Genomic DNA, 71177 nt, shown 5'->3' on the forward strand with positions numbered 1-71177 from the left:
CACAGCTCCTCTCGGAGGGCATCATGTCCCTTCACTTCACACAGCTCCTCTTGGAGGGCATCATGTCCCTTCACTTCACACAGCTCCTCTCGGAGGGCATCATGTCCCTTCACTTCACACAGCTCCTCTCGGAGGGCATCATGTCCCTTCACTTCACACAGCTCCTCTCGGAGGGCATCATGTCCCTTCACTTCACACAGCTCCTCTCGGAGGGCATCATCGGACTGTGGCATTGGTTCAGTGTTCTGTCTTAACTGTTCTATTGAAGCACGGCTCTCCTCCTTGGAAATAACTAAACTCTTCCATCAGCGTCTGGACAGTGTCACGTTCTTGTTGTTTGCTCTCCCTGAATTCAGTAATCTCCACTTCAAGTAGTGAGAGTCCTGGATTCGTATCACCCATAATGTTTTTGGTGTGTACACAGCTGCTCCAGGTGATGGAGAGAGGGATGTACTGTGGGCCTCCTGTTTGGAAGCCCAGGTTTTGGGAGTTGCAGGCGTTGTTAGTGGAGACATGTCCGTCTTTAGTTCAGCATCCACTAGAGGTTTTATCATGTTAAACTCTTCTTCAAACAGCTCTAGACTGACCTCAGAGCCTTGGATCATTACTGTTACATTATTACATTCAGTTGAAGTCGGAAGTTTACATACACTTAGGTTGGAGTCATTAAAACTTGTTTTTCAACCACTCCACAACATTTCTTGTTAACAAACCTATAGTTTTGGCAAGTCGGTTAGGACATCTACTTTGTGCATGACACAAGTAATTTTTCCAACAATTGTTTACAGACAGATTATTTCACTCATAATTCACTGTATCACAATTCCAGTGGGTCAGAAGTTTACATACACTAAGTTGACTGTGCCTTTAAACAGCTTGGAAAATTCCAGAAAATGATGTCATGGCTTTAGAAGCTTCTGATAGGCTAATTGACATAATTTGAGTCAATTGGATGTGTACCTGTGGATGTATTTCAAGGCCTACCTTCAAACTCAGTGCCTCTTTGCTTGACATCATGGGAAAATCAAAAGAAATCAGCCAAGACCTCAGTAAGTTGAAGTAGGCAACTGGGAGAAATGTGGGGAATGGACTATCTCTTATATCTTGTGAAACATCTTCAAAACACTTCTGGTAAAATGCCAGATTTAACTTTTAGGCAAAACATTAGGAAACATAGCTGCTTACATTCTTTCTATGATAAACATTAGAAATGTATTGGCCATGCAACGGTTTTGCAAAAAATACTAAAAAATACCCCTGGCTCATTTACTTGTGTGGCTGCCAGCCAAATAGTGTTGTACTTCTATTGTCATCTGATGACAGTGAAGCTATTTTCTGCCGAATGTGTTGCACGAATGTATTTTCTGTGGAGGAAAACTATAGTTGCATGTCCCTGATCACTCTTGAAGCAAAAAAAACCCACTGACTTTCAATATAAAACGCAACCCCTATCAATAGACCGCTGGACTCACCTGCTCCTGCTTTCTCCCGTTGTGCTGTTTACAAACAAACACGTGACTGCCTCAACTGTTCTGGAGAACTACCATTGTCCCCTGTAGTTCAGTTGGTAGAGCATGGCGCTTGCAACGCCAGGGTTGTGGGTTCGTTTCCCACAGGGGGCCAGTATGAAAATGTATGCACTCACTAACTGTAAGTCGCTCTGGATAAGAGCGTCTGCTAAAATGACTAAAATGTAAATAAGCTTCATAATGTGACCGGTGAAAAAAAGAATGCTGTCTGCTTTATCTCCTAATATATTGCACAAGTTGACTGCAGGTATTTACTTAAAGTAGCTACAAATATAAACATTTATTGAAGTTTTTGTATTGAAAAACCATCCCCTGGCTAGTTCCAAATACCCTGGTAAATACAGTATACCGCCTAATACCTTGTGTGCGTTGCTGTGCTAATAATGTTAAGATATACTCTGAATTTGGGATCTATCTTCCCACAACTGTCCCAGAGTCTGTTTTGGGCTATTTCTTTCACGACAACCTGACCAATAGTACTAAAGTGTACGTACTCTATGGGGGATAGTGGATTGACTGGCTCATAGGTGGCTCATCCATAAGGCTAGGGGTTGTGGGTTCGATTCCCACGGGGGGCCAGTATTAAAAAATGTATGGACTCACCAACTAAGTCGCTCTGGATAAGAGCTTCTGCTAAATGACTAAAAATGTAAATGTAGAAAAAAAATTGTAGACCTCCACAAGTCTGGTTCATCCTTGGGAGCAATTTCCAAACGCCTGAATGTACCACGTTCATCTGTACAAACAATAGTACGCAAGTATAAACACCATGGGACCACGCAGCCGTCATACCGCTCAGGAAGGAGACGCGTTCTGTCTCCTAGAGATGAACGTACTTTGGTGCGAAAAGTGCAAATCAATCCAGGAACAACAGCAAAGGACCTTGTGAAGATGCTGGAGGAAACGGGTACAAAAGTATCTATATCCACAGTAAAACGAGTCATATATTGACATAACCTGAAAGGCTGCTCAGCAAGGAAGAAGCCACTGCTCCAAAACCGCAATAAAAAAGCCACACTACGGTTTGCAACTGCACATGGGGACAAAGATCGTACTTTTTGGAGAAATATCCTCTGGTCTGGTGAAACAAAAATAGAACTGTTTGGCCATAATGACCATCGTTATGTTTGGAGGAAAAAGGGGGTACTTGCAATCCGAAGAACACCATCTCAAACATGAAGCACGGGGGTGGCAGCATCATGCTGTGGGGGTGCTTTGCTGCAGGAGGGACTGGTGCACTTCACAAAATAGATGGCATCATGAGGAAGGAAAATTATGTGGATATATTGAAGCAACATCTCAAGACATTAGTCAGGAAGTTAAAGCTTGGTCGCAAATGGGTCTTCCAAATGGACAATGACCCCAAGCATACTTCCAAAGTTGTGGCAAAATGGCTTAAGGATAACAAAGTCACGGTATTGGAGTGGCCATCACAAAGCCCTGACCTCAATCCTATAGACAATTTGTGGGCAGAACTGAAAAAGCGTGTGCGAGCAAGGAGGCCTACAAACCTGACTCAGTTACACCAGCTCTGTCAGGAGGAATGGGCCAAAATTCACCCAACTTATTGTGGGAATCTTGTGGAAGGCTACCCAAAACGTTTGACCCAAGTTAAACAATTTAAAGGCAATGCTACCAAATACTAATTGAGTGTATGTAAACTTCTGACCCACTGGGAATGTGATGAAAGAAATAAAAGCTGAAATCATTTTCTCTACTATTATTCTGACATTTTACATTCTTAAAATAAAGTGGTGATCCTAACTGACCTGAGACAGGGAAATGTTACTAGGATTAAATGTCAGGAATTGTGAAAAACTGAGTTTAAATGTATTTGGCTAAGGTGTATGTAAACTTCCGACTTCAACTGTATATTCATATGACATTTTAGGGTTGTTTCCACATACAATTGTCTCATGGTCTTGTTTCCAGACGTTTTAAGATGTTTGTTTGCCTTGCGCAGGGCTGCATGCGAAGCATTTTGGACGTTCGGTGAAAAAGAGGATATCCACCTTGATGTCTTTTTGTTGCATAAAGTCTCTGCTCTTTTAAAAGCTTTGCTTTATGTTTTCCTCCCTGCTTCACTGGCAATCCTTTTGCATATTGGATTGCAAGGTTGCCGAGCTTGGGGCTTGTGAATATATCCATCTTAGTTGATTACAGCTGGATACAGTAGATGTTACAGCTGGTTTGCACTTGGCTAGCTGTAGCTGTGTCTTTGAATGTAATCAAAGCCTACCTTGTCTTCTGTCTGAATTGTTTTCTCTTGCTTGTGTAAGTTTAGGAAATAGTTTTCCTGTCCTTTTGTCCTTTTTATGATGGTCCTTTTTGTTATTTGTTAGCTAGGTTTTTTTTTTTTTTAGCTAACAGCAGGTAGCCAACAGCTAGAAACTGTCTTAGCAACTCCCTAGCAACGTGTAAACAACTGTTAGCTTGTTAGCTATCCAGTTGCCTTATCAGGATAAAAGTTGTATTTCTGATGTTAGATTCTTAGTCCTTTTACCTTTCACTCACTCGTTTTTCTCAAATGTAGTTTTCCTCTAAAGAATTTGAAATCTGATATATAAATATATATATATATATATATATATATAATACTAGATATTAGGAGCTCATCATTTTACCAGCTGCTCTTTGAACATCTTGGCTGAACATCTTTTACTGTTTTTTTTTTACAGTGAGACACAAACAGTGTACAATACAGTGAGATTCTGATCACACACACACACACACGGTATAGTTATAGAACTTATACTTTCAGGAACTGTCTTGGTTGCATAGAAGCTAGCCTGACAGTATTCTTGCAGAACCTGCTTAGCTGGTGTTTTCAGTTCCTGATAGTCCTGAACCACTGCCGCTCTGCAACAAGTCAGGTGACTATTTGCATTGTCCCCTCCACCCCCTCTTTTAAGCTGCTGCTACTCTCTGTTTATTATCTATGCATAGTCACTTTAATAACTCTACCCACATGTACATATTACCTCAATTACCTCGACTAACCGGTGCCCCCTGTATATAGCCTCCCTACTGTTAATTTATTTTACTGCTGCTCTTTAATTATATTTTATTTTTTACATATCTATTTTTTTACTTAACTTTTTTTCTTCTTCTTAAAACTGCATTGTTGGTTAAGGGCTTGTAAGTAAGCATTTCACTGTAAGGTCTACACCTGTTGTATTCGGCGCCATGTGGCAAATAACATTTGATTTGACTACCTCTATCTTTACACAAAACACTTTAAAAGGAACCCATTCAGCAGCAGGATATTAAGCTGGCAGCACAATCACAGATCACTACATAATAATAAGAGTCCAGCAGGATATTAAGCTGGCAGCACAATCACAGATCAATACATAATAATAATAAGAGTCCAGCAGGATATTAAGCTGGCAGCACAATCACAGATCACTACATAATAATAAGAGTCCAGCAGGATATTAAGCTGGCAGCACAATCACAGATCAATACATAATAATAATAAGAGTCCAGCAGGATATTAAGCTGGCAGCACAATCACAGATCACTACATAATAATAAGAGTCCAGCAGGATATTAAGCTGGCAGCACAATCACAGATCACTACATAATAATAAGAGTCCCCCTGCAAAGACATGCAAAACTATTTGGTTTGTAGAGACCCCACTGAGTATTTCCCACCCCACTTTAGCTGAGACAGGTAGAAAAGTTCTCTCTACAAGCCAATGTACAGTATATCCCATATACTGTGTATTGCATTACACTGAGTGGAGTAAGGATACAGCTGTACTCATGTCTTAAAGTAATGATGGACTGTAATTTCTCTTCGCTTATTTCAGCTGTTTTTGCCATAATATGGACTTGGTCTTTTACCAAATAGGGCCATCTTCTGTATACCTAATAAAATACAGAAAAACCCTTGAATGAGTAGGTGTGTCTAAACTTTTGACTGGTACTGCATATTTGTTTTTTATTAAAAGTGAGTTTCTTTAAATATAACCTACACAATAGCTTTCAACATACCGATATTTGTGTAAACTTTCAAAAGAAATGCTGATAGAAATAATACAATATAAAATTATCCAGTTATTTTTTCAAAGGTGTTTGCAATGCTGTGAAAAACAGTTGTACTAGTGCAAGGGTAGTCTTATTTGGAACAAAGGAAAATTCCGAGATCGTGCTGCCTGATAAGATCCTGCTGCTAGGGGAATCGTAATGTTTTAAAGTATTTTGTGTAGAGGGATTTAGTCACCTGACTTGTTTCGGCGGTTCAGGAAAAGCAGGAACTGAAAACACCGGCTAAGCAGGTTTTGCAAGAATACTGAAAAATGTATTATCTTCCCTATAGGCCGAATGTACCTATAGGCTAACACACACCTGTTTATGTGAATTTTACAATGACTGAATTGTAGGTAGTCATCACTACTTACCCAACTAGTTATATGTTCCTCATTTCCATACAAAGTGATTGTCTTTGTTTGTGCTGCTGGCAGACTACTATGCCGCGTTCATATGCTAGTCGGAACTAGGAAACTCGGAAATTTCCGATTTGCTGATTCGTTGAACGTGTTTAAATACAACCAGTTAGCAAGTCGGAATTATCAGAGTTTCCTAGTTCCGACTAGTATCTGAACGTGGCACTAGTCTTTAAATTAAAACTAGACAATTTCCTCTACGCCAACAACAGGGAGTGAACAGTTTGGAATCGCGAGGTGTGGATTTGTGACTACGCCAATAAATGGCAATATCCATCCGGACCTTCTCAAATAGTACTTAAGTACCCCTGCAACAGGCCATCATTACAAAGCAGATGTAAGGGATTTGCCATCGCCTGCCTTACTTCATCAACTTTTAGTTATTTCTTAAAGAACAGAAAATGGCGACAACGACCTTGATTTTGAGGAGTTTGCTAGTATTCGCAGTGGTTGCAATCTCGCCGGGAAATGGAGCGCGATACGCGGCCAATTGGACAAGTATCGATTCCCGGCCACTACCAGTGTGGTACGACGAGGCGAAGATCGGGATTTTCGTTCACTGGGGGGTATTCTCCGTTCCCGGGTACGGCCAGTTCAGCGAGTGGTTCTGGTATTGGTGGAAAGGCGCACAGAGAGCGGCCGAGGTTGGGTTTATGAAGAAAAACTACCCCCCGGATTTTAAATACGCAGATTTCGCGCACGATTTCAAAGCGCAGTTCTTCGACCCTGATGAGTGGGCTGATATTTTTGAAGCTTCTGGAGCCAAGTAAGTTTCAAACTGTTTATTTGTTAGATAATTGCTTCTAATTCATTAGTTTAGGCTACTCAACACAGAGCACACGAGCGCAATGTATTCACTGGCGATTTTGGCATGTAAATGTTGGTGGCGCAAACTCAAAACCATATATATATATTATTATTATTATTATTCATGCCAGCAAAGCCACAACACTAAACACTACATTAATTGGACTATAACGGTGACAAACGGTGTTAGGGCCAACATAACGCTGTTCCACCAGCGGAGCCTTGTCAGTTCATTCAGCCTCATTTACTGCCTTAAAAACATGGCTGATATGGCTGACTTGCATAAACAAATGTGGTTTCTACTGACAACTGAGATTCACAAACTATGGCATGAGGGGACGACGACGAGCGGATAAGAGGCAATCCGTAATTTTATTAAGACATTAATGGACGAGCGAGGACGGACATAAAGTTAGTCAATATAACTATTTGTTAAGCACTTTTTAAAAGTACGGCGACAGAATTCAGAACATGGGCCGTTCTTACAGTGTTCTCCCGGTACACCAAGTCAGAACCGTAGGATAAATAAAGGGGCATATAAGCAGACAATGAAAGCTCTTACAATATTTGATGATGACTTTCTCTAAAACAGGCTATAGGCTACATGTGCACCATCAAGTCAGAACAGTAGGCTAAATTATGAGGGGAAAAGGGACCAAATTATTAGGGTGAGGCACATGGGCTACTAACAGCTTACTACACATTTTGACATTTTATTTTTTATTTTTTTGTTGTTGTCATTTAGCAGACGCTCTTATCCAGAGCGACTTACAGGAGCAATTAGGGTTAAGTGCCTTGCTCAAGGGCACATCGACAGATGTTTCACCTAGTCGGCTCGGGGATTAGAACCAGCGACCTTTCGGTTACTGGCACAACGCTCTTAACCACCAAGCTACCTGCCGCCACTATACATACAATATGTCACAAAAATGAGTACACCCCTCACATTTTTGTAAATATTTAAGTATATCTTTTCATGTGACAACACTGAAGAAACGACACTTTGCTACAATGTAAAGTAGTGAGTGTACAGCTTGTATAACAGTGTAAATTTGCTGTCCCCTCAAAATAACACAACACACAGCCATTAATGTCTAAACCGCTGGCAACAAAAGTGAGTACACCCCTAAGTGAAAATGTCAGTTACAGTCAAAAGTTTTAGAACACCTACTCATTCAAGGGTTTCTTTATTTTTTTTAAACCATTTTCTACATTGTAGAATACTAGTGAAGACATCAAAACTATGACATAACACATGGAATCATGTAGTAACCAAAAAAGTGTTAAACAAATCAAAATATATTTTATATTTGAGATTATTCAATAAGTGAATGCCCTGAATGACGGGTCTCCACTGCCACCAATTTTTTACATTGTGGCTGTTGTTACTAGTGACAACCATGTTTTACCATAGGAAAATATCATGCACTGAAGCTGTAGGCTATTATTATTATAAATTGTAGTGAAAAGTTTAAATGGGCTTTAGTGATAGCCAGGTATATGTCCACAACAGTTGATCGTCGGGGGGGGGGGGTTGACGTGCGAGTGTGTGTGTGTGTGTGTGTGTGTGTGTGCGCGCATGCACAGTGCCTTCATTTGTGTGTATGTTAATGTCATTGCCAGGTACGTGGTGTTCACAGCCAAGCATCACGAGGGCTTCTGTAACTGGCCGTCTGCAGACTCCTGGAACTGGAACTCAGTGGATACCGGACCACACAGAGACCTGGTGGGAGACCTGGCAGCTGCCATACGCAAGAGGTAGGTAGGTAGATCCTAGAACAGCACGGGGGAGGGGGGGGGGGGGGTGACCTGGCAGCTGCCATACGCAAGAGGTAGGTAGGTAGATCCTAGAACAGCACGGGGAGGGGAGGGGGGGGTGACCTGGCAGCTGCCATACGCAAGAGGTAGGTAGGTAGATCCTAGAACAGCACGGGGGAGGGGAGGGGGGGGTGACCTGGCAGCTGCCATACGCAAGAGGTAGGTAGGTAGATCCTAGAACAGCACAGGGAGGGGAGGGGGGGGTGACCTGGCAGCTGCCATACGCAAGAGGTAGGTAGGTAGATCCTAGAACAGCACAGGGGGGTGACCTGATCCTAGAACAGCAGCTGCCATATGCAAGAGGTAGGTAGGTAGATCCTAGAACAGCACAGGGGGGGTGACCTGATCCTAGAACAGCAGCTGCCATATGCAAGAGGTAGGTAGGTAGATCCTAGAACAGCACAGGGGGGGGTGACCTGATCCTAGAACAGCAGCTGCCATATGCAAGAGGTAGGTAGGTAGATCCTAGAACAGCACAGGGGAGGGGGGGGGGGGTGACCTGATCCTAGAACAGCAGCTGCCATATGCAAGAGGTAGGTAGGTAGATCCTAGAACAGCACAGGGGGGGTGACCTGATCCTAGAACAGCAGCTGCCATATGCAAGAGGTAGGTAGGTAGATCCTAGAACAGCAGCTGCCATTAGCAAGAGGTAGGACACGGGTGAAGTTGCCCCAAACACTGATCTTGGGTCAGTTTATCATTTCCCCCACTAATGGTTAAGGTTAGGATTGGGTGATCCTAGATCTGTACCTTAAGGGAAACTTCACCCCGGCGCCGGTAGGTCAGACAGGAGTGGCAAAACTTATCATTCCAAAGAGGGCCGGTGTGGATGCAGGCTTTTAGAAATATGCATTTCACATTTCCAAGCGGCTCTTTCACCACCAATACATGACTGTGTTCCCCTGGATCAGGAAACTGGTTTGGAAACCAAGGCCTGTGTTCTCTAAGCTTCTCAGACTATCTAGGTTCTAGGATCAGTGTGGACTTAAAGTGGGGGGAGGGGGGAGGGGGGTGACCTGATCCTAGAACAGCACAGGGGGGTGACCTGATCCTAGAACAGCACGGGGGGTGGGGGGGGTGACCTGATCCTAGAACAGCACGGGGGGGGTGACCTGATCCTAGAACAGCACAGGGGGGGTGACCTGATCCTAGAACAGCACAGGGGGGTGACCTGATCCTAGAACAGCACAGGGGAGGGGGGGTGACCTGATCCTAGAACAGCACGGGGGGGTGACCTGATCCTAGAACAGCACGGGGGGGTGACCTGATCCTAGAACAGCACGGGGGGGGGGAGACCTGATCCTAGAACAGCACAGGGGGGAGGGGAGGGGAGACCTGATCCTAGAACAGCACAGGGGGGGTGACCTGATCCTAGAACAGCACGGGGGAGGGGAGGGGAGACCTGATCCTAGAACAGCACAGGGGGGTGACCTGATCCTAGAACAGCACAGGGGGGGTGACCTGATCCTAGAACAGCACGGGGGAGGGGAGACCTGATCCTAGAACAGCACAGGGGGGTGACCTGATCCTAGAACAGCACGGGGGGGAGGGGAGACCTGATCCTAGAACAGTACGGGGTGACCTGATCCTAGAACAGCACAGGGGGGTGACCTGATCCTAGAACAGCACGGGGGGAGGGGAGACCTGATCCTAGAACAGCACGGGGGGGTGACCTGATCCTAGAACAGCACAGGGGTGACCTGATCCTAGAACAGCACAGGGGGGGTGACCTGATCCTAGAACAGCACGGGGGGGGAGGGGAGACCTGATCCTAGAACAGCACGGGGGGGAGGGGAGGGGAGGGGGGAGAGACCTGATCCTAGAACAGCACAGGGGAGGGGAGGGGGGAGACCTGATCCTAGAACAGCACGAGGGGGGGGAGACCTGATCCTAGAACAGCACAGGGGAGGGGGGGGTGACCTGATCCTAGAACAGCACAGGGGGGGGAGACCTGATCCTAGAACAGCACAGGGGGAGGGGAGACCTGATCCTAGAACAGCACAGGGGGGTGACCTGATCCTAGAACAGCACAGGGGGGGTGACCTGATCCTAGAACAGCACGGGGGGGGTGACCTGATCCTAGAACAGCACGGGGGGGGAGACCTGATCCTAGTACAGCACAGGGGAGGGGGGAGGGGAGACCTGATCCTAGAACAGCACAGGGGAGGGGGGAGGGGAGACCTGATCCTAGAACAGCACAGGGGAGGGGGGAGGGGAGACCTGATCCTAGAACAGCACAGGTGGGGGGGGTGACCTGATCCTAGAACAGCACAGGGGAGGGGGGAGGGGAGACCTGATCCTAGAACAGCACAGGGGAGGGGGGAGGGGAGACCTGATCCTAGAACAGCACAGGTGGGGGGGAGACCTGATCCTAGAACAGCACGGGGGGGTGACCTGATCCTAGAACAGCACAGGGGGGTGACCTGATCCTAGAACAGCACGGGGAGGGGAGACCTGATCCTAGAACAGCACAGGGGAGGGGGGGGAGACCTGATCCTAGAACAGCACGGGGGGGTGACCTGATCCTAGAACAGCACAGGGAGGGGGGGAGGGGAGACCTGATCCTAGAACAGCACAGGGGGGACCTGATCCTAGAACAGCACAGGGGGGGTGACCTGATCCTAGAACAGCACAGGGAGGGGGGGGAGACCTGATCCTAGAACAGCACGGGGGGGGTGACCTGATCCTAGAACAGCACAGGGGAGGGGGGAGGGGAGACCTGATCCTAGAACAGCACAGGGGAGGGGAGGGGAGGGGAGGGGGGAGAGACCTGATCCTAGAACAGCACAGGGGAGGGGAGGGGGGGGAGACCTGATCCTAGAACAGCACGGGGGGGGTGACCTGATCCTAGAACAGCACAGGGGAGGGAGGGGAGGGGGGAGACCTGATCCTAGAACAGCACAGAGGGGAGGGAGGGGAGGGGGGGTGACCTGATCCTAGAACAGCACAGGGGGGAGGGGGGGTGACCTGATCCTAGAACAGCACAGGGGGGAGGGGGGGGTGACCTGATCCTAGAACAGCACAGGGGAGGGGGGGGTGACCTGATCCTAGAACAGCACAGGGGGGGGTGACCTGATCCTAGAACAGCACAGGGGAGGGGGAGGGGGGGGTGACCTGATCCTAGAACAGCACAGGGAGGGGGGGAGGGGGGGAGGGGGTGACCTGATCCTAGAACAGCACTCCTACTCTGAGACGCTTTGTGAATACGGGCCCTGATTGGTGGATTGAATCTCAGGTCATAACAGTTCACATAACATTTTACATAAGTCACAGGAGGTTGGTGTCACCTTAACTGGGGAGGATGGGCTCGTTGTAATGGCTGGAGTGGAATGGTATCAAATACACCTTAACTGGGGAGGATGGGCTCGTTGTAATGGCTGGAGTGGAATGGTATCAAATACACCTTAACTGGGGAGGATGGGCTCGTTGTAATGGCTGGAGTGGAATGGTATCAAATACATCAAACGCATGGTTTCCATATGTTTGATTCCATTCGCAGCCTCCACTGACATACATATATTCTGTTTCAACAGGAAGGGACTGCACTTTGGCCTGTACCACTCCCTGTATGAGTGGTTCCATCCACTGTACCTGAAGGACAAAGCTTCCGGGTTCAAGACCCAGGAGTTTGTCTTCCGGAAGGCTCTTCCTGAGCTGGTTAACCTGGTGATGACCTATAAGCCGGAGCTGATCTGGTCCGATGGGGATTGGGAAGCTCCGGACACCTACTGGAACTCAACAGAATTCTTGGCCTGGCTCTACAACGACAGTCCTATCAAGGTGAGAGAGAGTGTCCCAAATGATACCCTATTCCCCTTCTGTAGTGCACTACTTTAGACCAGGACCAATAAGGATATGACAAATGATTGACATTAACTTTTACCAGTTGTCAAGGTATCATGTCATGTGACAAGTGTCACCTGAACTAATTGTGCGTATTGTTATTGTGGGGGTGGAGTTTGTCATATATACAGGGGTTAAAGTTCTCCGTCACTGCGACGGATTTCCTGCCTATATATATATATATATATATATATATATATATATATATATATATATATATATATATATATATATATATATATATATATATATATATATATATATATACACACAGTATCAGTCTCACAAGATGCACCTGGTCACATTTTAGATCAGGTGACTCATGTCACAACTAGATACGAAAGAACTCTCACCTTTTTTGGTTCTTGTTTTTTCTTTTTGTCTGAACCGGTTAAGACAAAGGTTGTCTTGTAAATATAAACTAGACTACAGCTCCTTGTTAACCCAGAGGTTGTCTTGTAAATATAAACTAGACTACAGCTCCTTGTTAACCCAGAACAACACTGACCATTGTTTTCATTCTAATTCCCCAGGACTTTGTGGTGGTCAATGACAGATGGGGGAATGGTTGTTACTGCAAACATGGTGGCTACTATAACTGTGAAGACAGGTATACATTGAACCTCCGCTCATAGCCCCCAGGCACTTCTATTACATGTTGGTCATTTAGCAGATGTTGTTATCCAGAGCCCCTTGGTATTACAGTCGGTCCATTCATACTAAGGCAGATAAGACAATCACCCTGGTGTACAGTACCAGTCCAAAGTTTGGACACACCTACTCATTCAAGGATTTTTTTCGGGACTGTGACTTTGTGGCAGTGGCGACTCGTAATTCAGGGCAGAGCCTGTTTAGCACAAAAAAATAATTATATTTCACTCACTACCACTGGTCAAATGTTTTAGAACAAGGGCTTTTCTTTATTTTTACTATTTTCTACATTGTAGAATAATAGTGAAGACAAACTATGAAATAACACATATGGAATCATGTAGTAACCAAAAAAGTGTTAAACAAATCAAAATATATTTTATATTTGAGATTCTTCAAATAGCCACCCCTTGCCTTGGCAGCTTTGCACATTCTTGGCATTCTCTCAACCAGCTTCACCTGGAATGCTTTTCCAACAGTCTTGAAGGAGTTCCCACATATGCTGAGCACTTGTTGTCTGCTTTTCCTTCACTCTGCGGTCCGACTCATCCCAAACCAATTGGGTTGAGGTCGGGGGATTGTGGAGGCCAGGTCATCTCATGCAGCACTCCATCACTCTCCTTCTTGGTAAAATAGCCCTTACACAGCCTGGAGGTGTGTTGGGTCATTGTCCTATTGAAAAACAAATGATAGTCTCACTAAGCCCAAACCAGATGGGATGGCGTATCGCTGCAGAATGCTGTGGTAGCCATGCTGGTTAAGTGTGCCTTGAATTCTAAATCAATCACAGAGAGTGTCACCAGCAAAGCAGCTCCACACCATAACACCTCCTCCTCCATGCTTTACGGTGGGAACTACACATGCGGAGATCATCCATTCACCCACACCGCGTCTCACAAAGACACGGCGGTTGGAACCAAAAATCTCCAATTTGGACTCCAGACCAAAGGACACATTTCCACCGGTCTAATGTCCATTGCTCGTGTTTCTTTGCCCAAGCAAGCCTCTTCTTATTGGTGTAGTGGTTTCTTTGCAGCAATTCGACCATGAAGGCCTGATTCACGCAGTCTCCTCTGAACAGTTGATGTTGAGATGTGTCTGTGACTTGAACTCTGTGAAGCATTTATTTGGGCTGCAATTTCTGAGGCTGGTAACTCTAATGAACTTATCCTCTGCAGCAGAGGTAACTCTGGGTCTTCCTTTCCTGTGGCGGTCCTCATGAGAGCCAGTTTCATCATAGCGCTTGATGGTTTTTGCGACTGCACTTGAAGAAACGTTCAAAGTTCTTGAGATTTTCCAGATTGACTGACCTTCATGTCTTAAAGTAATGATGGACTGTTGTTTCTCTTTACTTATTTGAGCTGTTCTTGCAATAATATGGACTTGGTCTTTTACCAAATAGGACTATCTTCTGTATACCCCCACTACCTTGTCACATCACAACTGATTGGCTCAAACGCATTAAGGAAAGAAATTCCACAAATTAGGGGTGGTATAATTAATTGAAATGCATTCCAGGTGACTACCTCATGAAGCTAGTTGAGAGCATGCCAAGAGTGTGCAAAGCTGTCAAGGCAAAGGGTGGTTACTTTGAAGAATCTCAAATCTCAAATATATTTTGATTTGTTTAACACTTTATTAATTTTTTGTTACTACATGCTTGGTACTGTATATACTGTACAGTGTGGCTATAGCTCCACCTAGTCCTCTGATTGGGTGGAGTTTGGTTTATGTTGAATTTACCTAGACTTATGTAGGATCTACATACATTTGGTAGGATATCAGACTTGCAGCCATGTTTCCTGTTTAGCGCCATACCTGAAACAGTGGGACGTTTTCTCTTTCAGGTTCACTCCAGGCTCTCTGCCCGGCCACAAGTGGGAGAAATGCCAGTCCATCGACAACCGCTCCTGGGGTTACCGTAGAAACATGAAGATCATCGAGCTGATGGACCTGCCCACCATCATAGAGGTCAGGGGTCACAGGAAGTGAAGTCATACTGTGGGACGAACACAGCTGGGGCGATGCCGCGTTCAAAACAACTGGGAACTCTGAAAAATACGAGGTCAAATCATGACGTCAGTGATCTTCAGGCCGGAGCTCTAGAAAGAGGCCCTAGTTGGAAATCCGAGTTGGATGAACGTTCAAACGATTTTTCCCCAGTTGGAGCTCGTTGTATTGAACGCACTGAGGTCTGGAAGTCTGAGATTTCCGAGTTCCCAGCTGTTTTGAAGGACATGGTGTGTGTGTGGTTAGCTACTGCTTGTGTAAACTGAGTTGGTACTAGTTTCAGACTCAGTGTACACATCCAATAACTTGCAGGTGCTGGGTAAAATAAACTCTTGAAATAAAGATAGATACCCCCATTCATCAGTGTGCAGGTATCCATCTTCATTTCATAAAGAGTTTTCACTAACGTGATGAATGTGGCTGTGTTTTTATTTCATAAACAGAGTTTTCACTAACTTGGTAAAATCTGTTTGACAGCTCTCCCCTGTATCATGTCTTGGTAGTGTGTGTGTGGTGGGGGGGGGGTAGCTACTGCCTGTTTCAGTAAGCATCACAGTGCTTTTGTTTCATCAGGACATGGTGTATGGTCCCCTGTATCTTGTTTCATCAGGACATGGTGTATGTGGTATCTTGTTTCATCAGGACATGGTGTATGGTCCCCTGTATCTTGTTTCATCAGGACATGGTGTATGGTCCCCTGTATCTTGTTTCATCAGGACATGGTGTATGTGGTATCTTGTTTCATCAGGACATGGTGTATGGTCCCCTGTATCTTGTTTCATCAGGACATGGTGTATGGTCCCCTGTATCTTGTTTCATCAGGACATGGTGTATGTGGTATCTTGTTTCATCAGGACATGGTGTATGGTCCCCTGTATCTTGTTTCATCAGGACATGGTGTATGTGGTATCTTGTTTCATCAGGACATGGTGTATGGTCCCCTGTATCTTGTTTCATCAGGACATGGTGTATGTGGTATCTTGTTTCATCAGGACATGGTGTATGGTCCCCTTCTTGTTTCATCAGGACATGGTGTATGGGTATCTTGTTTCATCAGGACATGGTGGGTCCCTGTCATCAGGACATGGTGTATGGTCCCCTGTATCTTGTTTCATCAGGACATGGTGTGCCCCTGTATTTTCATCAGGACATGGTGTATGGTCCCCTGTATCTTGTTTCATCAGGACATGGTGTATGTGGTATCTTGTTTCATCAGGACATGGTGTATGTGGTGGCCCTGGGGGGTAACTACCTGCTGAACATCGGCCCCATGGAGGACGGCATGATCTCCCCTCTCTTTGAGGAGAGGCTGAGGGGCATGGGGGCCTGGCTGGGGGTCAACGGAGAGGCCATCTACTCCTCCAAACCCTGGAGGATCCAGGGGGAGAACGCCACCGTACCTGTCTGGTAGGAGGCAATACAATAATACAATACAATACAGTCTGGTAGGAGACGATACAATAGTCTTTATTGATACAGAGACTGATAGGGGTGATGGGACCAGACTGGTAGGGATGAGGGGGTGATGGGACCAGACTGGTAGGGGTGAGGGGTGATGGGACCAGACTGGTAGGGATGAGGGGGTGATGGGACCAGACTGGTAGGGATGAGGGGGTGATGGGACCAGACTGGTAGGGATGAGGGGGTGATGGGACCAGACTGGTAGGGGGTGATGGGTGATGGGACCAGACTGGTAGGGGTGATGGGTGATGGGACCAGACTGGTAGGGATGAGGGGTGATGGGACCAGACTGGTAGGGGTGAGGGGGTGATGGGACCAGACTGGTAGGGATGAGGGGGTGATGGGACCAGACTGGTAGTGATGAGGGGGTGATGGGACCAGACTGGTAGTGATGAGGGGTGATGGGACCAGACTGGTAGGGATGAGGGGTGATGGGACCAGACTGGTAGGGATGAGGGGTTTATGGGACCAGACTGGTAGGGGTGAGGGGTGATGGGACCAGACTGGTAGGGGTGATGGGACCAGACTGGTAGTGATGAGGGGTTTATGGGACCAGACTGGTAGGGGTGATGGGACCAGACTGGTAGTGATGAGGGGTTTATGGGACCAGACTGGTAGTGATGAGGGGGTGATGGGACCAGACTGGTAGTGATGAGGGGTGATGGGACCAGACTGGTAGGGGTGAGGGGTGATGGGACCAGACTGGTAGTGATGAGGGGTTTATGGGACCAGACTGGTAGGGGTGAGGGGGTGATGGGACCAGACTGGTAGGGATGAGGGGGTGATGGGACCAGACTGGTAGGGATGAGGGGGTGATGGGACCAGACTGGTAGGGATGAGGGGTGATGGGACCAGACTGGTAGGGGTGAGGGGTGATGGGACCAGACTGGTAGGGATGAGGGGGTGATGGGACCAGACTGGTAGGGATGAGGGGTGATGGGACCAGACTGGTAGGGATGAGGGGGTGATGGGACCAGACTGGTAGGGATGAGGGGTGATGGGACCAGACTGGTAGGGGTGAGGGGGTGATGGGACCAGACTGAATGGCAGTAATGTCCTGAGGCATGATAGCGTTTCAGATGATCATAATCTTTGTCTGTCTGGTGAGAAGGCTGTAGAAATAGTTAACCTAAAGCAGCCTATATTGGGATTATGGATGGAAAATGACCTGGGAATTATTACATTGATTTCTAAACTGAAATGTGGAATCATTTATCAAACGTGGACAGGAATTACTACAGACGGGGCTTTTACTGCCATCTAGTGGACAGGCATTACTACAGACGGGGCTTTACTGCCATCTAGTGGACAGGCATTACTACAGACGGGGCTTTTACTGCCATCTAGTGGACAGGCATTACTACAGACGGGGCTTTTACTGCCATCTAGTGAAACTCTCATCCTAAGTCTTAAACAAGTCATGACTGTGTGTGTGTGTATATGTGTATATATATATAATCTCTATATATATCCTTCCATAGGTACACCTCTAAGAACAACACAGTCTATGCCATACTGCTGGCATGGCCTTCCAAACTGCTGTTCAGCCTCGCAGCACCCAAAACCTCTGAGGCCACTAATGTAAGTATAGCAGACGTAATACTATGGTTCTTAGCAGTGTGTGTCTGTGTCTGTTAATTCTTATTGAAGATATCATGTGGATTCTGTCCAATAAGGTACACAGTTGTCACGGACAGCACCTTTTTATTTTTTATTTTATGCTAACTGAATATTACCGTCTCTCTTCTCAGGTCGCTATACTGGACAACCCGTCCGTATCTCTGAAGTGGGTATCGACGACACCAACCGGACTGGTGGTAGTCATGCCTGACAACATGCCAGTTTCCCCGGGCCGAGGCTGGGTCCTGAAACTAGAGGGAGTAGAGTGAGGAGGCAGTTTCCCCGGGCCGAGGCTGGGTCCTGAAACTAGAGGGAGTAGCGTGAGGAGGCAGTGAACGTAAAACTGTTTTGTTATTATACGTCAAGCGATTATGACTGTAAATGTTTAGTTTTAATATCAGCGGTTGAAATGTAATTTTTTAGGACATTGATACTAGTTGACGTGTGAGGCAGCTGAAGCCTAGCTGCCTGAATGTGCAATAGATATCGAGACACTGCAGAGCCGCTATCAACAATGGCCTCTTTATAAAGTGAGGGAAAATTGTGTTGTCTGAAGAGATGGCGTGAGAGGAGATGCGGTGTACAATTCAAGGCTATCTTGGTTCGTGCAGGTGACTGTGACCACCTCCTCCTCAGACCAATTTGGCTCTGGGAACCGAAAGGAGCATCTCAGTTTCAAGGTCCCAGCTTTGAGAGAGAAGCCTCGTGAGGTATCAGTCAGTCACATGCAGGAACCAACGTTAATAATGAATAATGTAAATCATGCTTATATGACTTCAGGTAGCACTATATAAGGACTGAAAGGGAACGCCCTAGAGAAAATATGGTAGACTGTATGTGTCAAAGTGATTGATGGGCTATTTATGTGTCCTGTGTTTGTCCTTTTAAGGACATCATGTCCGGATGTTCTCATGCTATCCAGTGAGTCCTTATGTAACTTGATAGTGCAGCTGTTCCTTTGAAGTAAAGCACCTGTTTTTTAAATAAAAAGTAATGTCCTGGTGATTTGAGGTGTTGTGTAGTGACCTTGTTGAACTGTTCAATGTGTTTGTGTAGTGAACTTATGGAGTTGCTGTGTAGTGAGCTTGTTGCCCCTTGTAGAATGAAAAGGTAATTTCCGGGGGGAAGGTCTGCCTGAGTATAAGGAAGTGTTAGACCTGTGAACACTACGAGCGACAAGATTTACCTAACTCTGGACATGACAAGATACAGTTGAAGTCGGAAGTTTACATACACTTAGGTTGAAGTCATTAAAACTCGTTTTTTCAACCACTCCACACATTTCTTGTTAACAAACTATAGTTTTGGCAAGTCAGTTAGGACATCTACTTTGTGCATGACACAAGTAATTTTTCTAACAATTGTTTACAGACAGATAATTTCACTTATAATTCACTATCACAATTCCAGTGGGTCAGAAGTTTACATACACTAAGTTGACTGTGCCTTTAAACAGCTTGGAAAATTCCAGAAAAATATGTCATAGGCTAATTGACATCATTTGAGTCAATTGGAGGTGTACCTGTGGATTTATTTCAAGGCCTACCTTCAAACTCAGTGCCTCTTTGCTTGACATCATGGGAAAATCAAAAGAAATCAGCCAAGACCTCAGAAAAATAATTGTAGACCTCCACAAGTCTGGTTCATCCTTGGGAGCAATTTCCAAATGCCTGAAGGTACCACGTTCATCTGTACAAACAATAGTACGCAAGTATAAACATCATGGGACCATGCAGCCGTCATACCGCTCAGGAAGGAGACGCGTTCTGTCTCCTAGAGATGAACGTACTTTGGTGCGAAAAGTGCAAATCAATCCCAGAACAACAGCAAAGGACCTTGTGAAGATGCTGGAGGAAACAGGTACAAAAGTATCTATATCCACAGTAAAACGAGTCCTATATCGACATAGCTTAAAGGCCGCTCAGCAAGGAAGAAGCCACTGCTCCAAAACCGCCATAAAAAAGCCAGACTACGGTTTGCAACTGCACATGGGGACAAAGATCGTACTTTTTGGAGAAATGTTCTCTGGTCTGATGAAACAAAAATAGAACTGTTTGGACATAATGACCATCGTTATGTTTGGAGGAAAAAGGGGGCCGCTTGCAAGCCGAAGAACACCATCCCAACCGTGAAGCGCGGGGGTGGCAGCATCATGCTGTGGTTGATGGCAGTTGGTAACCAAATCAAAGATTTCAGTCTGCTTAAGGTAAGGACACAAACATTTTGTAATTTGGATGAACGATCTCTTTTTAAAATAGGGCTGGAATAAAATCCTGCTTGCTTTCCAGAATGGTTGGCCACCCCTGAGCTATGTGTCCTAAGTGATGGGTGTTTGAGAAATTCATTTTTTAAAATAAAAATAACATTTTAAATCAACAAACCTTCAAGAAAAATCTAATAAATATCAATATTCATGTGGTTTACGCCTACTAGTTGAAGATCCTTGCCTTCATCTTACTGTACATAGACAAGATATGATGCCTTTATGAGTTGAGTCCCTTTACCATCTCTGCCTAGCATGTGCACAATACTAAAATGTCTAATTATATTTGATTCCTGGAGCATTTTAATATCCAATGCTTATTTTTATGAATTATTCAAAACTGTCCACGAATGGCTGCAAAAATCCATAGCCTCACATCATTCGTTTTCAAAGACACAAGTAGGCATATCAGATTTCAAATATGTTTTTACACTGGCAAAATTGGGAACTGGAATAAAATAAGTTGTTCCACTGATGAGATTAAAAGTAAATAGATCAAATCTCAGAATGACAACATTACATAAATCTGTCCCTACACCATACCAAATTATTTTTTAAAGATTGTTTTATTTTCTAGAATCAAACGTACACTTTTGGGTTCACAATCTGACAAAATTATTTTCATAGTTACAACATATTGTAAATCTGCCTGATGCCTTTTCGTTGTCTGAGCCTAAATGCCAATCACCAAAACAACGGGACTAATGCAAGTGTGGATTAAATTGACTGACTTTAGTACATGCTGTCAAAGGTCTGCATTCTGCAACAGATTCATGGATGGGAGTATCAGCAACCTCATTTTGTTGACAACATTGTACATGAAACTGCGCCACCGTGCAGCTCTTTTTCCAGTTGTAGAGCTCAGCAGAGAATGCTCTCTCTCTCCATTCAGTTCCGCTCTACTCTTTAGGGGCGTTTCTTTAAAACACGCATCCAATCCCCTTGATCCCTCACATAAATAGACCAATAATATGCTTCAATGTGCCGCGGTTCACAGTGCTGTGACAAGACAGGACAATATTTGAGGTTCTGCCCTTGATGTTAAATTGCAGGCGCAGATGCTCGGATTTGAAAACGACTTGAAGCACAGTTGAAAAGTTAACGCGTTGAAAAATAAAAGTAGTATTTTTCAATGCGTGAGATATGAGGTGAGAGTTGGCAGCTCTTGGGCAGGGGAAAAAGTGCTGTTTTATAGCTCATCTCATCATGCTTTGGTTCACATTTTGCCACGAGGCTGAGAGAAGTTTTAACCTACTTTCCTGCAATTCTACACATTTCGCTATCATATGCTGCTGGCTAGCTGGAGTTGGCCTCTGTGCGCGATCGGTAATCCAGATCCGACTACAGGGAACTTCATTATGGCCAAAAAGCGCAGACCGTATTCATTCTAAACAATTTTTTTCGCACAGCTCTACCCGGAATAGTTTTGAACACTAAAGTCATGTGACCACAGTCATGTGATAGTTTAGACCAGTATGATCTACATTTATGGCACATAACGAAACAGTAAAACATTTGTTTCCCATAATGGTTACAGTAGATTATGCCTATATACCGATATAAAACGTTGCGGTTTAGTTTGATTCTAGATATCACCGCTTGTAGACGCACCAGAAAGACGTCGCCGTCCTGATTCGCACGGAATAAACTCATAGAACTACTACTTCCGAATGATTATTCTATTAACATTGCAACCTTCACATTGATAAAACCTCCATTTTTTTAACAATAATGTTTGCTCAGGCAAGGTGGGTATTTCGCCTGCTCGCCGCTTTGCTGATAGCGATACCAGCAAGCGGGACGCGATACCAAGCGAACTGGGAGAGTTTGGACGCAAGACCGCTTGCTAAATGGTACGACGAAGCCAAGTTCGGGATTTTCGTCCACTGGGGTGTGTTCTCAGTTCCCGGGTTCCAGAGCGAGTGGTTCTGGTGGCATTGGCAAGGCCAAAACCCACCGGACCCGAAGTGTGTTCTGTACATGCAGGAGAACTACCCGCCCGGGTTCAGTTATCCAGACTTCGCTCCCCGGTTCCATGCCCGGTTCTTTGACGCAGATGACTGGGCTGACATATTCGAGGCTTCCGGTGCAAAGTAAGTCTTATTCAGTTTGTATACCTGTATAGTTCTGTTTATGTTTTTCTGCACACAGGCTACACAGTCTGTAGTGATTTAAAAGCTGTAGTGGGGTATTGAACCAGCAACACTGTCATGGGGAAAGTGCACTACCGCTGTGCCAGAAAGGTCTGGCAGAGGTTGCAGTACAGGTATATAGCCGACAATTTAAAGGTTACAGGTCTTTTCCCAGTTTCTACCGGTCCCCTGTATCTCCAGGTATGTGGTCTTAACGGTCCCCTGTATCTCCAGGTATGTGGTCTCTACCGGTCCCCTGTATCTCCAGGTATGTGGTCTATACCGGTCCCCTGTATCTCTACCGGTCCCCTGTATCTCCAGGTCTGGTCCCCTGTATCTCCAGGTATGTGGTCTCTAACGGTCCCCTGTATCTACAGGTATGTGGTCTCTACCGGTCCCCTGTATCTCCAGGTATGTGGTCTATACCGGTCCCCTGTATCTCTACCGGTCCCCTGTATCTCCAGGTCTGGTCCCCTGTATCTCCAGGTATGTGGTCTCTACCGGTCCCCTGTATCTCCAGGTATGTGGTCTCTACCGGTCCCCTGTATCTCCAGGTATGTGGTCTCTACCGGTCCCCTGTATCTCCAGGTATGTGGTCTCTACCGGTCCCCTGTATCTCCAGGTATGTGGTCTCTACCGGTCCCCTGTATCTCCAGGTATGTGGTCTCTACCGGTCCCCTGTATCTCCAGGTATGTGGTCTCTACCGGTCCCCTGTATCTCCAGGTATGTGGTCTCTACCGGTCCCCTGTATCTCCAGGTATGTGGTCTCTACCGGTCCCCTGTATCTCCAGGTATGTGGTCTCTAACGGTCCCCTGTATCTCCAGGTATGTGGTCTCTACCGGTCCCCTGTATCTCCAGGTATGTGGTTCCCCTGTATCTCCAGGTATGTGGTCTCTAACGGTCCCCTGTATCTCCAGGTATGTGGTCTCTACCGGTCCCCTGTATCTCCAGGTATGTGGTCTCTACCGGTCCCCTGTATCTCCAGGTATGTGGTCTCTACCGGTCCCCTGTATCTCCAGGTATGTGGTCTCTACCGGTCCCCTGTATCTCCAGGTATGTGGTCTCTACCGGTCCCCTGTATCTCCAGGTATGTGGTCTCTACCGGTCCCCTGTATCTCCAGGTATGTGGTCTCTACCGGTCCCCTGTATCTCCAGGTATGTGGTCTCTACGGTCCCCTGTATCTCCAGGTATGTGGTCTCTACCGGTCCCCTGTATCTCCAGGTATGTGGTCTCTACGGTCCCCTGTATCTCCAGGTATGTGGTCTCTAACGGTCCCCTGTATCTCCAGGTATGTGGTCTCTAACGGTCCCCTGTATCTCCAGGTATGTGGTCTCTAACGGTCCCCTGTATCTCCAGGTATGTGGTCTCTAACGGTCCCCTGTATCTCCAGGTATGTGGTCTCTAGGTCCCCTGTATCTCCAGGTATGTGGTCTCTACCGGTCCCCTGTATCTCCAGGTATGTGGTCTCTAACGGTCCCCTGTATCTCCAGGTATGTGGTCTCTAACGGTCCCCTGTATCTCCAGGTATGTGGTCTCTACCGGTCCCCTGTATCTCCAGGTATGTGGTCTCTACGGTCCCCTGTATCTCCAGGTATGTGGTCTCTACGGTCCCCTGTATCTCCAGGTATGTGGTCTCTACCGGTCCCCTGTATCTCCAGGTATGTGGTCTCTACCGGTCCCCTGTATCTCCAGGTATGTGGTCTCTACCGGTCCCCTGTATCTCCAGGTATGTGGTCTCTACCGGTCCCCTGTATCTCCAGGTATGTGGTCTCTACCGGTCCCCTGTATCTCCAGGTATGTGGTCTCTACCGGTCCCCTGTATCTCCAGGTATGTGGTCTCTAACGGTCCCCTGTATCTCCAGGTATGTGGTCTCTAACGGTCCCCTGTATCTCCAGGTATGTGGTCTCTAACGGTCCCCTGTATCTCCAGGTATGTGGTCTCTAACGGTCCCCTTTATCTCCAGGTATGTGGTCTCTAACGGTCCCCTGTATCTCCAGGTATGTGGTCTCTACCAGTCCCCTGTATCTCCAGGTATGTGGTCTCTACCGGTCCCCTGATCTCCAGGTATGTGGTCTCTACGGTCCCCTGTATCTCCAGGTATTTGGTCTCTACGGTCCCCTGTATCTCCAGGTATTTGGTCTCTACAGGTCCCCTGTATCTCCAGGTATGTGGTCTCTACGGTCCCCTGTATCTCCAGGTATGTGGTCTCTACCGGTCCCCTGTATCTCCAGTTATGTGGTCTTAACGGTCCCCTGTATCTCCAGGTATGTGGTCTCTACCGGTCCCCTGTATCTCCAGGTATGTGGTCTCTAACGGTCCCCTGTATCTCCAGGTATGTGGTCTCTACCCGGTCCCCTGTATCTCCAGGTATGTGGTCTCTACCGGTCCCCTGTATCTCCAGGTATGTGGTCTCTAACGATCCCCTGTATCTCCAGGTATGTGGTCTCTAACGGTCCCCTGTATCTCCAGGTATGTGGTCTCTAACGGTCCCCTGTATCTCCAGGTATGTGGTCTCTACCGGTCCCCTGTATCTCCAGGTATGTGGTCTCTACGGTCCCCTGTATCTCCAGGTATGTGGTCTCTACCGGTCCCCTGTATCTCCAGGTATGTGGTCTCTACCCGGTCCCCCTGTATCTCAGGTATGGTCCCCTGTATCTCCAGGTATGTGGTCTCTACCGGTCCCCTGTATCTCCAGGTTGTGGTCTCTAACGGTCCCCTGTATCTCCAGGTATGTGGTCTCTAACGGTCCCATGTATCTCCAGGTATGTGGTCTCTAACGGTCCCCTGTATCTCCAGGTATGTGGTCTCTAACGGTCCCCTGTATCTCCAGGTATGTGGTCTCTAACGGTCCCCTTTATCTCCAGGTATGTGGTCTCTACTCGGTCCCCTGTATCTCCAGGTATGTGGTCTCTACCAGTCCCCTGTATCTCCAGGTATGTGGTCTCTACCGGTCCCCTGTATCTCCAGGTATGTGGTCTCTACCGGTCCCCTGTATCTCCAGGTATTTGGTCTCTACCGGTCCCCTGTATCTCCAGGTATTTGGTCTCTACCGGTCCCCTGTATCTCCAGGTATGTGGTCTCTACCGGTCCCCTGTATCTCCAGGTATGTGGTCTCTACCGGTCCCCTGTATCTCCAGTTATGTCGTCTTAACGGTCCCCTGTATCTCCAGGTATGTGGTCTCTACCGGTCCCCTGTATCTCCAGGTATGTGGTCTCTAACGGTCCCCTGTATCTCCAGGTATGTGGTCTCTACCGGTCCCCTGTATCTCCAGGTATGTGGTCTCTAACGGTCCCCTGTATCTCCAGGTATGTGGTCTCTAACGGTCCCCTGTATCTCCAGGTATGTGGTCTCTAACGGTCCCCTGTATCTCCAGGTATGTGGTCTCTACCGGTCCCCTGTATCTCCAGGTATGTGGTCTCTACCGGTCCCTGTATCTCCAGGTATGTGGTCTCTACCGGTCCCCTGTATCTCCAGGTATGTGGTCTCTACCGGTCCCCTGTATCTCCAGGTATGTGGTCTCTACCGGTCCCCTGTATCTCCAGGTATGTGGTCTCTACCGGTCCCCTGTATCTCAGGTATGGTCCCTGTATCTCCAGGTATGTGGTCTCTAGCGGTCCCCTGTATCTCCAGGTATGTGGTCTCTAACGGTCCCCTGTATCTCCCAGGTATGTGGTCTCTAACGGTCCCATGTATCTCCAGGTATGTGGTCTCTAACGGTCCCCTGTATCTCCAGGTATGTGGTCTCTAACGGTCCCCTGTATCTCCAGGTATGTGGTCTCTAACGGTCCCCTTTATCTCCAGGTATGTGGTCTCTAACGGTCCCCTGATCTCCAGGTATGTGGTCTCTACCAGTCCCCTGTATCTCCAGGTATGTGGTCTCTACCGGTCCCCTGTATCTCCAGGTATGTGGTCTCTACCGGTCCCCTGTATCTCCAGGTATTTGGTCTCTACCGGTCCCCTGTATCTCCAGGTATTTGGTCTCTACCGGTCCCCTGTATCTCCAGGTATGTGGTCTCTACCGGTCCCCTGTATCTCCAGGTATGTGGTCTCTACCGGTCCCCTGTATCTCCAGTTATGTGGTCTTAACGGTCCCCTGTATCTCCAGGTATGTGGTCTCTACCGGTCCCCTGTATCTCCAGGTATGTGGTCTCTAACGGTCCCCTGTATCTCCAGGTATGTGGTCCTACCGGTCCCCTGTATCTCCAGGTATGTGGTCTCTAACGGTCCCCTGTATCTCCAGGTATGTGGTCTCAACGGTCCCCTGTATCTCCAGGTATGTTGTCTCTACCGGTCCCCTGTATCTCCAGGTATGTGGTCTCTACCGGTCCCTGTATCTCCAGGTATGGTCCCCTGTATCTCCAGGTATGTGGTCTCTACCGGTCCCTGTATCTCCAGGTATGTGGTCTCTACCGGTCCCCTGTATCTCCAGGTATGGTCCCCTGTATCTCCAGGTATGTGGTCTCTACCGGTCCCCTGTATCTCCAGGTATGTGGTCTCTAACGGTCCCCTGTATTTCCAGGTATGTGGTCTCTAACGGTCCCATGTATCTCCAGGTATGTGGTCTCTAACGGTCCCCTGTATCTCCAGGTATGTGGTCTCTAACGGTCCCCTGTATCTCCAGGTATGTGGTCTCTAACGGTCCCCTTTATCTCCAGGTATGTGGTCTCTAACGGTCCCCTGTATCTCCAGGTATGGTCCCCCTGTATCTCCAGGTATGTGGTCTCTACCGGTCCCCTGTATCTCCAGGTATGTGGTCTCTACCAGTCCCCTGTATCTCCAGGTATGGTCCCCTGTATCTCCAGGTATGTGGTCTCTACCGGTCCCCTGTATCTCCAGGTATGTGGTCTCTAACGGTCCCCTGTATCTCCAGGTATGGTCCCCTGTATCTCCAGGTATGTGGTCTCTACCGGTCCCCTGTATCTCCAGGTATGTGGTCTCTAACGGTCCCCTGTATCTCCAGGTATGTGGTCTCTAACGGTCCCCTGTATCTCCAGGTATGTGGTCCTACCGGTCCCCTGTATCTCCATGTATGGTCCCCTGTATCTCCAGGTATGTGGTCTCTACCGGTCCCCTGTATCTCCAGGTATGTGGTCTCTAACGGTCCCCTGTATCTCCAGGTATGTGGTCTCTAACGGTCCCCTGTATCTCCAGGTATGTGGTCTCTAACGGTCCCCTGTATCTCCAGGTATGGTCCCCTGTATCTCCAGGTATGTGGACTCTACCGGTCCCCTGTATCTCCAGGTATGTGGTCTCTAACGGTCCCCTGTATCTCCAGGTATGTGGTCTCTAACGGTCCCCTGTATCTCCAGGTATGTGGTCTCTACCGGTCCCCTGTATCTCCAGGTATGTGGTCCTACCGGTCCCCTGTATCTCCAGGTATGTGGTCTCTACCGGTCCCCTGTATCTCCAGGTATGTGGTCTCTACCGGTCCCCTGTATCTCCAGGTATGTGGTCTCTACCGGTCCCCTGTATCTCCAGGTATGTGGTCTCTACCGGTCCCCTGTATCTCCAGGTATGTGGTCTCTACCGGTCCCCTGTATCTCCAGGTATGTGGTCTCTACCGGTCCCCTGTATCTCCAGGTATGTGGTCTCTACCGGTCCCCTGTATCTCCAGGTATGGTCCCCTGTATCTCCAGGTATGTGGTCTCTACCGGTCCCCTGTATCTCCAGGTATGTGGTCTCTAACGGTCCCCTGTATCTCCAGGTATGTGGTCTCTAACGGTCCCATGTATCTCCAGGTATGTGGTCTCTAACGGTCCCCTGTATCTCCAGGTATGTGGTCTCTAACGGTCCCCTGTATCTCCAGGTATGTGGTCTCTAACGGTCCCCTTTATCTCCAGGTATGTGGTCTCTAACGGTCCCCTGTATCTCCAGGTATGTGGTCTCTACCAGTCCCCTGTATCTCCAGGTATGTGGTCTCTACCGGTCCCCTGTATCTCCAGGTATGTGGTCTCTACCGGTCCCCTGTATCTCCAGGTATTTGGTCTCTACCGGTCCCCTGTATCTCCAGGTATTTGGTCTCTACCGGTCCCCTGTATCTCCAGGTATGTGGTCTCTACCGGTCCCCTGTATCTTCAGGTATGTGGTCTCTACCGGTCCCCTGTATCTCCAGTTATGTGGTCTTAACGGTCCCCTGTATCTCCAGGTATGTGGTCTCTACCGGTCCCCTGTATCTCCAGGTATGTGGTCTCTAACGGTCCCCTGTATCTCCAGGTATGTGGTCCTACCGGTCCCCTGTATCTCCAGGTATGTGGTCTCTAACGGTCCCCTGTATCTCCAGGTATGTGGTCTCTAACGGTCCCCTGTATCTCCAGGTATGTTGTCTCTACCGGTCCCCTGTATCTCCAGGTATGTGGTCTCTACCGGTCCCCTGTATCTCCAGGTATGGTCCCCTGTATCTCCAGGTATGTGGTCTCTAACGGTCCCCTGTATCTCCAGGTATGTGGTCTCTACCGGTCCCCTGTATCTCCAGGTACAGTGGGGAAAAAAAGTATTTAGTCAGCCACCAATTGTGCAAGTTCTCCCACTTAAAAAGATAGAGAGGCCTGTCATTTTCATCATAGGTACACGTCAACTATGACAGACAAAATGAGGAAAAAAATCCAGAAAATCACATTGTAGGATTTTTTTATGAATTTATTTGCAAATTATGGTGGAAAATAAGTATTTGGTCAATAACAAAAGTTTCTCAATACTTTGTTATATACCCTTTGTTGGCAATGACACAGGTCAAACGTTTTCTGTAAGTCTTCACAAGGTTTTCACACACTGTTGCTGGTATTTTGGCCCATTCCTCCATGCAGATCTCCTCTAGAGCAGTGATGTTTTGGGGCTGTCGCTGGGCAACACAGACTTTCAACTCCCTCCAAAGATTTTCTATGGGGTTGAGATCAGGAGACTGGCTAAGCCACTCCAGGACCCTGAAATGCTTCTTCACGAAGCCACTCCTTCATTGCCCGGGCGGTGTGTTTGGGATCATTGTCATGCTGAAAGACCCAGCCACGTTTCATCTTCAATGCCCTTGCTGATGGAAGGAGGTTTTCACTCAAAATCTCACGATACATGGCCCCATTCATTCATTCCTTTACACGGATCAGTCGTCCTGGTCCCTTTGCAGAAAAAACAGCCCCAAAGCATGATGTTTCCCACCCCCATACTTCACAGTAGGTATGGTGTTCTTTGGATGCAACTCAGCATTCTTTGTCCTCCAAACACGACTGAGTTGAGTTTTTACCAAAAAGTTCTATTTTGGTTTCATCTGACCATATGACATTCTCCCAATCCTCTTCTGGATCATCCAAATGCACTCTAGCAAACTTCAGACAGCCCTGGACATGTACTGGCTTAAGCAGGCGGACACGTCTTGCACTGCAGGATTTGAGTCCCTGGCGCGTAGTGTGTTACTGATGGTAGGCTTTGTTACTTTGGTCCCAGCTCTCTGCAGGTCATTCACTAGGTCCCCCCGTGTGGTTCTGGGATTATTGCTCACCGTTCTTGTGATCATTTTGACCCTACGGGGTGAGATCTTGCGTGGAGCCCCAGATCGAGGGAGATTATCAGTGGTCTTGTATGTCTTCCATTTCCTAATAATTGCTCCCACAGTTGATTTCTTCAAACCAAGCTGCTTACCTATTGCGAGATTCAGTCTTCCCAGCCTGGTGCAGGTCTACAATTTTGTTTCTGGTGTCCTTTGTCAGCTCTTTGGTCTTGGCCATAGTGGAGTTTGGAGTGTGACTGTTTGAGGTTGTGGACAGGTGTCTTTTATACTGATAACAAGTTCAAACAGATGCCACAATACAGGTAACGAGTGGAGGACAGAGGAGCCTCTTAAAGAAGAAGTTACAAGTCTGTGAGAGCCAGAAATCTTGCTTGTTTGTAGGTGACCAAATACTTATTTTCCCCTATAATTTGCAAATAAATTCATAAAAAATCCTACAATGTGATTTTCTGAAATTTTTTTTCTCAATTTGTCTTTCATAGTTGACGTGTACCTATGATGAAAATTACAGGCCTCTCTCATCTTTTTAAGAGGGAGAACTTGCACAAATAGTGGCTGACTAAATACTTTTTTTCCCCACTGTATGTGGTCTCTAACGGTCCCCTGTATCTCCAGGTATGGTCCCCTGTATCTCCAGGTATGTGGTCTCTAACGGTCCCCTGTATCTCCAGGTATGTGGTCTCTAACGGTCCCCTGTATCTCCAGGTATGTGGTCTCTAACGGTCCCCTGTATCTCCAGGTATGGTCCCCTGTATCTCCAGGTATGTGGTCCTTAACGGTCCCCTGTATCTCCAGGTATGTGGTCTCTACCGGTCCCCTGTATCTCCAGGTATGTGGTCTCTACCGGTCCCCTGTATCTCCAGGTATGTGGTCTCTAACGGTCCCCTGTATCTCCAGGTATGTGGTCTCTAACGGTCCCCTGTATCTCCAGGTATGTGGTCTCTACCGGTCCCCTGTATCTCCAGGTATGTGGTCTCTACCGGTCCCCTGTATCTCCAGGTATGTGGTCTCTACCGGTCCCCTGTATCTCCAGGTATGTGGTCTCTACCGGTCCCCTGTATCTCCAGGTATGTGGTCTCTACCGGTCCCCTGTATCTCCAGGTATGTGGTCTCTACCGGTCCCCTGTATCTCCAGGTATGTGGTCTCTAACGGTCCCCTGTATCTCCAGGTATGTGGTCTCTACACGGTCCCCTGTATCTCCAGGTATGTGGTCTCTAACGGTCCCCTGTATCTCCAGGTATGTGATCTCTACCGGTCCCCTGTATCTCCAGGTATGTGGTCTCTACCGGTCCCCTGTATCTCCAGGTATGTGGTCTCTAACGGTCCCCTGTATCTCCAGGTATGTGGTCTCTAACGGTCCCCTGTATCTCCAGGTATGTGGTCTCTACCGGTCCCCTGTATCTCCAGGTATGTGGTCTCTAACGGTCCCCTGTATCTCCAGGTATGTGGTCCTACCGGTCCCCTGTATCTCCAGGTATGTGGTCTCTAACGGTCCCCTGTATCTCCAGGTATGTGGTCCTACCGGTCCCCTGTATCTCCAGGTATGTGGTCTCTAACGGTCCCCTGTATCTCCAGGTATGTGGTCTCTACCGGTCCCCTGTATCATCAGGTATGTGGTGTCTAACGGTCCCCTGTATCTCCAGGTATGTGGTCTCTACCGGTCCCCTGTATCTCCAGGTATGTGGTCTCTACCAGTCCCCTGTATCTCCAGGTATGTGGTCTCTACCGGTCCCCTGTATCTCCAGGTATGTGGTCTCTACCAGTCCCCTGTATCTCCAGGTATGTGGTCTCTACCGGTCCCCTGTATCTCCAGGTATGTGGTCTCTAACGGTCCCCTGTATCTCCAGGTATGTGGTCTCTAACGGTCCCCTGTATCTCCAGGTATGTGGTCTCTAACGGTCCCCTGTATCTCCAGGTATGTGGTCTCTACCGGTCCCCTGTATCTCCAGGTATGTGGTCTCTACCGGTCCCCTGTATCTCCAGGTATGTGGTCTCTACCGGTCCCCTGTATCTCCAGGTATGGTCCCCTGTATCTCCAGGTATGTGGTCTCTAACGGTCCCCTGTATCTCCAGGTATGTGGTCTCTACCGGTCCCCTGTATCTCCAGGTATGTGGTCTCTACCGGTCCCCTGTATCTCCAGGTATGTGGTCTCTACCGGTCCCCTGTATCTCCAGGTATGTGGTCTCTACCGGTCCCCTGTATCTCCAGGTATGTGGTCTCTACCGGTCCCCTGTATCTCCAGGTATGTGGTCTCTACCGGTCCCCTGTATCTCCAGGTATGTGGTCTCTACCGGTCCCTGTATCTCCAGGTATGTGGTCTCTACCGGTCCCCTGTATCTCCAGGTATGTGGTCTCTACCGGTCCCCTGTATCTCCAGGTATGTGGTCTCTACCGGTCCCCTGTATCTCCAGGTATGTGGTCTCTAACGGTCCCCTGTATCTCCAGGTATGTGGTCTCTAACGGTCCCCTGTATCTCCAGGTATGTGGTCTCTACCGGTCCCCCTGTATCTCCAGGTATGTGGTCTCTAACGGTCCCCTGTATCTCCAGGTATGTGGTCTCTACCGGTCCCCTGTATCTCCAGGTATGTGGTCTCTACCGGTCCCCTGTATCTCCAGGTATGTGGTCTCTAACGGTCCCCTGTATCTCCAGGTATGTGGTCTCTACCGGTCCCCTGTATCTCCAGGTATGTGGTCTCTACCGGTCCCCTGTATCTCCAGGTATGTGGTCTCTACCGGTCCCCTGTATCTCCAGGTATGTGGTCTCTAACGGTCCCCTGTATCTCCAGGTATGTGGTCTCTAACGGTCCCCTGTATCTCCAGGTATGTGGTCTCTACCGGTCCCCTGTATCTCCAGGTATGTGGTCTCTACCGGTCCCCTGTATCTCCAGGTATGTGGTCTCTACCGGTCCCCTGTATCTCCAGGTATGTGGTCTCTACCGGTCCCCTGTATCTCCAGGTATGTGGTCTCTACCGGTCCCCTGTATCTCCAGGTATGTGGTCTCTACCGGTCCCCTGTATCTCCAGGTATGTGGTCTCTACCGGTCCCCTGTATCTCCAGGTATGTGGTCTCTACCGGTCCCCTGTATCTCCAGGTATGTGGTCTCTAACGGTCCCCTGTATCTCCAGGTATGTGGTCTCTAACGGTCCCCTGTATCTCCAGGTATGTGGTCTCTACCGGTCCCCTGTATCTCCAGGTATGTGGTCTCTACCGGTCCCCTGTATCTCCAGGTGTGGTCTCTACCGGTCCCCTGTATCTCCAGGTATGTGGTCTCTACCGGTCCCCTGTATCTCCAGGTATGTGGTCTCTACCGGTCCCCTGTATCTCCAGGTATGTGGTCTCTACCGGTCCCCTGTATCTCCAGGTATGTGGTCTCTAACGGTCCCCTGTATCTCCAGGTATGTGGTCTCTACCGGTCCCCTGTATCTCCAGGTATGTGGTCTCTACCGGTCCCCTGTATCTCCAGGTATGTGGTCTCTACCGGTCCCCTGTATCTCCAGGTATGTGGTCTCTACCGGTCCCCTGTATCTCCAGGTATGTGGTCTCTACCGGTCCCCTGTATCTCCAGGTATGTGGTCTCTACCGGTCCCCTGTATCTCCAGGTATGTGGTCTCTAACGGTCCCCTGTATCTCCAGGTATGTGGTCTCTAACGGTCCCCTGTATCTCCAGGTATGGTCCCCTGTATCTCCAGGTATGTGGTCTCTAACGGTCCCCTGTATCTCCAGGTATGTGGTCTCTACCGGTCCCCTGTATCTCCAGGTATGTGGTCTCTACCGGTCCCCTGTATCTCCAGGTATGTGGTCTCTACCGGTCCCCTGTATCTCCAGGTATGTGGTCTCTACCGGTCCCCTGTATCTCCAGGTATGTGGTCTCTAACGGTCCCCTGTATCTCCAGGTATGTGGTCTCTAACGGTCCCCTGTATCTCCAGGTATGTGGTCTCTACCGGTCCCCTGTATCTCCAGGTATGTGGTCTCTACCGGTCCCCTGTATCTCCAGGTATGTGGTCTCTAACGGTCCCCTGTATCTCCAGGTATGTGGTCTCTAACGGTCCCCTGTATCTCCAGGTATGTGGTCTCTAACGGTCCCCTGTATCTCCAGGTATGTGGTCTCTAACGGTCCCCTGTATCTCCAGGTATGTGGTCTCTAACGGTCCCCTGTATCTCCAGGTATGTGGTCTTAACAGCGAAGCACCATGAAGGATTCACCACCTGGCCGTCTCCTCACTCCTGGAACTGGAACTCAGTGGACACTGGACCACACAGAGACCTGGTGGGAGACCTGGCAAAGGCTGTACGCAACAGGTAGGCTAAACAAGGCAGCTGTCTGACAACAGAGAGAGAAGGGTTGAAGTTATCAATAGATGCTGATCTGAGGACAGTTTTGCATGTTCTCTCCTAATTGGTTATCGCAATGGGTATTGGGTAGAGTAGGCCTAAGCTTAGGTGTAAGGCACCCAACTACACAACAGAGAATGAAGGGTTATCCAAAGACGCTGATCTGAAGACAGATTTGTATTTTCTCACCAAATTTGTATTGGTTAATGTATTGGGCCATGTTCCCCCTGCTCAGACTTTGCATTGCATCAACCAATAGTTGCATGCGAAGTCCTTGACTGTGCCGCCAGGCACCAGACTGCTATAACATAATGATGTGGTTAGCGAATACGTAAAATACCTATCCAGGCGTTGTAAGATCTGACTTGGGTAAGGCACCTAGAGACGGGTTGAAACTGTCCATAGACACTGATCTGTGTTCAGTTTTGCATAGTACTGTCCTCTAATTGTTATCGGGGTGATGTATATGGGGAGAGTAAGCTGTAATATGCTTAAATGCATTCTACTGGAGCAGGGGTCGAATGGGAAGACCTCTATATTTGTCATAGATATATTTATATAGGTGTTTGTAATAAGTCCAGGCTTTTAGCTGACAGCAGAGGTAGTTCTGTATTCAATCACATGTATTTGATAAAGCCCTTTTTACATCAGCAGTTGTCATAAAGTGCTTTACAGATACCCAGCCTGAAACCCCAACGAGCAAGCAATGCAGTAGTACAGTGACCAGGAACAACTCATAACAATGCCTTTAGGCTCAATGTTGACTTTCAACAGTTCCTTATCCCTCCCAGTATCACCTGCTGTCTTTTGACAGTTCCTTATCCCTCCCAGTATCACCTGCTGTCTTTTGACAGTTCCTTATCCCTCCCAGTATCACCTGCTGTCTTTCGACAGTTCCCTATCCCTCCCAGTATCACCTGCTGTCTTTTAACAGTTCCTTATCCCTCCCAGTATCACCTGCTGTCTTTCAACAGTTCCTTATCCCCCCCAGTATCACCTGCTGTCTTTTGACAGTTCCCTATCCCTCCCAGTATCAGATGCTGTCTTTTGACAGTTCCCTCCCAGTATCAGATGCTGTCTTTTGACAGTTCCCTATCCCTCCCAGTATCACCTGCTGTCTTTTGACAGTTTCCTATCTCTCCCAGTATCAGATGCTGTCTTTTGACAGTTCCCTATCCCTCCCAGTATCACCTGCTGTCTTTTGACAGTTCCCTATCCCTCCCAGTATCAGATGCTGTCTTTTGACAGTTCCCTATCCCTCCCAGTATCAGATGCTGTCTTTTGACAGTTCCCTATCCCTCCCAGTATCAGATGCTGTCTTTTGACAGTTCCCTATCCCTCCCAGTATCAGATGCTGTCTTTTGACAGTTCCCTATCCCTCCCAGTATCAGATGCTGTCTTTTGACAGTTCCCTATCCCTCCCAGTATCACCTGCTGTCTTTTGACAGTTCCCTATCCCTCCCAGTATCAGATGCTGTCTTTCGACAGTTCCTATCCCTCCCAGTATCACCTGCTGTCTTTTGACAGTTCCCTATCCCTCCCAGTATCAGATGCTGTCTTTTGACAGTTCCCTATCCCTCCCAGTATCACCTGCTGTCTTTCGACAGTTCCTTATCCCTCCCAGTATCAGATGCTGTCTTGTGACAGTTCCCTATCCCTCCCAGTATCAGATGCTGTCTTTTGACAGTTCCCTATCCCTCCCAGTATCAGATGCTGTCTTTTGACAGTTCCCTATCCCTCCCAGTATCAGATGCTGTCTTTTGACAGTTCCCTATCCCTCCCAGTATCAGATGCTGTCTTTTGACAGTTCCCTATCCCTCCCAGTATCAGATGCTGTATTTTGACAGTTCCCTATCCCTCCCAGTATCACCTGCTGTCTTTTGACAGTTCCCTATCCCTCCCAGTATCAGATGCTGTCTTTTGACAGTTCCCTATCCCTCCCAGTATCACCTGCTGTCTTTTGACAGTTCCCTATCCCCTCCCAGTATCAGATGCTGTCTTTTGACAGTTCCTTATCCCTCCCAGTATCACCTGCTGTCTTTTGACAGTTCCCTATCCCTCCCAGTATCAGATGCTGTCTTTTGACAGTTCCTTATCCCCTCCCAGTATCAGATGCTGTCTTTTGACAGTTCCCTATCCCTCCCAGTATCAGATGCTGTCTTTTGACAGTTCCCTATCCCTCCCAGTATCAGATGCTGTCTTTTGACAGTTCCCTATCCCTCCCAGTATCAGATGCTGTCTTTTGACAGTTCCCTATCCCTCCCAGTATCAGATGCTGTCTTTTGACAGTTCCCTATCCCTCCCAGTATCAGATGCTGTCTTTTGACAGTTCCCTATCCCTCCCAGTATCACCTGCTGTCTTTTGACAGTTCCCTATCCCTCCCAGTATCAGATGCTGTCTTTTGACAGTTCCCTATCCCTCCCAGTATCACCTGCTGTCTTTTGACAGTTCCCTATCCCTCCCAGTATCAGATGCTGTCTTTTGACAGTTCCATATCCCTCCCAGTATCAGATGCTGTCTTTTGACAGTTCCCTATCCCTCCCAGTATCAGATGCTGTCTTTTGACAGTTCCCTATCCCTCCCAGTATCAGATGCTGTCTTTTGACAGTTCCCTATCCCTCCCAGTATCAGATGCTGTCGTTTGACAGTTCCCTATCCCTCCCAGTATCAGATGCTGTCTTTTGACAGTTCCCTATCCCTCCCAGTATCAGATGCTGTCTTTTGACAGTTCCCTATCCCTCCCAGTATCACCTGCTGTCTCTTGACAGTTCCCTATCCCTCCCAGTATCAGATGCTGTCTTTTGACAGTTCCCTATCCCTCCCAGTATCACCTGCTGTCTCTTGACAGTTCCCTATCCCTCCCAGTATCAGATGCTGTCTTTTGACAGTTCCCTATCCCTCCCAGTATCACCTGCTGTCTTTTGACAGTTCCCTATCCCTCCCAGTATCAGATGCTGTCTTTTGACAGTTCCCTATCCCTCCCAGTATCAGATGCTGTCTCTTGACAGTTCCCTATCCCTCCCAGTATCAGATGCTGTCTTTTGACAGTTCCCTATCCCTCCCAGTATCACCTGCTGTCCTGTTGTTGTCTGTTCACAGGTCGCTGCACTATGGACTCTATAACTCCCTGTATGAATGGTTCAACCCCCTCTACCTGGCGGACAAAAAGAACAACTTCACAACACAGGACTTTGTCTTGAATAAACTGCTGCCTGAGCTTTATGACATGGTCCTAAGGTAATTTAGGCCAGACCAGGTCTACCGTGAATACTAAAAACATGTTTTTTTAATTATTTTTTTTTATAATGGCTGAGATAGAGGCACAGTGTAATATATTGTACGTCTATCTCCACATGTATCTGTGGAGAACAGGGCTAAAAGGTCTTACAGCAGTGCTTAGACTATCACATACCACACAAACATACACCACTGTTCAAAAGTTTGGGGTCACTTAGAAATGTCCTTGTTTTTGAAGGAAAAGCAAACATTTTTGTCCATTTAAAAATTGGAAATACAGTGTAGACATTGTTAATGTTGTAAATGGCTATTGTAGCTGGAAACGGCTGATCTTTAACGGAATATCTACATAGGCGTACGGAGGCCCATTATCAGCAACCATCAGTCCTGTGTTCCAATGGCACGTTGTGTTTGCTAATCCAAGTTGATCACTTTAAAAGGCTAATTGATCATTAGAAAACCCTTTTGTAATTATGTTAGCACAGCTGAAAACTGTTGTGCTGATTTTAAAGAAGCAATAAAAATGGCCTTCTTGAGACTAGTTTGGCCTTGAGACCTTCTAGGCAGAGTTGCAAAGAAAAAGCCATATCTCAGACTGGCCAATAAAAAGAAAAGATTAAGATGTCTACACTGAATTTCTGATCAATTTGATGTTATTTCAATGGACAAAAAAAATTTGCGCACACACCCCTATACCCATTTTCCCCTCACTGGTCTCTCCTGTGGTCCAGGTACAAACCAGAGCTGATCTGGTCCGATGGGGATTGGGAAGCTCCCGACACCTACTGGAACTCAACAGAATTCCTGGCCTGGCTTTACAACGACAGTCCCGTTAAAGTGAGGACTTCCTACCCATCATAATAATAATAATAATATAATAATAATATGCCATTTAGCAGACGCTTTTATCCAAAGCGACTTACAGTCATGTGTGCATAAATTTTTACGTATGGGTGGTCCCGGGGATCGAACCCACTACCCTGGCGTTACAAGCGCCATGCTCTACCAATTGAGCTACAGAGGACCACTAGGGTGCGTCCCAAATGCCACACTATTCCCTACATAGTACACTACTATAGGGGCTCTGGTCAAAAGTAGTGCACTGTAAAGGGAACAGGGCGCCATTTGGAACCCTTTTTAGGGCAGTGTTTACCAAGTCTGGTCCTGGAGAGCTACAGTAGTGGTTGCAGGTTTTCATTCCAACCCAGCACACTTCATTCAGCTAATCAAGGCCTTGATGATTAGTTGAATCAGGTGTTTTAGTGCTAGGCTGCAACAAACACCTCCACACCCTGTAATTTGCATGGGGTACTGATATCCAGAACCAGGGTTGGGGACTGAGGACAACAGATTTTCAGTGTCCAGTCTATGGATGACTTTGAATGAATAACTGCCATGAAATATGTGTGTGTTATAGTGACTGAATCTGCCTCCTCTGAAAAAGATACAAGTAAACATGCACGTGATCATTTCCTGTCCACTCATTTGTCTCTGATTGGCTGTCATTTTTATCCCCCTCCCTCCAGGACGTGATTGTGACCAATGACAGGTGGGGGGCGGGGTGTTACTGTAAACACGGCGGCTACTATAACTGTGCAGACAAGTACACCCCTGGGGAGCTGCCCAAACACAAGTGGGAGAAGTGTCAGTCGATAGACACACAGTCCTGGGGTTACCGGAGGACCATGAGACTCTCTGAGCTGATGGACCTGCCCAGTATCGTACAGGTGAGGGGGAACTGATGGGCCTGCCCAGTATCGTACAGGTGAGGGGGAAATCACACACTGCACTGATCCACCCCCGGACACACTCTAGTCACTATGATTGGCCTGCCCAGTGAGGAAAGGACACACGTCTATACTGATCTAAACAGGGTAGTCATCTATACTGATCTAAATGGGGTAGTTGTCTCTACTGATCTAAATAGGGTAGTCGTCTATACTGATCTAAACAGGGTAGTCATCTATACTGATCTAAATGGGACACTCATCTCTACTGATCTAAATAGGGTAGTCGTCTCTACTGATCTAAACAGGGTAGTCGTCTATACTGATCTAAATAGGGTAGTCGTCTCTACTGATCTAAACAGGGTAGTCGTCTATACTGATCTAAATAGGGTAGTCATCTCTACTGATCTAAATAGGGTAGTCGTCTCTACTGATCTAAACAGGGTAGTCATCTATACTGATCTAAATAGGGTAGTCATCTATACTGATCTAAATAGGGTAGTCATCTATACTGATCTAAATAGGGTAGTCATCTATACTGATCTAAATAGGGTAGTCATCTATACTGATCTAAACAGGGTAGTCATCTATACTGATTTAAATAGGGTAGTCATCTATACTGATCTAAATAGGGTAGTCATCTCTACTGATCTAAACAGGGTAGTCATCTCTACTGATCTAAACAGGGTAGTCATCTCTACTGATCTAAATAGGGTAGTCATCTCTACTGATCTAAATAGGGTAGTCATCTATACTGATCTAAATAGGGTAGTCATCTCTACTGATCTAAATAGGGTAGTCATCTCTACTGATCTAAATAGGGTAGTCATCTCTACTGATCTAAATAGGGTAGTCATCTCTACTGATCTAAATAGGGTAGTCATCTATACTGATCTAAATAGGGTAGTCATCTCTACTGATCTAAATAGGGTAGTCATCTCTACTGATCTAAACAGGGTAGTCATCTCTACTGATCTAAATAGGGTAGTCATCTCTACTGATCTAAATAGGGTAGTCATCTCTACTGATCTAAATAGGGTAGTCATCTCTACTGATCTAAACAGGGTAGTCGTCTCTACTGATCTAAACAGGGTAGTCGTCTCTACTGATCTAAATAGGGTAGTCGTCTCTACTGATCTAAATAGGGTAGTCGTCTCTACTGATCTAAATAGGGTAGTCGTCTATACTGATCTAAACAGGGTAGTCATCTCTACTGATTTAAATAGGGTAGTCATCTATACTGATCTAAACAGGGTAGTCATCTCTACTGATCTAAATAGGGTAGTCATCTCTACTGATCTAAACAGGGTAGTCATCTATCAAATCAAATCAAATCAAATTTTATTGGTCACATGCGCCGAATACAACAGGTGCAGACATTACAGTGAAATGCTTACTTACAGCCCCTAACCAACAGTGCATTTATTTTAAACAAAAAAAAGTAATAATAAAACAACAACAAAAAAAGTGTTGAGAAAAAAAGAGCAGAAGTAAAATAAAGTGACAGTAGGGAGGCTATATATACAGGGGGGTACCATTGCAGAGTCAATGTGCGGGGGCACGGCTAGTTGAGGTAGTTGTGGTAATATGTACATGTGGGTAGAGTTAAAGTGACTATGCATAAATACTTAACAGAGTAGCAGCAGCGTAAAAAGGATGGGGTGGGGGCCTATAGTGATCAAATAGTCCGGGTAGCCATGATTAGCTGTTCTAAGGAGTCTTATGGCTTGGGGGTAGAAGCTGTTGAGAAGTCTTTTGGACCTAGACTTGGCACTCCGGTACCGCTTGCCATGCGGTAGCAGAGAGAACAGTCTATGACTAGGGTGGCTGGAGTCTTTGACAATTTTGAGGGCCTTCCTCTGACACCGCCTGGTATAGAGGTCCTGGATGGCAGGGAGCTTTGCCCCAGTGATGTACTGGGCCGTACGCACTACCCTCTGTAGTGCCTTGCGGTCAGAGGCCAAGCAGTTGCCATACCAGGCGGTGATGCAACCAGTCAGGATGCTCTCGATGGTGCAGCTGTAGAATTTTTTATACTGATCTGATACTGATCTAAATAGGGTAGTCATCTCTACTGATCTAAATAGGGTAGTCATCTCTACTGATCTAAATAGGGTAGTCCTCTCTACTGATCTAAACAGGGTAGTCATCTCTACTGATCTAAACAGGGTAGTCATCTCTACTGATCTAAATAGGGTAGTCATCTATACTGATCTAAACAGGGTAGTCATCTCTACTGATCTAAACAGGGTAGTCATCTCTACTGATCTAAACAGGGTAGTCATCTCTACTGATCTAAATAGGGTAGTCATCTCTACTGATCTAAATAGGGTAGTCATCTCTACTGATCTAAACAGGGTAGTCGTCTCTACTGATCTAAACAGGGTAGTCGTCTCTACTGATCTAAACAGGGTAGTCATCTATACTGATCTAAATAGGGTAGTCATCTATACTGATCTAAACAGGGTAGTCATCTCTACTGATTTAAATAGGGTAGTCATCTATACTGATCTAAACAGGGTAGTCATCTCTACTGATCTAAATAGGGTAGTCATCTATACTGATTTAAATAGGGTAGTCATCTCTACTGATCTAAACAGGGTAGTCATCTATACTGATCTAAATAGGGTAGTCATCTCTACTGATCTAAATAGGGTAGTCATCTCTACTGATCTAAATAGGGTAGTCCTCTCTACTGATCTAAACAGGGTAGTCATCTCTACTGATCTAAATAGGGTAGTCATCTCTACTGATCTAAACAGGGTAGTCATCTCTACTGATCTAAATAGGGTAGTCATCTCTACTGATCTAAATAGGGTAGTCATCTCTACTGATCTAAACAGGGTAGTCGTCTCTACTGATCTAAATAGGGTAGTCGTCTCTACTGATCTAAATAGGGTAGTCGTCTCTACTGATCTAAACAGGGTAGTCGTCTCTACTGATCTAAATAGGGTAGTCGTCTCTACTGATCTAAATAGGGTAGTCATCTATACTGATCTAAACAGGGTAGTCATCAACAGTATTGTGATCACTACATCTGATGGCTTTAAAGCTGATTTCTGCAGCATTAGTAAAAGATGTGAACAATACATGTTTTATGATTTCATTCCTGTGCTGTTTGTAACTACCCTGGTAGGTTGGCTAATAACCTGAACCAGTTTGCATGCATTAGTTACAGTGGCTTGCGAAAGTATTCACCCCCCCTTGGCATCAATTTTGTTGCCTTACAACCTGGAATTAAAATGGATTTTTTGGGGGGTTTGTATCATTTGATTTACACAACATGCCTACCACTTTGAAGATGCAAAATATTTGTTTCTTGTGATACAAGCTTTGCAGCTCCTTCAGGGTTATCTTTGGTGTCTTTGTTGCCTCTCTGATTAATGCCCTCCTTGCCTGGTCCGTGAGTTTTGGTGGGCGGCCCTCTCTTGGCAGGTTTGTTATGGTGCCATATTCTTTAAAAATATTTTATAATGGATGTAATGGTGCTCCGTGGGATGTTCAAAGTTTAGGATATTTTTTTATAACCCAACCCTGATCTGTACTTCTCCACAACTTTGTCCCTGACCTGTTTGGAGAGCTCCTTGGTCTTCATGGTGCCGCTTGCTTGGTGGTGCCCCTTGCTTAGTGGTGTTGCAGACTCTGGGGCCTTTCAGAACAGGTGTATATATACTGAGATCATGTGACAGATCATGTGACACTTAGCTTGCACACAGGTGGACTTTATTTAACTAATTATGTGACTTCGGAAGGTAATTGGTTGCACCAGATCTTATTTAGGGGCTTCATAGCAAAGGGGATGAATACATATGCACGCACCACTTTTCCATTATACATTTATTTTGGAAATTTTTGAAACAAGTTATTTTTTTAAATTTCACTTCACCAATTTGGACTATTTTGTGTATGTCCATTACATGAAATCCAAATAGAAATCCATTTGAATTACAGGTTGTAATGCAACAAAATAGGAAAAACGCCAAGGGGGATGAATACTTTTGCAAGGCACTTTTTCTTTAGTGATATACACATACATTATCAAGCATTTCACACGTGTTATCCAGATACTGACTGTTAGCACTTGGTGGTCTATAGCAGCTTCCCACCAGAATGGGCTTTAGGTGAGGCAGGTGAACCTGTAGCCATATTACTTCAACAGCATTTAACATGAGATCCTCTCTAAGCTTTACAGGAATGTGGTTCTGAATTTAAACGGCAACACCTCTACCTTTTGGCATTTCTGTATTTTCCGTAGATGTTATAACCATGTATTTCTACCACTGTATCATCAAAGGTATTATCTAAGTGAGTTTCAGAGATAGTCAGAATATGAATGTCATCTGTTACTAGCAAATTTTTTATTTCATGAAACTTGTTTCTTAAGCTACATATGTTAACGTGGGTTATTTTAGCACTTTTCTGGGATGCTTGATTGTTTTCATTGCTTTACTGGGAAGCTTAGCAGAGGTAGACATGCTCATGTTATTTATGTTAGTGCAGGGTGAGCTGCACACAGTGGAATTCCTACTAGGGCACACCGCCTCAGTGCTAACAGTATAACTCTGGTTCATAGGCACATGATTACTGTATACAATAGCTGTGGGATCAGCAGAGGCATTCAGGGGAGTAAGAGGGACATAAATTAGGGTATTTAGACTGTCTTCCAACGCCCCTGGGATAATGTACATTTGTGGAAGCATTATGACAACTCAGCGACACCATGGTAGGGATTAGCTGAGCTGGGCTTGGGTCATTGATAAGTCATTGTCTCAACGCAGCCTTATAATGCTGTGAAAGGATCCAGGAACCCAAATGATTTGGGTGGATCCCATCCTCCTTATAAAACAAGCTTTGTTTCCAGAAGGTATCAAAATGGTCAATACATTTTACACCCACAGAGCTCCGATAGTCTCATAGATAGTTAGGGAGGGCACAAAGCCAGATATTATGCAGCGTTTGTTGGTGTCAAGCAGAGACCCAATCAAGCAGAGACCCAATCAAGCAGAGACTCAATCAGTTCAAGTGGTAGAAACTAGAATAGACAAACTTGGCTGTTTTAGAGTAAATGAGAATGTAAAATGTTACAAAACATGAACACCTTCCTAATATTTGCCCTCAGAACTGCCTTAATTCGTTGGGGCGTGGACTCTACAAGGTGTCGAAAGCGTTCCACAGGGATGCTGGCCCATGTTGACTCCAATGCTTCCAACAGTTGTGTCAAATTGGCTGGATGTCCTTTGGGTGGTGGACCATTCTTGATACACACGGGAAACTGTTGAGCATGAAAAACCCAGCAGTGTTGCAGTTCTTGACACATGCTTTGTACACTCTGTGTATGGTTGCATTGATTAGATATTTAGAAATGCTAGGTTTATGTTAGTGGGACATACATCTTACTACATATGCAGTCTGTCTGGTCCGACGTCATGTTCTCCTCTCCAGGACCTGGTCCAAACAGTGGCCATGGGGGGTAACTACCTGCTGAATGTGGGTCCTACCCCTGATGGTATGATCCCCCCAGTGTTTGAGGAGAGGCTGAGGGGCATGGGGGCCTGGCTGGAGGTCAACGGAGAGGCCATCTACTCCTCCAAACCCTGGAGGCTCCAGACCGAGAACGCCACCGTACCTGTCTGGTAGGAGAGGGAGCGGGAGGGAGGTGATGGGGCTTCTAGTGGGGTTTGTCAAGGGATGATGGGGGAAATATTGGATGGAGAGGGATGCAGTGGATGGAGAGGGATGCAGTGGATGGAGAGGGATGCAGTGGATGGAGAGGGATGCAGTGGGATGCAGTGGATGGAGAGGGATGCAGAGGGATGGAGAGGGATGGAGTGGATGGAGAGGGATGGAGAGGGATGCAGTGGATGGAGAGGGATGGAGTGGATGGAGAGGGATGGAGAGGGATGCAGTGGATGGAGTGGGATGCAGTGGATGGAGTGGGATGCAGTGGATGGAGAGGGATGCAGTGGATGGAGAGGGATGCAGTGGATGGAGAGGGATGGAGGGGGATGGAGGGGGATGGAGAGGGATGGAGAGGGATGCAGTGGATGGAGTGGATGGAGAGGGATGCAGTGGGATGGAGAGGGATGGGGAGGGATGCATTGGATGGAGAGGGATGGAGTGGGATGGAGTGGATGGAGGGGGATGGAGAAGGATGCAGTGGATGGAGAGGGATGGAGGGGATGGAGAGGGATGGAGAGGGATGCAGTGGATGGAGAGGGATGCAGTGGATGGAGAGGGATGGAGAGGGATGCAGTGGATGGAGAGGGATGGAGGGGGATGGAGAGGGATGGAGAGGGATGCAGTGGATGGAGAGGGATGCAGTGGATGGAGAGGGATGGAGTGGATGGAGAGGGATGGAGAGGGATGCAGTGGATGGAGAGGGATGCAGTGGATGGAGAGGGATGCAGTGGATGGAGAGGGATGGAGTGGATGGAGAGGGATGGAGTGGATGGAGAGGGATGGAGAGGGGTGGAGTGGATGGAGGGTTTTGTTCCAGCCTGTATCACATCTGATTCTGAGTCCTCAGGGATCATAAAGTCCTGCTCAGGAAATGAAAACAAAGTAATGTGCTGCTCTCTCGTTCTCCCCCCCTTCTCTCTCTCGTTCTCCCTCTCTCTCTCTCTCGCCCCCCTCTCTCTCTCTCTCTCGTTCTTCCCTCTCTCTCTCTCTCGTTCTCCTCTCTCTCTCTCCCCTCTCGCTCTGTAGGTACACCTCTAATTCCAAATGCTCCAGTGTGTATGCTGTCTTCACGACGAAACCCACTGTGTACACATTCCACCTGTCTGAACCAATTACAGCAGAGAGCACCACGGTGAGTGGAGTTGAAACTATTGCAGCAGAGAGCACCACGGTGAGTGGAGTTGAACCTATTGCAGCAGAGAGCACCACGGTGAGTGGAGTTGAACCTATTGCAGCAGAGAGCACCACAGTGAGTGGAGTGATGCAGTATTATTTTGATCCACATGGTGTATGTGATGTCAGTTATTATTATTCCTATAATATATGTAGTGTAGATCTGATCTAGGATCAGGGCCCGTATCCACAACGCATCTCAGCGTATAAACAGCGTAGAAGTGTACATATAATCTTATACGTTATAATCTAAAAGGCAAGACTGATCCTCGATGAGCGCTACCATTCTGAGACCTTTCATACATATGGCCCCAGACTTTATGATGAATAGTTAAAGTGAAGTATTGGCCTAGCCACTGACTTGTGGATCTCTCTCTCTGCTCTCTTCTCTCTCTACTTTCTTCTCTCTCTGCTCTCTGCTCTTCTCTCCCCTGCTCTCTCCCTCTCACCGCTCTCCCAGGTGACATTATTGGGGAGCCTAGAGCCTTTGAGATGGGCTCCTCTCCACCCCCGGGGTCTGATCATCCTCCTCCCTGAGTTACCCCCCACCCCGGCCCAGGCCTGGATCCTCAAACTGGATGGGGTCAAGTGATCTGGGGTGACAACCATCCTCCTGAATAGGCCTTTAGCTACTGGTGAGCAGTAAAGGGACTCCACAAGATTTGTTTGAATGAAATTAATAAATTAGGATTTTAAAATGTTGAAAGATTTTTTAGAATGACCCAAAATGAGTGTGATGTGATATTAGTAAGTAACTTTTCTTAGGATTTAGAAGTGTAATTGCCGCCATTTTGGCACCAGGATTCAATGATAGAATATAATTCAATGATCAATTCTGTGGGTAATGAATTTAAAACCTATGGGAGAATCTTTATGGAACAAACAAGTTGAATCAACGTTGTTTCCATGTAATCAGAGAACATTTAACATATTGTACTTAGCTTGCCTTTTTATTGTCATTTTTATTGTCTCAGGGAAAATCTGCCTCTTTTTCCAGTGATTAGTGTTTTTTTCCCTACGGTTCTGTGTTTGACTCTGCTGTTTGTTATTCATCTCCAGGTGATGGGATTTTAATGTTTTATGCCTCAATGATTGTTTATTGTTGTCTGTTTTAAATCTGTGGAGGATTCTTTTGGACTTACTCATGGAGATGTATGTTCCTCCCCTGAGGGGTGAAGTTTTATTTGTCAAGCTTCTTATTAAAGATTTACATTTACATCATTTAGCAAGCTTCTTATTAAAGATCTCCTATGATAAAAGAGGGATGAGCTGGGAAGAGAAGGATAAAAGAGGGATGAGGCGGGAAGAGAAGGATAAGAGGGGTGAGGCGGGAAGAGAAGGATGAGAGGGGTGAGGCGGGAAGAGAAGGATGAGAGGGGTGAGGTGGGAAGAGAAGGATAAGAGGGGTGAGGGGGGGAAGAGAAGGATGTGAGGGGGAAGAGAAGGATAAGAGGGGTGAGGGGGGAAGAGAAGGATGAGAGGGGGTGAGGGGGAAGAGAAGGATGAGAGGGGTGAGGCGGGAAGAGAAGGATAAGAGGGGTGAGGGGGGAAGAGAAGGATGTGAGGGGGGAAGAGAAGGATAAGAGGGGTGAGGGGGAAGAGAAGGATGAGAGGGGTGAGGGGGGAAGAGAAGGATAAGAGGGGGTGAGGGGGAAGAGAAGGATGTGAGGTGGGAAGAGAAGGATAAGAGGGGTGAGGGGGGAAGAGAAGGATGTGAGGGGGAAGAGAAGGATAAGAGGGGTGAGGGGGAAGAGAAGGATGAGAGGGGGTGAGGGGGGAAGAGAAGGATGTGAGGGGGGAAGAGAAGGATAAGAGGGGTGAGGGGGAAGAGAAGGATGTGAGGGGGGAAGAGAAGGATAAGAGGGGGTGAGGGGGGAAGAGAAGGATGTGAGGGGGGAAGAGAAGGATGAGAGGGGTGAGGCGGGAAGAGAAGGATGTGAGGGGGGAAGAGAAGGATAAGAGGGGTGAGGGGGGAAGAGAAGGATGAGAGGGGTGAGGGGGGAAGAGAAGGATAAGAGGGGTGAGGGGGGAAGAGAAGGATGTGAGGGGGGAAGAGAAGGATAAGAGGGGTGAGGGGGGAAGAGAAGGATGTGAGGGGGGAAGAGAAGGATAAGAGGGGTGAGGGGGGAAGAGAAGGATGAGAGGGGTGAGGGGGAAGAGAAGGATGTAGGGGGGAAGAGAAGGATAAGAGGGGTGAGGGGGGAAGAGAAGGATAAGAGGGGTGAGGGGGGAAGAGAAGAACAGCTGGAGGATCTTTAATTTGCTGTATTAAGGAATTATGATTGACAGATAATGCCTGAAGCCATTTTTGTATGTTTTTTGAAGGACTGAATAAAGAAATAGTTACATTTACATTTTACATTTACGTCATTTAGCAGACGCTCTTATCCAGAGCGACTTACAGGAGCATTTAGGGTTAAGTGCCTTGCTTAAGGGCACATCGACAGATTTTTCACCTAGTCGGCCCAGGGATTAGAACCAGCGACCTTTCGGTTACTGGCACAACGCTCTTACCCACTAAGCTACCTGCCACCCTTAGTTGATTTAACTGAAGTGCTTTCTTAACAGGAGCCAAAAAGAGAGGCACATCTGAAGATGATTAATCTAGCTGTAATGATGATAAGAATGTTTATCCCTGTCTAAATAATACACATCTTAATTCAGTCCAGGCCTGGTTTAAACAATCAAAACTCACAAGAAAAGCTTGCATCCATTTTTATAATCTGAGTCAGCATAATTTGACGTCAACCCAACAGAGTGATTATAAACTCCCCAGGGGATAGCTTGTTCTGATGGGGACGCCTGCTAGATACTGTATGTGTTCCTATCTTTCCTGCTAGCCGTGTGTTTCTCTGTCTCTCACCTGCCAGCTGTGTGTTCCTATCTTTCCTGCTAGCCACGCTCCCCTCTCTCTCTTGCTCTCTCTCACCTGCTCGCCGTGAGGTCCTCTCTCTCTCACCCTCACCTGCCAGCTGTGTGTTCCTATCTTTCCTGCTAGCCACGTTCCCATCGCTCTCTTTTAGCTGTGTTCCTTCCACTCTCATTCTAGCTATTCTGTTCCTCTCTCTCTCCTGCTAGCTGTTCCTCTCTCTCTCCTGCTAGCTGTGTTCCCTCTCTCCTGCTAGCCATGTTCCCATCGCTCTCTTTTAGCTGTGTTCCTTCCTCTATCATTCTAGCTATTCTTCCCATCTCTCTCCTTCTAGCTGTTCCTCTCTCTCTCTCCTGCTAGCTGATCCTCTCTCTCTCTCCTGCTAGCTGATCCTCTCTCTCTCCTGCTAACTGTGTCCCTTCCTCTCTCCTAATAGTTGTGTTCCTCCTTCTCTCTCTCCTGCTAGCTGTTCCTCTCTCTCTCCTGCTAGCTGTTCCCCTCGCTGTCCTGCTAGCTGTTCCACTCTCTCTCCTGCTAGCTGTTCCACTCTCTCCTGCTAGCTGTGTTCCTTTCCCTCTCTCCTGCTAGCTGTTCCCCTCTCAGCTGTTCCCCTCTCTCTCCTGCTAGCTGTTCCCCTCTCTCTCCTGCTAGCTGTTCCCCTCTCTCTCCTGCTAGCTGTTCCCTTTCAGCTGTTCCCCTCTCTCTCCTGCTAGCGGTTCCACTATCTCTCTCTCTCCTGCTAGCTGTTCCACTATCTCTCTCTCTCCTGCTAGCTGTTCCTCTCTCTCTCCTGCTAGCTGTTCTGTCGTAGAAAATATATTATGTTATAGCTTGGTCTGGCTAAAATCTTGTGCATGACCCATCTTGTGTTGGGCCTTCGGATTTAATACAATGGACAAAGACTTCTATCTTGTCGGCCTTATCAGCAGGTGGCTATGGACAACACCCACGCCATAGGTCTCTCAGTCCTCCCAACTCACGAGTTATTGCTCTGAGGACATACACACACACACACACACACATTATTACTGATAACACACGCACACACAAAATCCCCTCTTTCGGCTGAACATTTTCCTATGACACACACAAACACAAAACACACACACACACACACACACATTATTACACGCACACACATTATTACTGATAACACACGCACACACAAAATCCCTTCTCTAGGCTGAACATCTGAAGACGGAGAACCCGACTCAGAGCCAATGCAACAGTGATGCTAACCTGGAGGGGACCTCGCCCAACTCATCAGGACCAATCAGAAGATCAGAACTCCTAGAATCAACCTACTTTATTTTATTGTATAAAATGTCAGCACACAATGTTTAGGGGCGCGCTCTCAGATATCTCCCTACGAGGTTGACGAACGGGTCCGTGCACGCTATTTACAGATATCTTTACCTCTGAATAAACTGCCTCATATTATACAATTATCCACCTCGTCCAAAAGTCTCTACTTGGTCTCCGTTCTCCAGTAAACTTGTGATCATCAACAGTTCCCCTCTCAGCTGTTCCCCTCTCTCTCCTGCTAGCGGTTCCACTATCTCTCTCTCTCCTGCTAGCTGTTCCTCTCTCTCTCCTGCTAGCTGTTCCCCTCTCAGCTGTTCCCCTCTCTCTCCTGCTAGCTGTTCCCCTCTCTCTCCTGCTAGCTGTTCCACTATCTCTCTCTCTCTCTCCTGCTAGCTGTGTTCCTTCCCCTCTCTCTCCTGCTAGCTGTTCCTCGCTCTCTCTCCTGCTAGCTGTTCCTCTCGCTCTCCTGCTAGCTGTGTTCTTTCCTCTCTCTCTCTCCTGCTAGCTGTGTTCCTTCCCCTCTCTCCTGCTAGCTGTTCCTCTCTCTCTCTCCTGCTAGCTGTGCCTTCCCCTCTCTCTCCTACTAGCTGTTCTTTCCCCTCTCTCTCCTACTAGCTGTTCTTTCCCCTCTCTCTCCTACTAGCTGTTCCTTCCCCTCTCTCTCCTGCTGGCGGTACCTTCCCCTCTCTCCTGCTAGCTGTTTCTTCCCCCCTCTCTCCTGCTAGCTGTGTTCCTTCCTCTCTCTCTCTCTCTCCTGCTAGCTGTGTTCCTTCCTCTCTCTCTTGCTAGCGGTTCCCCTCTCTCCTGCTAGCTGTTCTTCTCTCGCTCTCTCTCCTGCTAGTTGTTTCTCTCCTGCTAGCTGTTCCTCTCTCTCTCCTGCTAGCTGTTCCCCTCTCAGCTGTTCCCCTCTCAGCTGTTCCCCTCTCTCTCCTGCTAGCTGTTCCACTATCTCTCTCTCTCTCTCTCCTGCTAGCTGTGTTCCTTCCCCTCTCTCTCCTGCTAGCTGTTCCCCTCTCAGCTGTTCCCTCTCTCTCCTGCTAGCTGTTCCACTATCTCTCTCTCTCTCTCCTGCTAGCTGTTCCTCTCTCTCTCTCTCCTGCTAGCTGTGCCTTCCCCTCTCTCTCCTACTAGCTGTTCCTTCCCCTCTCTCTCCTGCTGGCGGTACCTTCCCCTCTCTCCTGCTGGCGGTACCTTCCCCTCTCTCCTGCTAGCTGTTCCTTCCCCTCTCTCTCTTGCTAGCTGTTTCTTCCCCCCTCTCTCCTGCTAGCTGTGTTCCTTCCTCTCTCTCTCTCTCCTGCTAGCTGTGTTCCTTCCTCTCTCTCTTGCTAGCGGTTCCCCTCTCTCCTGCTAGCTGTTCTTCTCTCGCTCTCTCTCCTGCTAGCTGTTCTATCTCTCCTGCTAGCTGTTCTCTCTCTCCTGCTAGCTGTTATCTCTCTCCTGCTAGCTGTGTTCTTTCCTTCCCCCCTCTCTCCTGCTAGCTGTTACCCTCTCTCTCTCTTTCTAGCTTTTTTCCTTCCTCTCTCATTCTAGCTGTTATTCCCTCTCTCCTGCTAGCTGTGTTCCTTCCTTTCTCTCTCTCCTGCTAGCTGTTCATTTCTCTCTCTCCTGCTAGCTGTTCCTCTATGTCTCTCCTGCTAGCTGTTCCCCTGTCTCTCCTGCTAGCTGTTCCCCCCTCTCTCTCCTGCTAGCTGTTCCCCTCTCTCTCTCCTGCTAGCTGTTCCTCTCTGTCTCTCCTGCTAGCTGTTCCTCTCTGTCTCTCCTGCTAGCTGTTCCCCTCTCTCCTGCTAGCTGTTCCTTCCTGTCTCTCCTGCTAACCGTTCCCCTCTCTCTCTCCTGCTAGCTGTTCCCCTCTCTCTCCTGCTAGCTGTTCCTCTCCGTCTCTCCTGCTAGCTGTTCCTCTCTGTCTCTCCTGCTAGCTGTTCCCCTCTCTCTCCTGCTAGCTGTTCCTTCCTCTGTCTCTCCTGCTAACCGTTCCCCTCTCTCTCTCCTGCTAGCTGTTCCCCTCTCTCTCTCCTGCTAGCTGTTCCTCTCTGTCTCTCCTGCTAGCTGTTCTTCCCCTCTCTCCTGCTAGCTGTGTTCCTTCCTTTCTCTCTCTCCTGCTAGCTGTTCATTTCTCTCTCTCCTGCTAGCTGTTCCTCTATGTCTCTCCTGCTAGCTGTTCCCCTGTCTCTCCTGCTAGCTGTTCCCCCTCTCTCTCCTGCTAGCTGTTCCCCTCTCTCTCTCCTGCTAGCTGTTCCTCTCTCTCTCTCCTGCTAGCTGTTCCTCTCTGTCTCTCCTGCTAGCTGTTCCCCTCTCTCTCCTGCTAGCTGTTCCTTCCTCTGTCTCTCCTGCTAACCGTTCCCCTCTCTCTCTCCTGCTAGCTGTTCCCCTCTCTCTCTCCTGCTAGCTGTTCCTCTCTGTCTCTCCTGCTAGCTGTTCCTTCCTCTCTCTCCTGCTAGCTGTTCCTTCCTCTCTCTCCTGCTAGCTGTTCCTTCCTCTCTCTCCTGCTAGCCATGTTCCTTCCTCTCTCCTCTATTGGAAGCTGTCAGTTCTAGTTCCTGATGACCTTTGTGTGTGTGTGTGAGAGAGAGAGATTGACACACAGGGAATGATTCAATCCGTATCGCAGAAGCTCAGGGCTATAGCACAATTGAAAATGTATTTTCCATTGAGCCAACATCGTTTACTGTGAATGCAGTCTCAGCAAACCCGGGAACATTGCCTTTAAATTTAAATTGTGTTATAGCGCTGAACTTCCGCGACACGGATTGAATCGAGCCCAAGGTCCTGTCTACCATTCCCTCTCATAGTGAGAGAAGTCATGAAGGAGTCAAACAAGACCTGGTTCTTAACAGTTCATCTGGTCAGTAGGCTGTTCCTTTTCAAATCCACACAAAGAAAGACACAGAGATGCGTTGTTTTTCATTTCACTCGCTAAAAATAGCTTTATAATAATTATAGTAATATTAATCATAGTAATTAGCCATTAGAAAATGTTTACAAGGTGGACATGTTACATTCTGTGTTGGGTAAACCATTTCACAGTGTGCCCTCTCTCAGGGATCAGCGCTACGATAGCTAAATGTGTAGCTCTACACATCTATCTTGTAATATACAGTGTATTTTATATATATATATATATTAATATTAATTAAAAAACACAACACAATAAAACAAAAACATGATTTTATAGTTACTCTCACTGTGCAACACCCTTGCCCCATTGGTTGGTTGGCACATATTTGGCTCCACCCCCATCTTGTTGTCATGAATCTGTGTACCCATTGGTGGGATGAACGAATGGGCACGTTCTTTCTTTATGGGGACGTCACTATTGCTATTTGCTCCAGTCAGTCAATACACAGATCAAAACCACGATCATGATCATTCATTTTAAATGAAAACGAGATTTCAGCGCATCAGTGTGTAATATTGTACACTGTATAAAACAATCGTATGTATAAAAACAACAAAATGAACAATTAAACGAGTCAAGGAAAGATACTTTCTGTAGCAACCTGTCCATTGAGGAGCCCTGGCGTCGGTCTGTCTGTGAGAGAAAGAAGTCAGAAAGAAACGGGGAATGAGGAGAGGAGAAGGAAGGGACTTTTCCTGCTCCATTACAGAGTAGAGTATAATACGTATGAAATGTCTGCGTTAAGATTGTCTTTTTAATTTGTTAGGGTCCCATCGGAGAGAGGCGCCATAAAGAAAAGAGCAACCCAAGAGTTCTGAGTGGAATATAATAATATATTGTAGAGAATTCGGGGGGTAACCCCAACCGGGTCCAGCGACTGTCAAGCCAACACCGTAATTATTACGCCAAGAGTTCCCTTCTCCGTTTTCCCATTGATGAGGTTGTTAGGTGTTTGGTTAAGGTCGCTACAATATCCGTGGACGAGCTCTGTTGGCCTTCAACAAGAGCCCTCCGTCTGTATCCGTTAGTTTTTTTGTTGTCACTTATCCATCCTTCCGTTTGTTCATCGTTCTATCCGTTTGTCCTTCCGTCCATTTAGTAATTTCTCAAGCAACTACGAGATGGAGAATGAGAGAAACACTCTGACTTTTGTTCCAAACATCTGTCCTCTCGTCTTTGTTCAAATCTGCTGCTTGGCTACAGTAGCAGCAATATGATAATCTTTTATTTTTACATTTTTTACATTTTAGTCATTTTTAGCAGATGCTCTTATCCAGAGCGACTTACAGTTACGCCCTTGAATACTGAATAGCGTTACCCCCCCCCCTACACACACAGCAATAATCGAAATAACAAACGCTATTGATAATAATGAGTGATAGTAATAATCATAGTAATTTTGTAATACTAATCATAATAATAATAATAAGTCATTGTAATAACAATACATGTAAGATTAATTAGAGTAATTAGAGCGATATTTACATGTAGTAAACGTTGTACGGGTAGGAAGGGTATTTGTAATTACACAGTAATTGCTCAGTAATCTCTGACCCATGTCATGATGGTTCCGAGGGAGTTTGTCATAGAGCCTGCTAGAGGTGGACGTCACAGTGTGGTTACACACACACACACGTACGCACACACACATACACACCACACGCGCGCACGCGCATATACATACACACCGCGCGCGCGCACATGCATACACGCCACACGCGCGCGCACACACATACGCGCCGCGCGCGCATGCATACACGCCACACGCGCGCGCACACACGCACACACACACACACACGCACACACACACACACACACACACACACACACACACACACACACACACACACACACACACACACACACACACAGCTACAAGCTCTTCAGTATTACTAGGACAGAATAACCTCCTTCCATGGCTGCTGTCCCATCTGTATGTCTGGGACTGTAGTGTTCGTACCTGTCCTCTGAGACCAGTTGACCAGGTCGACCCGGTAGAGGGTTCAACAGGTAGGAACAGAACCGTTAGGTCACTGTAACCTCCCTTCTTATTGTGGAGAGTGGAAAACGTTCTTGACACTCCTGGTTGAAAACATTCTTGTTTTCGATTTTCCAGGGTGGATTCACCATTGTATTTTCCAGGGTGGATTCACCATTGTATTTTCCAGGGTGGATTCACCATTGTATTTTCCAGGGTGGATTCACCATTGTATTTTCCAGGGTGGATTCACCATTGTATTTTCCAGGGTGGATTCACCATTGTATTTTCCAGGGTGGATTCACCATTGTATTTTCCAGGAACCCCTAATGACGTGTGGCCAGGGTCAGGGTTCAAGATACTGCTAGAAATTGAGGTACTGGTAGTTTGATCATCCATCTGAATGACGTTTGCACATTTGTGGGGGGGGGGGTGAAACTGGCCACCTGTTTGTCCTGGTGCTGTGTCCAGAGTTGGCTATTGACCCAGTGTGATCCTGGAGGCAAGATCCAGGCCCGTTGTTAAAGAGTGAGTCTCAGTCTGGTTGAACCCAGTCCCATTGTTAAAGTGAGTCTGTCTGGTTGAACAAAGGAAGGTCCAGCAAATCAAATGTACAGTAGAGGAGTTGACAGTATCACACAGAGTAGATGAGTTGACAGTCACTAAGAGGAGTTGACAGTCACTCAGAGTAGAGGAGTTAACAGTCTATGGCAGTTGCACCCATCAGCAGAAAAGGTGTTTAAACAGACCTGTTAAAAGGCAAGAAGGCCAGGTTACACTTTGATTCATTTGGATTTTGTTACTTCCATTGAAATAATAACCAGAAGGTTGAAAGTGAGGTGCTAAGATATGATGGCGCTGTACCGAGGCTGAATGAAACGTCCCTCCTTGTGTAGTGCTCATGCATAAAGTAGACAATCCTTAGGAAAAATGTCTTCAGGTTTGGCGAATCGTTCACAGTGGAAAGAGGAGCAGTGATGTCAGTCTTTGTGCTCGTTTTGTCTTGAGCGGTTTCAAACACCCGTAACACAATATCTTAGGATGCAGGGGACGTTTGGAACTCGGGCGGAATTCAATCCGCGATTGGGGTTACAGGCATTGCAGCTTTTAAAGGACATTTCCTATCGAGCCAACATATCCCATTCGCAGGAAATGCTGTATCTCTGCGAACGCGGGAACATTGCCGATAATTACATTTACATTTTTGTCATTTAGCAGACGCTCTTATCCAGAGCGACTTACAGTTAGTGAGTGAATACATTAATATAATCCGTGATCGGATTGAATCCAGCCATAAACCATCTGTGGTAGGCTATTCAGTGGATAAATAAAAGTATTCAATTTAATTTCATCTGAAATGTCTCCAAAATTGGGAAAAGGCCCCGAGTTGATATATATGGGTCTGGTTTGTGGTTAAACTGAGGGACACAGATCCTTTCTGGGCGTCTCAAAATGCATGCAAGGACTACAGCGATATCCAAAGGAAAGATAGGCCTCTAACTCAACTCAACCACATACTGTTTTATGATATTTCTCTACAGAATATTTACATATTTGTGTATAAACCTTTAGTATGTTACAAGAAAACCCCCACATCTAGCTGGTTAGTCACATAGAGAGAGAGAGAACTGTAGATATAAAGAGCATACTTGTCAAATGGCAGATGCCACTTATACCCTGTGAATTGGACCATACTACTTCCACATGTTAATTCATCACATTTGAAAAACTACATCTCGATATGCCACATAGCGGTAATATTATACAATGCTGTAGTTTATAATACTGTATTCCACATCTTTCTATATGTATTTTGTTTACATCTCTACTAATCTAGAAATGTAGGTAAATGACATACTAAAATATACATCTCACATGAAATATTACATTTTCAGCTCATTACATTTTCTGATTATATAAAAAGGAAAGCCAGGTCATGCTAACAGAATCACCTCACAATTGGGCCTCAAGTGTATCACTCAAAAAGCACACTGCAAACACGCAGCCCTTGTACATCACAAAATGTCACCCATAATCGCAAGTGCAAACACAATTTTTTTTCCGTTTCTGTCGCTAAAATTTAAATGTATTTCAAATCCACAGTATTCAGAGCCCCTTGAATACGTTCTAGGGCAACAATCTCCTCCCTTTGTTACTGGAGACAGACCATGAGATCCACCCAGCCTACTGTACTGTGCCATCTCTCTGTTTGTTTGTTTGTGTGTGTGAGAGAGAGAGAGAGAGAGAGAGACGTGAAATTGGGGGATTGTCTTCAGCACCCCTGAAGAGGACCTTGGCCTGAAGTTACATAGAGGGAGGAGGAGGCAGAAAGGCAGGGAGATCGTCTGGGGCCCTTGGCAGCGCTCGGATTCACAGGCCATTTTGTTTGGTGATCCAATCTTCAAAAGGCATTTTAGCAAAACGTTGATCACAAGTTTTTGTTGGAAACGGAATAAATGTAAGTACATTGACTTTTTGTCTCTGTTTTTATGGGGCCAGTATACCCTGTGCCCCACACCCTCCTCTGACCAAGTGATTCTGTGATTCTCCTTTGGCCACCAGGGAGTGCCATGGTCTCACAGTGAAAAACGGTCCCCTGTTGTGAAATCTCAATATGCTGCAAAACTCTACAACTCAACTCAAACCCCCCAGAAGAAATCATACCACCACCCCACCCACCCACTGCAAAAACCTTACACTTCAGAAGGAATATCTAAAAAGCAAACAGCTTCAGGTTTTTGTTTGTGATGTTCTCTGGCTGTCAAGTAGGCCGTGCTACACTACAAAGCTTCCCTCTGGCGAACAGCGTCGTGCACACTATGTACAAAAACACACACGCTCCTTCAAACAGTCTAGTATACTGCTACCCAGACAGCTGGTAGATAGATGGATGCTCGGGCCAAGAGGAAGGAGTTGGGAGAGAGAATATATCCTTGGGAGAATTAAGTGTTGACTGAGTCTTGTGTTGGAGGCGTGTAGGTTGAATGTCATCCATAGTTGAATGAGTGAGTGTATATTACACAGTCTTCAGAGGATGTAGCCAACTAGCCAACGGCGTTGAACAGTAGCTAGTTGATTTTGAGAATACCTTAGAGCCTTGGGTGATGTTGAGCGTCCATTTAGAGGGCTCATCTGCTCTATCACCACAGGAGTGGTTGAGATTTGTGCAGGTGAGGCCCTTATTTCCTGTGAAGATGGAGGCTAGGCTAGGATGGGCTAAGCTGAGCTAAGAGGCTAAGATAGGCTAGGCTATGCTAAGATGAGCTAAGATAGGCTAGGCTATGCTAAGATGAGCTAAGAGGCTAAGATAGGCTATGCTAAGATAGGCTAGGCTATGCTAAGACAGGCTAAGATAGGCTAGGCTATGCTAAGATGAGCTAAGATAGGCTAAGCTATGCTATAGATGGACTGGCAAGCACAGAATGCTACTATTGCATGACTACACCTTTCAGTGACTGTCACTGTACTTAACAGTGATTCTACTTTATAGCTCTATACCCATGATGATGGGACCCTCCATCCCCAGCAGTGAGGGGTTGATAAAGTCAGTATATGCTTATTTTGTCTTTGAGGGGGTTCAGTGCAGAGTTCAGGGACTTGGGAGGGTTGTGGTTAATCTAGGGTCCTCAGAAAATAGGTTATATCTCCACATTTAGATGGTCCCAGTGTTCAGAGGCATGTCTGAGCCTCGGGATGTAAATCTCAATGGTTGTGGTTGTTCTAGGGTGGAATAGCTCTCCAATAAGGGGCTCTATCTCTACATTTGGGCTGTCCCAGGAGTCGGGACTGAGTTGGTTCTGTTCACTGGGATAAAGGGCTGTATCTCCATGTTCAGAGCCGGGTCTGAGCCTCGGGGATGTAGATCTCGATGCTGTCTGCGCTCTCCGTGGCTGAGTTCTGTCTGAAGGAAGCGGACCTCTTGGTCTGGAGCAGTCTCCTGCGAGCCTCAGTCCTCTGTCTGTCCCCCAGGTCGAGGGACTTCTCCCGGACAGGCACGGCCCGCCCCACACCCCCGCTATGGGGCACCACCAGCACCCCTCCGCCTCGTTCTACTGAGGGGTCGCTGACGCTGTCGGCACGGAGGCTGCCGGTCACTCCCCCTGCTGGCTTCTTTGGTAATGGGGGAGGAGGCTTATTGTTGTCCTGAGGGGGGAGTGGGGGGATGAGAGGGGGGATGAGAGGGGGGATGAGGGGGGATGAGGGGAGGGGGGAGGAGAGGAGGGGGGAGGAGATGAGGGGAGGGGGGAGGAGAGGAGGGGGGGGAAGAGATGAGGGATGAGAGGAGGGGAGGAGGAGGAGAGGAGGGGGGAGGAGAGGAGGGGGGATGGGGGAGGGGGAGGGGAGGAGAGGAGGGGGGAAGAGATGAGGGAGGAGAGGAGGGGAGGAGGAGGGGAGATGAGGGATTGTGTGGTTTGATAATGTTGGATGATAGTCAGTGGGACGTGGTGGACATTATGGAAGGATGGAGCAGGGTCATGGGAGAATGAGGGAAAGGTTGAGAGAACAGAGGATAAAGGGCATATAGAAGATTGTAGGGATGGACAGATGGATAATGTGATGTAAAATACAAACCAACATAATAAAAAGAACCATGAAACAATACAAAGGTGAGAGTAGACATGGAAAAAGGAGTGCAGAATATTCAGGCCAAATAAAGACAGCAATATGGATCAGTAGGTGGAGGATGAGAGAAGGAAAGGAAAGTGTTAGTGCTGGTTAATAGTTAATAGCTGCTACTGTGAGTTTTGTTCTTCCTGTCTCTCCCAAAACAATATATCAGAAGTATTGCCATAAACAATATATCATAAGTATTGCCATAAACAATATATCAGAAGTATTGCCATAAACATTATATCAGAAGTATTGCCATAAAGCTTTGAAAAAGCACTCAGTCATTTTAGCTCAAACAGGCTCAGTTCCTTTTGCCATTCAGAACTAACACAAAGCTTTAGAGCTCAACGCTTTGAGCCATTTCGACTCAAAGCCGCTCCCCTCAGTTTCTCTTGACGTTGTGCAGTTTCACAGCCAGGGCTTGCTTGCGGGGCAGCAGCACCATCTGAGCCACTCTCCGACAAACCACCATCTTGGCTCTGGGGAATGACCCAGGATCAGGAGGCAGCAGGGCCAAGCGGACCCCAGCTCTCACCTTCTTGTCTGGGGGCAGCCTCCAGCCGGAGTCCTTGAGCCTCTGGAGGTGCTGGAACTTGACCCTGACGTCTTCCATGTTGAGCTGGAGCAGGTCCCACAGCCCGGACAGGTCCTGAGAGGTGGGCTGGGGGTATGCTGATGGGTCCTGGAGGGGTGAGGGAAGGGTCAAATCATTCATAAGTAGGGTAGGAATCATGAGAACCGATGTGTATAAGCTGTATAGTTAATGGCCATAGCGTAGGGCTCAGAGATCTTCATAGGTAGACAGAGAGAACACACCCACCCTAACCATAACCCTAACCTTAGGGCTCAGAGATCTTCATAGGTAGACAGAGAGAACACACCCACCCTAACCATAACCCTAACCTTAGGGCTCAGAGATCTTCATAGGTAGACAGAGAGAACACACCCACCCTAACCATAACCCTAACCTTAGGGCTCAGAGATCTTCATAGGTAGACAGAGAGAACACACCCACCCTAACCATAACCCTAACCTTAGGGCTCAGAGATCTTCATTGGTAGACAGAGAGAACACACCCACCCTAACCATAACCCTAACCTTAACCATAACCCTAACCTTAGGGCTCAGAGATCTTCATAGGTAGACAGAGAGAACACACCCACCCTAACCATAACCCTAACCTTAGGGCTCAGAGATCTTCATAGGTAGACAGAGAGAGAGAGAAGACACACATGTTTGTTTTACTATCCTTGTGGGGACCAAACAATTGATTCCCATTCAAAATCTTATTTTCCCTAACACCTAATCTTAAACCTAAACCTAACCCCTAACCCTAATTCTAACCCTAACCCTAAACCTAACCCCTAACCCTAACCCTAATTCTAACCCTAAACCTAACCCTTAACCCTAATTCTAACCCTAACCCTAAACCTAAACCTAAACCTAACCCCTAACCCTAATCCTAACCCCTAACCCTAATTCTAACCCTAACCCTAAACCTAACCCCTAACCCTAATTCTAACCCCTAACCCTAACCCTGATTCTAACCCTAATTCTAACCCTAACCCCTAAGCCTAAAATAGGCTTATACCTTGCTGCGAAATGTCCCCACTTGTATGAGTTATTTTTCCTTGGTTTACTATCCAGGACTTCTGGTTCCCACAAGGACAGTAAAACCAAAAACACACACGCACGCACGCACGCACGCACATTCACACGTACCCACACACCCACTCACCACGCTTTGCTGGCACAGGCGGAAGAACTGCTGGACCTTCTGAGACATGAGCATCTGGGCACTGCCCACTGCGTTACGGATCAGCTCCAGAACTGGACAGGAACACACAGGAAACAGGATGCAGGAAACAGGAAGAGGGGGAGTCAGGACACAGGAAGTAGAAAGTAAAAAGTGTGCAATTTCTGAGCTAAGGCTCAAACCAGTCCGTCTTTTCTATAACTTACTCTCTCCTCTTTCTGACAGTCCCCACCCCTCATCCAATGTCTCACCCTCCTCCCAACCTCCCTCCCCCTTTCCTCACCCTCCTCCGGCAGCTCGTTCTCCTCCGCCTCTCTCTCCATGTTCTGACACCATCCCTCCATCCTCTCCACCTCCATCTGAAGGAGGCGTAGGAAGAACTCTCCATCTCTCAGACATGGCGAGGCGCGACCAGAGTCAGGCAGACTCCGGGGGCCCCCCTCCAGTGAGGGCTGGGGTGTGCCTATCCAGCCTCCCCGGTCCGCAGCGAGGGGCAGGGGGGAGTGGGCCCGCGGGGGCAGGAGGGGGATCTGGTGGGGGTGGTGGTCGGCAACGCAGCAGTCTGTATCGTAACCATCCTGGACGTAGTCTTCTCTGTAGGCCCACTGGCCCTGGGTGTGCACCTGGAGAAACAGTAGCAACACGAGTTATGCTGATTGATAAGCTAAATGCTAAGGCTAAGCTCCACACAAAACAACTCAACACAGAACCTGATCGAGGAAGTATGTGAATGACTTATGCTCCCCAAAGAGTAAAAGGGTTTAAGTCAAAGTCAGTCAAGTTAGCTTAATGGAGCGGATACTTTTAAGTGAAGATTGTAACTTTCTGTTGTTTAATAGGAAGAAGTGGAGGGAGCTCATTATATAATGAAGTCCCAATGGGGATGAAGAGGACAGGAAGTAGATATGTCCTTTAATGATGTAATGAAGTCCCAATGGGGATGAAGAGGACAGGAAGTAGATATGTCCTTTAATTATGTAAAAAAAAAAGAATAAACATAAAGCAGCCGAATCAAGTTAGCAAACTGACGTTGCATATTATCCTCACGCAGGCTCTAGAGATGCTAACTATGACTAACAAACATACAAACTATCTACCTAACTGCTAACTAGCTAACTAACTAACTAACTGCTAACAAACTAATGAAGTAACTGCTAACCAACTAACTAACTGTTAACTAACTGCTAACTAACTAAATAAATAAATACCTACCAACCAACTAACTAACTGCTAACCAACTAACTGCTAACTAAATCACTAACTGCTAACTAACTAACTAACTGCTATCCAACAAACTAACTAACTGCTAACCAACTAACTCACTTACTTACCAACTAACTAACAAACTGTTAACTAACTGCTTGCTAACTAACTAACTAAATACCTGCTAACCAACAAATCAACTAACTAACTGCTAACTAACTAACTGCTAACCAACCAACTAACTAACAAACCGGTAACTAGCTAACTGCTAACTAACTAACTGCTATCCAACTAACTAACTTACTGACTAACTAACTGCTAACCAACTAACTAACTCACTTACTTACTTACTAACTAACTAACTAACTAACTAACTAACTAACTTACTAACTAACTAACTAAACTACTGACCATGTGGTGGTACTCTGCATACTGATCGGCTGACCCTGGCTCTGAGGAGTGTCTCTGGAAGGAGCAGCCGAACTGGGGGCTCTTATCCTGGGTAGGAACAGCGATGGTGAGGCCTGGGAAACCCCCCTCTGGATCCAGGTCTGCCTGGACGCTGGCCGTCACACTGTTGGAGCGCTTGAACCGAGCACGCCTGGAAGGACAGGAGGGGAAGGAGGGGAGGAGGGTTGGGATGTATCTACTGTAAATACACATAGACTAATACTACTCATGCAGAGACAGACATAGATTAGATGAGGGAGATTGAGGGAGTTTTTCCTTTGTCAGATTCAACTTCAATAATAACTGGGTGTAACCATGACGACTGTTTATACACCCGGAGAAGAGAGATACAGAAAGGAAGAGAGAGAGAGAGTGAAAGCGAAAGAGAAAGAGAGAGAGAGACAGAGAGACAGAGAGACAGAGAGAGAGAGAGAGAGAGAGAGAAAGAGAAAGACAGAGAGACCGATAGAAGCGTCTGCTAAATGGCATATATTATTGTTATTATGAGAGAGAGAGAGAGAGAGAGAGAGGTAGAGAGAGAGAATTTGACCCCAATAACTACCGTGGGATATGTGTCAACAGCAACCTTGGGAAAATCCTCTGCATTACCATTAACAGCAGACTAGTTCATTTCCTCAGTGAAAACAATGTACTGAGCAAATGTCAAATTGGCTTTTTACCAAATTACCCTACAACCGACCACGTATTCACCCTGCACACCCTAATTGACAAACAAACAAACCAAAACAAAGGCAAAGTCTTCTCATGCTTTGTTGACTTCAAAAAAGCTTTTGACTCAATTTGGCATGAGGGTCTGCTATACAAATTGATGGAAAGTGCTGTTGGGGGAAAAAAATAAAACATTATAAAATCCATGTACACAAACAACAAGTGTGCAGTTAAAATTTGCAAAAAACACACATCTCTTTCCACAGGGCCGTGGGGTGAGACAGGGATGCAGTTTATCCCCAGCCTCTTCAACATATACAGTGGGGGAAAAAACTATTTAGTCAGCCACCAATTGTGCAAGTTCTCCCACTTAAAAATATGAGAGAGGCCTGTAATTATCATCATAGGTACATGTCAACTATGACAGACAAAATGAGAAAAAAAAATCCAGAAAATCACATTGTAGGATTTTTAATGAATTTATTTGCAAATTATGGTGGAAAATAAGTATTTGGTCAACTACAAACAAGCAAGATTTCTGGCTCTCACAGACCTGTAACTTCTTCTTTAAGAGGCTCCTCTGTCCTCCACTCGTTACCTGTATTAATGGCACCTGTTTGAACTTGTTATCAGTATAAAAGACACCTGTCCACAACCTCAAACAGTCACACTCCAAACTCCACTATGGCCAAGACCAAAGAGCTGTCAAAGGACACCAGAAACAAAATTGTAGACCTGCACCAGGCTGGGAAGACTGAATCTGCAATAGGTAAGCAGCTTGGTTTGAAGAAATCAACTGTGGGAGCCATTATTAGGAAATGGAAGACATACACTGATAATCTCCCTCGATCTGGGGCTCCACGCAAGATCTCACCCCGTGGGGTCAAAATGATCACAAGAACGGTGAGCAAAAATCCCAGAACCACACGGGGGGACCTAGTGAATGACCTGCAGAGAGCTGGGACCAAAGTAACAAAGCCTACCATCAGTAACACACTACGCCGCCAGGGACTCAAATCCTGCAGTGCCAGACGTGTCCCCCTGCTTAAGCCAGTACATGCATTTGGATGATCCAGAAGAGGATTGGGAGAATGTCATATGGTCAGATGAAACCAAAATAGAACTTTTTGGTAAAAACTCAACTCGTCGTGTTTGGAGGACAAAGAATGCTGAGTTGCATCCAAAGAACACCATACATACTGTGAAGCATGGGGGTGGAAACATCATGCTTTGGGGCTGTTTTTCTGCAAAGGGACCAGGACGACTGATCCGTGTAAAGGAAAGAATGAATGGGGCCATGTATCGTGAGACTTTGAGTGAAAACCTCCTTCCATCAGCAAGGGCATTGAAGATGAAACGTGGCTGGGTCTTTCAGCATGACAATGATCCCAAACACACCGCCCGGGCAACGAAGGAGTGGCTTCGTAAGAAGCATTTCAAGGTCCTGGAGTGGCCTAGCCAGTCTCCAGATCTCAACCCCATAGAAAATCTTTGGAGGGAGTTGAAAGTCCGTGTTGCCCAGCGACAGCCCCAAAACTTCACTGCTCTAGAGGAGATCTGCATGGAGGAATGGGCCAAAATACCAGCAACAGTGTGTGAAAACCTTGTGAAGACTTACAGAAAACGTTTGACCTGTGTCATTGCCAAACTTTTGTTATTGACCAAATACTTATTTTCCACCATAATTTGCAAAATAAAGATATATAGTAGAGAGAGAGAGAGAGACAGAGAGAGAGAGAGAAAGACAGAGAGAGAGAGAGACACAGAGAGAGACACAGAGAGAGAGACAGAGAGAGACAGAGACAGACAGAGAGAGAGAGAGAGACAGAGAGAGAGAGAGAGAGACAGAGAGAGAGACAGAGAGAGACAGAGAGAGAGAGAGAGAGAGAGAGAGAGAGAGAGAGAGAGAGAGAGAGAGAGAGAGAGAGAGAGAGAAAGAAGACATCCTCTCTTAGACTGGGTGTGGAAAAAACAATCTTTCTTCTTCCAGTGGAGTAAACCTTTCATGAGTGTTATTATTATACCTCCCTATAGAGAGTTATTAACTGTTAGTAACTGTTCATAACTGTTCATAACTGTTCATGTAAGTTTTATAAGTGGTCTTATAACAGTATTGAGTGTTATAAAAGTACCTCTTGTCCTCCTCCACCTGCACCCCTATAGAGTGAACCTCTCTCAGAGCCTTGCCCTCCGCGTCCGAGTCTGACAGGGTCTCAGAGCTGTCCACCTGACACACACACAGGATCAAAGGTCAAATTTCATTCAAACAAACTTTATTTACACTTAAAACAAATGTATTGATTGTACTGCTTTGGGACACACTGAAATACACAATAAATTCGATCTCTATAAAAAACACTCAACACTCTCACCTGTACAGCGATAGACGGCCTCCAATTCCATCCTCTTCCTCCTCCTCTTCCTCCTCCTCTTCCCTCCATCTTGTTTTCCCCCTGTCCTCCTCCTCCTCCTCCTCCTCCTCCTCTTCCTCCTCCCTTTCCTCCTTCTCCTCGTCCTCCTCCCATCTTACTCAGCACCATACTGTTCTTTGGGAGGGAGGCAGACTTCCCCAGACTCCCCCCTGCCCTCCCCACATCCCTTTCCCCCCTCTCCCTTCCCCTGGGCCCCTCCAGGAGACTATCCGCGGAGCCGCTATGTTTGACTCTGGTGGGCCGCTGTCCTCCCCCTCCATAGGGCACCAGCTCCCGGCCCTCCCGGAGGATCCCATCCAGGCTCTCGGCTGAGTTGGAGTGCTGGCGGGAGCGGCCTGGTCCTGGGCCTGTACCGGTGTAGTAGCCCCCTCCCCTGGAGGTCTGACCAGACACCACAACTACAGAGACAGACAGTGGAAGGGCCATTAGATACATTTTGTAGTTGGAGTGGATTCTATTTCATGCAGGAATCATCTGTACAGAGACAGCTGGGAAAGACATATTGCTTGCATTTAATCTAATAAAATCAAATACAATAAATGTCATTTTTTAAACAAATATTATTACATGGTTTTTGATGGGAGTTTTTAACTCAATCATCCACAAGTTTACCCATTCAATCATCCAAATCTCAATCATCCAAAATGTAATGAATGTATCCAAAAGGTGCATTTAGACTTAGTTGACCTACCACCAGTGATTCCCAGGTCGACAGAGTTACTGTGGTGTTGTCTGGGTCGTCCCAGGGCAGGCTGGCCTGTGTTCTGGAAGTAGGTATCCTGGGTAGACTCTGTACTGCTCTGAGCCCCAGAGGTCATAAGCTTGGACATACGGGGAGGGAGAGGGGGAGGGCCAGCCTTACGGTATGGGAAGACTGGAGAGAGAGAGAGAAAGAGAGAGAGCGAGAGAGAGAGGAGGGAGAGGAGAGAGAGGGGGAGAGAGAGAGAGAAGGAGAGAGAGGAATAGAGAGAGAGGGATAGAGAGGGATGAGAGAGAGAGAGAGAGAGAGAGAGAGAGAGAGAGACAGAGGGATAGAGAGAGAGAGAAAAGAGAGAGAGAGAGGGATAGAGAGAGAGAGAAAAGAGAGAGAGAGAGAGGGATAGAGAGAGAGAAAAGAGAGAGAGAGAGAGAGGGATAGATATATATATATATATATATAGAGAGAGAGGGATAGAGACAGAGAGGGATAGAGAGAGAGAGAGAGAGAGAGAAAAGAGAGAGAGAGAGAGAGATAGAGAGAGAGAGAAAAGAGAGAGAGAGAGAGAGAGAGAGGGATAGAGATATATATATATAGAGAGAGAGGGATAGAGATATATATATATATATATATTATATATATAGAGAGAGAGAGAGAGAGAGAGAGAGAGAGAGAGAGAGAGAGAGAGAGAGAGAGAGAGAGAGAGAGAGAGAGAGAGAGAGAGAGAGAGAGAGAGAGAGAGAGAGAGAGAGAGAGAGAGAGAGAGAGAGAGAGAGAGAGAGAGAGAGAGAGAGAGCGAGAGAGCGAGCGAGCGAGAGAGAGAGAGAGAGAGAGAGAGAGAGAGAGAGAGAGAGAGAGAGAGAGAGAGAGAGAGAGAGAGAGAGAGAGAGAGAGAGAGAGAGGGATAGAGAGAGAGAGAGAGAGAGAGAGAGAGAGAGAGAGAGAGACAATAAATGACAAAGCTGTCAGTATGTTCCTCTGAATACAGTATGTCTGTTCCTCTGAGCTAACTTTACTATTTTTTTAAAGAAGATAAAGCCATTTCCTGTGAGGTATATTGAAATGAGGAACCACGAGCACACAGTCCTCCGTAGTGGACACACACACACAGTCCTCCGTAGTGGACACACACACACAGTCCTCCGTAGTGGACACAGCATTTAAACACTTTGCTCACCTAGCTTCTTCATTTCCGACCCACTTGTCTCAGGAAGAAGTGATGAGCCTTGCCCAAAAAGAGAAACTCTCTGCTTGAGTGTGTCTGTGTGAGTGTGTCTTTGTGAGTGTGTCTGTGTGAGTGTGTGTGTGTGTGTGTGTGTGTGTGTGTTGTATATGACACTTCACAGCAGCTTTGATAAATCACTGGGGGATTTGCAGGTCTAAGCCAGAAAATATGAGCTCTGTAATGAACTGACGATAGCACACTGGAGAGAGACACAGGACACACACACAGACACACACACACACACACAGTGGACTCCAGGCGACAGTAAAGAAGGATGAATGACAGAGAAAGAAAAAACGGTAAGATATGAGAGAGAGAGAGCAGAGAGAGAGAGCAGAGAGAGAGAGGAAAAGAGCAAGAGAGAACTAAGGAGAGTTGAAAGAAATGAAATAGAACAGAAGAAGGATTAGACAGAAGAGGGGAAGTGAGGTTGAGGAGAGATAAAGTGAAGGAGAGAGGGAGAGATAAAGTGAAGGAGAGAGGGAGAGATACAGTGAAGGAGAGAGGGAGAGATACAGTGAAGGAGAGAGGGAGAGATAAAGTGAAGGAGAGAGGGAGAGAAAGTGAAGGAGAGAGGGAGAGATAAAGTGAAGGAGAGAGGGAGAGATAAAGTGAAGGAGAGAGGGAGAGATACAGTGAAGGAGAGAGGGAGAGATAAAGTGAAGGAGAGAGGGAGAGATAAAGTGAAGGAGAGAGGGAGAGAAAGTGAAGGAGAGAGGGAGAGATAAAGTGAAGGAGAGAGGGAGAGAAAGTGAAGGAGAGAGGGAGAGATAAAGTCAAGGAGAGGGGGAGAGATAAAGGGAGAGAGTAGCTGGAGACAGTGAGTTATGATAATAATAATAAACATTCCAGTCATCGTTATGGAGACAGAGGAGTGAGAGATTACACCAGGGAGGGAGATAGAGAGATGGACAGAGGGAGATAGAGAGACAGAGAGAGAGAGAGAGAGAGAGAGACAGACAGAGAAAGAGAGAGAGACAGAGAGAGAGAGATATACAGTGAGGGAAAAAAGTATTTGATCCCCTGCTGATTTTGTATGTTTGCCCACTGACAAAGAAATGATCAGTCTATAATTTTAATGGTAGGTTTATTTGAACAGTGAGAGACAGAATAACAACAACATAATCCAGAAAAACGCATGTCAAAAATGTTATAAATTGATTTGCATTTTAATGAGGGAAATAAGTATTTGACCCCTCTGCAAAACATGACTTAGTACTTGGTGGCAAAACCCTTGTTGGCAATCACAGAGGTCAGACGTTTCTTGTAGTTGGCCACCAGGTTTGCACACATCTCAGGAGGGATTTTGTCCCACTCCTCTTTGCAGATCTTCTCCAAGTCATTAAGGTTTTGAGGCTGACGTTTGGCAACTCAAACCTTCAGCTCCCTCCACAGATTTTCTATATGATTAAGGTCTGGAGACTGGCTAGGCCACTCCAGGACCTTAATGTGCTTCCTCTTGAGCCACTCCTTTGTTGCCTTGGCCGTGTGTTTTGGGTCATTGTCATGCTTGAATACCCATCCACGACCCATTTTCAATGCCCTGGCTGAGGGAAGGAGGTTCTCACCCAAGATTTGACGGTACATGGCCCCGTCCATCGTCCCTTTGATGCGGTGAAGTTGTCCTGTCCCCTTAGCAGAAAAACACCCCCAAAGCATCATGTTTCCACCTCCATGTTTGACGGTGGGGATGGTGTGCTTGGGGTCATAGGCAGCATTCCTCCTCCTCCAAACACGGCGAGTTGAGTTGATGCCAAAGAGCTCCATTTTGGTCTCATCTGACCACAACACTTTCACCCAGTTCTCCTCTGAATCATTCAGATGTTCATTGGCAAACTTCAGACGGGCATGTATATGTGCTTTCTTGAGCAGGGGGACCTTGCAGGCGCTGCAGGATTTCAGTCCTTCACGGCGTAGTGTGTTACCAATTGTTTTCTTGGTGACTATGGTCCAAGCTGCCTTGAGATCATTGACAAGATCTCCCGTGTAGTTCTGGGCTGATTCCTCACCGTTCTCATGATCATTGCAACTCCACGAGGTGAGATCTTGCATGGAGCCCCAGGCCGAGGGAGATTGACAGTTCTTTTGTGTTTCTTCCATTTGCGAATAATCGCATCAACTATTGTCACCTTCTCACCAAGCTGCTTGGCGATGGTCTTGTAGCCCATTCCAGCCTTGTGTAGGTCTACGATCTTGTCCCTGACATCCTTGGAGAGCTCTTTGGTCTTGACCATGGTGGAGAGTTTGGAATCTGATTGATTGATATCTTCTGTGGACAGGTTTCTTTTATACAGGTAACAAGGTGAGAATAGGAGCACTCCCTTTAAGAGTGTGCTCCTAATCTCAGCTCGTTACCTGTATAAAAGACACCTGGCAGCCAGAAATCTTTCTGACTGAGAGGGGGTCAAATCCTTATTTCCCTCATTAAAATGCAAATCAATTTATAACATTTTTGACATGCGTTTTTCTGGATTTTTTTGTTGTTATTCTGTCTCTCACTGTTCAAATAAACCTACCATTAAAATTATAGACTGATCATTTCTTTGTCAGTGGGCAAATGTACAAAATCAGCAGGGGATCAAATAATTTTTCCCCTCACTGTAGATAGAGAGAGGGAGATAGAGAGACAGGGAGAGCGAGATAGAGAGACAGGGAGAGGGAGAGAGAGGGAGATAGAGAGATGGAGAGAGAGGGATGTAGAGAGGGAGATGGAGAGATGGAGAGAGGGAGAGATGGAGAGAGGGAGAGGGAGAGAGGGAGAGGAAGAGATGGAGAGAGGGAGATGGAGAGAGGGAGAGAGGGGATAGAGAGATGGAGAGAGGTGATAGAGAGATGGAGAGAGGTG

The 71177-nt window shown here is 46.8% G+C and overlaps 3 protein-coding genes across 3 annotated transcripts in view; 2 read left to right on the top strand and 1 right to left on the bottom strand.

Annotated features, from left to right (window-relative positions):
- Window positions 1–6005: 6005 nt before the first annotated feature.
- Window positions 6006–19195, top strand: LOC121586868 (tissue alpha-L-fucosidase). Its single transcript, XM_041903881.2, has 8 exons — window positions 6006–6746; window positions 8411–8545; window positions 12139–12385; window positions 12982–13058; window positions 14947–15070; window positions 16326–16516; window positions 18052–18151; window positions 18322–19195. Exons 1-8 carry the CDS (start codon window positions 6382–6384, stop codon window positions 18457–18459), a joined length of 1377 nt encoding a protein of 458 aa, XP_041759815.1. The 5' UTR covers window positions 6006–6381; the 3' UTR covers window positions 18460–19195.
- Window positions 19196–21477: 2282 nt separating this feature from the next.
- On the top strand, window positions 21478–47462 carry LOC121586869 (tissue alpha-L-fucosidase). Its single transcript, XM_041903884.2, has 8 exons — window positions 21478–22546; window positions 34257–34391; window positions 37525–37662; window positions 38394–38499; window positions 39189–39389; window positions 44832–45022; window positions 46095–46200; window positions 46702–47462. Exons 1-8 carry the CDS (start codon window positions 22185–22187, stop codon window positions 46831–46833), a joined length of 1371 nt encoding a protein of 456 aa, XP_041759818.2. The 5' UTR covers window positions 21478–22184; the 3' UTR covers window positions 46834–47462.
- An 11059-nt stretch (window positions 47463–58521) lies between these two features.
- The window catches only part of LOC121585828 (disks large-associated protein 3-like), a 32245-nt gene continuing 19589 nt past the window's right edge, over window positions 58522–71177 (bottom strand). The window contains exons 5-13 of the mRNA XM_045226589.1: window positions 67102–67284; window positions 66509–66808; window positions 66351–66397; window positions 66111–66205; window positions 63271–63460; window positions 61940–62279; window positions 61639–61730; window positions 60436–60582; window positions 58522–59432 (exon numbers count right to left, since the gene is read on the bottom strand). Coding sequence (XP_045082524.1) covers window positions 59121–59432; window positions 60436–60582; window positions 61639–61730; window positions 61940–62279; window positions 63271–63460; window positions 66111–66205; window positions 66351–66397; window positions 66509–66808; window positions 67102–67284 — 1706 coding nt within the window. The 3' untranslated portion in view covers window positions 58522–59120. The remainder of the gene's footprint in view (window positions 59433–60435; window positions 60583–61638; window positions 61731–61939; window positions 62280–63270; window positions 63461–66110; window positions 66206–66350; window positions 66398–66508; window positions 66809–67101; window positions 67285–71177) is intronic.

Source organism: Coregonus clupeaformis, chromosome 17, assembly GCF_020615455.1.
Source record: "Coregonus clupeaformis isolate EN_2021a chromosome 17, ASM2061545v1, whole genome shotgun sequence".
NCBI lineage: Eukaryota > Metazoa > Chordata > Actinopteri > Salmoniformes > Salmonidae > Coregonus > Coregonus clupeaformis.

Coding starts and splice junctions, on each gene's coding strand:
- LOC121586868 (XM_041903881.2), top strand. CDS start 6,382: ATGGCGACAACGACCTTGATTTTGAGGAGTTTGCTAGTATTCGCAGTG. Junction 8,546..12,138: donor GCAGCTGCCATACGCAAGAG/GTAGGTAGGTAG, acceptor CTGTTTCAACAG/GAAGGGACTGCACTTTGGCC. Junction 15,071..16,325: donor ACCTGCCCACCATCATAGAG/GTCAGGGGTCAC, acceptor TTGTTTCATCAG/GACATGGTGTATGTGGTGGC.
- LOC121586869 (XM_041903884.2), top strand. CDS start 22,185: ATGTTTGCTCAGGCAAGGTGGGTATTTCGCCTGCTCGCCGCTTTGCTG. Junction 37,663..38,393: donor CTTTATGACATGGTCCTAAG/GTAATTTAGGCC, acceptor CCTGTGGTCCAG/GTACAAACCAGAGCTGATCT. Junction 45,023..46,094: donor AACGCCACCGTACCTGTCTG/GTAGGAGAGGGA, acceptor CTCGCTCTGTAG/GTACACCTCTAATTCCAAAT.